Source organism: Trachypithecus francoisi, unplaced genomic scaffold (genome assembly GCF_009764315.1).
Source record: "Trachypithecus francoisi isolate TF-2019V2 unplaced genomic scaffold, Tfra_2.0 Lachesis_group3, whole genome shotgun sequence".
Classification (NCBI taxonomy): Eukaryota; Metazoa; Chordata; class Mammalia; order Primates; family Cercopithecidae; genus Trachypithecus; species Trachypithecus francoisi.
In genome coordinates this window covers 119300841-119357198 of record NW_022681468.1, presented here as the reverse complement: position 1 = coordinate 119357198, position 56358 = coordinate 119300841, and the positions used below count along the sequence as shown (strand labels likewise).

General features: G+C 43.9%; 2 long non-coding RNA genes across 2 annotated transcripts; one reads left to right on the top strand and one right to left on the bottom strand.

The window, feature by feature from the left end:
- Nucleotides 1–31814: 31814 nt before the first annotated feature.
- LOC117071601 lies at nucleotides 31815–35806 on the bottom strand. The gene is made up of 3 exons (XR_004432375.1): nucleotides 35761–35806; nucleotides 34416–34538; nucleotides 31815–32052 (listed from the first exon to the last, which is right to left on the bottom strand). It is a non-coding gene; the product is annotated as an uncharacterized LOC117071601 (long non-coding RNA).
- Nucleotides 35807–52013: 16207 nt separating this feature from the next.
- On the top strand, nucleotides 52014–55845 carry LOC117071600. Its single transcript, XR_004432374.1, has 4 exons — nucleotides 52014–52105; nucleotides 53588–53650; nucleotides 54622–54727; nucleotides 55685–55845. It is a non-coding gene; the product is annotated as an uncharacterized LOC117071600 (long non-coding RNA).
- Nucleotides 55846–56358: the final 513 nt, after the last annotated feature.

The following is a 56358-nucleotide window of genomic DNA, read 5'->3' as shown; positions in this document are numbered from 1 at the left end:
CAGATTTCACATAAAATCATTTGTAGCCGCAGCTAAGCAAGAAGACCACAAGGAGAGGATTTTACACTCAGGGTGGGATTTTTCAGAGAGGAAAAATCCCAAGCAAACCCGGAGAATGGGGTGACCTGCCCCAGATCCCACAGAGAGTAAGCAGCAGGTCAGAGCGGGACCCCAGTCTCCCAGACCAGGGTCCTCTCAGCAGCGCCAAGCTAATTGGCATCTCAGGCTGCCCTCCCTGCAAGCACAGTGCGTGGCTCCCCAGCCCCATGTCGGCTCTGTACCCGAGAATGATTTCTCTTGACAGAAAATAGAGGCAAAAGGGCAAGGGAATATTTCCAAATGGTTGATCTGACAGCTGCAAATTTCATTTTGTGTTGCGTATTGACCTGTAATTGTTTCCCAAGTAGTCTGGGACTGAGAGATCAATAAATCCCACAGATACTTAATATCCCCTCTGGCCTCTTCGGCTTTAGTTAGAAAATAGTCAAATTCCTGGCTGTCTGCAAATATTAGCAGGTTTTTCATTTTCTGCAAACCTGATGAACTGTAATTCAACCAAAGGCCTGGTAGGAGCCTGAGAAATTCCTGGCACGCTGGAGGGCCAGAGCTGGAAAGGAATTCACAACGTTGCTGGCCCAACCGCTTCTTGTCCAGGAGAGATGAGATGACATCTTCCAGGCCTACAGTGGCCACTAAGGGAGTGGAAGCTCCAACTTCATCTTCCCGGTGATCTTTCTGCTCCACCAAGCGGCCTCCATTAGGTTATTAATATAACAAGGGAGTTGTGGTCATTGGCTAACCTTTCCTCAGAGATCTTTTTAAAGGAAGGCTTGGATGTAGTTGAGAAAACCGTGGGTTTGTCATTATAAAAGCAATCTCCCTTATTCTCCTTCCTCTGTTCCCTGTGAGCTGCTTGGTCTCGAGCATGGCACTTTCTCTTCTTGCTAAGCCTGTTTTTTCAGATACATACTGGGAATAATTATTATCCCTGTCTAAAAGCATTATCCTGAGGATTAAATGAGTTGATGAGTGACAATCCTCACCCAGAGCTTCGCAAAATTAGTGGGAACCTCCATGAACCTGAGTGAGGCACAGGAGTATTCAACTGAGACCACCTCTGCCCAGATTTTATACACCTCAGATCTGAGGAAGGAATAGGCTGCCCTGTGGGGCGGGGAGGTGGTAGTGGGCGGCAAATGGTGGGGGAATAAACTTGAATTGACAACCAAGGCCCAAAAGGACCACCCTGCTCAGAGTATGCCAGATGTGTTCAGATTTCCCCACTGGATTGCAGGTGGCCTGGTGGCAAAGAGAGAGTCCTCTTCACTATGCAAGTTCCAGGCAGGTGCTCAGTAAACACTTCCTGAATGCACACAAGACAGCGTCTGGTGGCATGGCAAGGATGGCATTTGGTCCACTGGATGCTGTTAAGAAGGACATTGTATGGGCAATCATCCTATCACACACACACACACACACACACACACACACACATGCACTCACAATTGGCCAAGAAACCAACATCAGCATTGGCTTCATGGTCTTCATCCACCAAATCTGAGGAATAAATTTTCAGACATGCTTATAGCCCTGTAATACCAGGGCTGAAACCCACCAAGGGCCCTTTCTTTCTCTGATCCTACCTTGCACCTTATGCAGTGAATTTCAGCAGAGAGAACTTCCATCTAGGATCTGTAGAGTACAGTTTGGTCTCTGCATGACACAAACTGGCTGTGTGATTCAGAGAAACTCACTCCTCCTTTCTGGGCTTCAGTTTTGCCACCTGTGAAATGGAGAGACGGAGCTACCTGGGCTTGCCTATCTCACAAGGTCTCTGTGAGGCAAGCAGCAGCTCCAGCCCGCTAGAAATGGAAATGGACAGCAGATCACTCAATCTAATCTAATGACTTTCAAGCATTTATTTAGCAGATGAATCTTTAATTTCTTTTTTTTTTTTGCTTAGAACCCCGACTTATAAGATATATCGAAAGAACTGAGCTGTTCAGACTGGGTTGGAGATGGGGGTCATCAATAACAGCTACCTCATTTTAAAGGCAAGGGAACTGAGGCTCAGAGAGGGCCCCTGTTCAAGGTCACATGCTCCCCTTAGAATCACAAATCCTTGGAAGACTCAAGGACCCCAGGATGTGAACATAGAGGCCAAGGCACCCCTACTTTCATAGTGGGGACTCTGAGGGCCCATCCACCACCTGAGGCCCCCAGTGCTGCCTGTGGCTACCAGGCAACCAGCTCTGCGTGGCCCAGCCTCCCCATCAGCACCTCGCAGCTGTCCTCCCAGCCAAAACTGCTTTAGAAAAGGCTGCCCAGCTGGCAAGTAGGAACAAAGGGATTAGGCCCCGTTTGACAGACTGTGTCCCTCCTATTTGCATGTCATTAAGCTGCAGACCAGTTAGCAGAGGGGGTCACATAGCTTCAGAGTCCCTGCCAAGCTGGGGCACGGAGGCACTGAGGCTTCATTTGCATTTTGGACACCTGCCCTGAACTACAGGAGCCAATTTGAAGAAGAGGGATTTCTTGAGGAGATGATTAGGGTGCAGGCGTGGACTGGGGAGGTGTCCTCGTCTCAGTGGTGACCCCAGATTTTTTCTGTCTCCACTCAAAACTGACACAAACTGAAGCAGGCTCGTTTTGAGGGACAGAAAGGGCTTCATTGCTCTGAGAGTTAAACCAGGCACTATGTAACAGCTTGGGAGAGGACAAGTGAATTCTGAGAACCAGGGCTTCTCTCCCCAACCAGCATCCCCACACACCACACACACACACCACACACACACACACACACACACGCACCAGCCTAACCAAAAGGAAAAAAAGGAAGAAAGGAACACAGGCCACATTTTCTCTGCACTCCCCTTCTAAGGCCTCCTGGGGTGCCCCTGATTGACAGGACGCTAAATGCAAGAGGTTTCCTGTGATAGAGAAAGAGATTTTCTTGAAGCATTCAACTCCTGACCTTTAAGAGCTCGGGGAGCAAAATGATTTTCAGTCACTTGGGCCTGAGTGAAAGGTATGTGAATTGATCGACTGCAGGGCTCAGGCCTCCCGAGGTCTTGATGTTATGTCATTAAAATCTTACAATCGAGTTATCCTAATGTATCCCAGCAGCCCCCGATTAGTAAATAGACTCAAAGTTACATGGTCTAAAATACCTTCTCCAAGGGCCTGGAAGACCAGTCATGTGGATGGGGCCTGGGGCCAAATCCGGCCTCTGCTATTTGAAGTTTTCTTTTTTGACATTAGACTATGGTAACTATTGCTGTTGCTGTCTCTCACATTTCTTCCTCTAGCTCTTTTAGTCTTATGAAGGTGCCTACCCCTCTGGCCACAGGTGTCTAGGTAGGTTGGACTGGCTAATATCCTCTGGCAACAGTGATTGGTCTGGGGATACAACTGACCCATGCCCGGCCAATCAGAATCTTCCCTAGGATTATTCTCTTTACTGGGGATCCTGAGCTGGGAGAGTGTGAGCAGGGATTGATGGTGAACATTTTCCCTGCCATGTGTGGTCTTGTCTGCAGAAGGTAGGCAAGCCAGCAAGCAAAAGTGAGAAAGGGGTGGAGTGAGAGAGGCCTGACTCATGAAACCCCATCAATGGGGTTTGAGATACCGTCATATCTTGCCTAGTTCCGTGAGCCTTAAAACTCCTCTTTTGCTTAGGTTAGCCAAGGTTCATTTCTGTTGCTTGCAACCAAATCTTGCCATGTGGGTAGGAGCTGATATTCCCAAGGTTCCATCCTTTGGGGCTTGAGGAAAATGAAATGGACAGGGAATGATACAAAATGTGGTTGTGCAGGTCAAAGGTGTAGACCACAGCAGCCCCTCAGGGACAGCCCACTAAAACGTCAGCTCCACGAAGAGAGAGACCTCTGTCTCTTTCCCAGTTTCTAAAACAATGCCCCGCACATACCCCCTCCCACCACCTCCCTCCTGGGCTGCGCTGTCTTGCCTGCCACATGAGATCGCTTCTTCTCCCGGAGCCTCTGCTCAGAGCCTCCCCTGTCTCCTAACTTGCATCCTCTGCCTTTTCCACTTTCTGCTCCCTCTTACTTTCAACCATGACCTGCTCTCCTTCATAGCTCCCACTGTTAACTGCTTTGTTCTCTTTGTATTTCTTGATGTCACTTTCAAGTGAAGTGCCAGAAGTCAGAGAGAGGCAGAATCCGATTGGCCTGGCTTGTCATTCCCATGGGAGGCCATCTCCCAGGTCAGGCCAGTATCTTTGAGTCGAGTACCAGTGCCTGAGCAGATCAGCTGCGGCTATGGGACAGGGATTCAAATGGTGCAAACCATGACCACTTAGGCAGTTGAGGTCACAAGCCAGCCAGTTCTCACTATCAGGGGCCACAGTATCTCCAGCATAGAATCCCTTGCTTAGACTAGCTTGAGGGAACCCAGGGACTATTTACACTCCCCTCTTCCATATTCCAGAAACTTCATCTGAGGCATAAGGTTTTTATTTGGCAGTGGGAACCCCTCCCCCCATTCCAGGGAGCTTCCTCACAGGTGCCTCTCTGGTGTGTTTCTTGCTTGAATTGCAAATTGAATGCTGCATAAACCCTACATAACTCAGTGCCCCATGTTGGCAGTATCTTATTTTTCAATTTCTTTTTTTTTAATTGAATGAACATATTTTATGCAAGCCGTTCTACCTTGGTGAAGGCTGTTCCCCTGTGATTCATCAGAGTAATAACTAGAAACATCATTATTTGGCTCCATCCTCCTGCTGAGAACATCACATAACTGAGAAATGTTCATGCATCTCACAGAGTTTCGGGGGAGAGTAAAAAGGGGAAGCGGCGAGAGGAGGAGGAGAGGGAGGAAGAAACAAACAAATGATTATGAACACACATGCAAGCTGGCAGCCAGAGACATGGCTAGACAGTGAGAGGAAAACACAGGCCCATGTATGGTTGTTGATCTCACACAATACAGGTATGCACACACACACATGGAGGCACAGAAGGAACCACACATACGTCTCTACCCAGGTATCCCAACATTTGAAAAAATTAAAAGAAAAAAACCCATAAACTCTGCGAAAAGTGATGCTAGAAAGCTGGTCCAGTTGCCTCACTTAACATGTAAGAAAAAGGAAGCACAGAAATGTAGCTATATCCCTGTGTGCCCCATTTGCAGATATCAGTGTTCCTGGGTTTCTGCCTAGAAATACATAATTCAACCAGTCTAAGATGCAAACCATCTTAGATATAATCATTATTTATATTTACTGAGTTCTTGTCTCTGGGTTAAAGATTTTCAGATATCCTTATCACTTTGATCTAAGATGTGGCCAGAGTATTCCTGCTATTGCTGTTTTTGTTTGTTTCTTTGGTTTGGTTTTTTAATGACTTTTGTTGAGTTGGCTGAGCATCCGGGAATATTTTCAAAATGCTCTCCTCAGGACACAGAAGCCCCTCAGTTAATGTCTTACAAACTCTAGCAAGCTCTCAGGAGCTGTATGAATGAACACTTTTAAGGTTAGACAAATCAAATGTTCAAAGCAGGTTTCTGGAAACCTTCCCATTGCTTCTCCAGGTTCATTAGCACTTCCTTAGCACAGCTCTCCTCGCTGCTTGCCTGCATGATTGCCTTGTCCACTGCCCATTTCCAGCTTCTCCCTCTCCAGTCTGCTCTTCCTGTCATTACCAGATAAATTCTTCTAAAACATGACTCTCACCTTACCCTTCTGAGAGTCATCAGGATCCCGAGCTGCAGGTCTACTTCTGCATTGGTTCGTCATCTTCTGGCTGCAAGTGAAAACACCCAACTCAAACAAGCTTGCAAAATGGCAGGAAAGAATGGGGTGTTTGAAGATTCACACAACTGAATCTGCAAGCAGTAAAGGCTGGATTCTGAGGTCAGCTGAGACTATCAAAAACACCTCTTTTCCTTGATCTCTCAACTCTGATTTTCTTCATGGCAAGTTTTTCTATCCTTTTACTTTCAACGTTTCGGTGTTCTTATGATTTACCTAATGTCTTATAAACAACATAGAGCTGGAGTTTTTAAAAATGCACTTTGATATTTCTGCATTTTAACCAGAGATTTAAATCCATTGAAATATATTGTGCTCACTAATCTATTTGTATTTACTTAGTAGCATTTTGTTTTTGTATTCTTTTTACTCTGTTTTTTCTATGCTTTTTATCCTTCTTTATATGGCATAGAGTGTTTTCTCGTTAGCCTTTCTTTTTTTCTCTTTGTTACTGGCTTATAGTTCATACATTTTACTGATTTGTATCTTATGCATTTTTCTTGGTTTTCCTTAATTTTTTTAACATGCATACTTGACTTTATTATGTCTGAAGTTAATAAAAATCTGTATCATCAAAGAATATAAGACTTGATAATACTTTAGCCACTATGAGTCTCTTCACATCTTATATATCTTATCCAAATCCAAATAGTTTTATACCCCAAAATTATTTAATGTTACTATAGTTTTATGCAGGAAATACTTGATTGGATTCATCCCATGTTTATTATTTTTTCTGCTTCCCATTTCTTCTTGCACCTCAGTCCTTGCCTCTAGGTAGAATTTTCTTCTTCCTAAAATCATCCTGCAACAGAGCTTTCAGAAAGGATCTGTTAATAGAAAACTCTGTTAAACTTTGTTTGGAATGCCTTTCCTTTTCCCTTTTTCTGACTCTTAATTGGAATTCTAATGTGACAGTTTGTTTTTTATTTTTTCCTTATTAATTTTTTGAAGACATTATTCCATTTTCTCCTTGCTTCTATAGTTGCTATTGAAAGCTGCTATTGCTCTTATAGTTGCCAGTCATTTACTTATAATAATCTGTCCTTTTTCTGTTATCTTTCTTAAGATCTCCTTGTCTTTGGTGTTCTGCGGTTTTAGTACAATGTATGATGTTCTAGGGGTGGACTTAATTTTCTTTATACTGACTGGGGCTACCTGTGTTTCCTGAATCTGAGGATTAATGCCTTTCAATAATTCCAAAACATACTTATTGATTGTACTGTTTAATATTGCCTCTCTCTCTCTCGTTTTTTCTATTCTCCTTCTGTAGCTCCCATTAAATGTGTGTGGGACCTTCTTATCCTGTCCTCCACATCTCCAAACTACTCTTTCATATTTCTATGTATTTAACTGTCTGTATGCTAATTATTTTCCTCAGATATATTTTCAAGTTCATTAATCCTGTCTCCAATTGTGTCTAATCTGCTTTTTAATTAATCTGTATTTTAAAAAATCAATGAGTACATGTTTTTCATTTCTAGTAATTCTATTGGGTTCTTTTTGCAACATGAAAGTTATTTTCTCATGTTATCATGTTCTTTCTGAGGTAATTGATTCCCCTTTTATGCATTTATTCATTTCAAGCATACTTATTTGTATAGACTAATAGTTCTGCTACCTGGAGTTCTTGTGGGTGGAAGGTGTTAGGGTATAATACTGCTCTTTGCTGGGTCTCTTGACTGTCACTCAAGGTGGATCCATCTCTTGTGTGTTTTTTATGTAGGATTATGAGGTTACTTTCAATGGAACCTTATTTGTGGAGAATCATTTGGGTTGATGGCATGTTGCCAAAGAGTCTGAATTTGCTTTTGCCCAGTTCCCGAGGGCCATCTCTATCTATCCTACCATCATTTTAATATTAGTTTATAGGTTCAGTGATTCCAAGATCATACAGGTAATACCACGGCATAGCCCAACGCCTCACAACACATAGACTTGCCTACATAAACTATCGAGGGACACTCTTTCATTCTCAGAGCTCAGGCCAAGACATACAGCTTTTCTGTATGGCTCCCTGTGTATGATGTTTTCCTCCTGCTGAAGCACAATGCTTGAAGGATCCTACCTTCATGCACAGTCCTCATGTTAAACTTAGCACAGGCTCAGGGCCTTGTCTTTGGCTGCCATGTGCAGATTCAATCTCAAGTCCTGAGGCTACCCACACCATCTCAAGGCAGTTACAGCCTCAACTTACATGCCAGACACTCTGATTTTTGTTCTATCTTTTATTGGACCCCTTGTGATTCCCCATATTTTTTGCAAGCTCAGTTAGGCATTACATATATTTATTTTAATTGATATGTAATTTTAAAATAATTTTCTGAGGGAGTGAGTTCAGGTTATTTAGCTAAACGTTGCCAGGAACAGAAGTCCCGGCTCTCCTCCTCATTGACTTTATTCCCAGGGCAACTTTCTCTAAGTGGTGATAACAATGGCCCCTAGCCATTCTAGGCTTATATGAGCCTTAGAGGCAGAGAGACCAGAAGGAGAGAGTCATTCCTAAAATAAAATATTTCTCATTTCTGAAACTGGGATAACTGTCGTTGGCCTGATTTGGGTCACATGCTCACCTACAGTCAATCATAATGACTCGGTCACTCTTCAAGGGAGTGATTAGCATAAGACCACCCAAGCTAAGGGATGCCAATATCAGAAAAGGGGAAAATAGGTGGTTGGCAAGAAAAAACGACAGGTGTCAACCACAGCCCCTTTAAAGTGTGCAGTGTTATCTCATGTAATCCTTACCCTGTGAAGTCAGTGTTATAATCATCTTGCCAGTTCCCACAGCTGCTGAGCAGCAACACTAGCACTGGAATGCTGGTCTCCTGACTAAGACTTCGGGCATTTTTAATCAAGGCTAAGCCTCTTGTTCTAGCCCTTAAGGCCATTTATTTCTGAGTCCTTTCTCTGTCCAATCTTATCTCTCGCTACCTCTCTACTTGCTAGACTCTGTTCAGTTTCACCCTGTGCTTCACTCCGCTGCTCCTGTACCTGTGATGCCTCCCACAGTTTTTCAACCAAACCAGTAAGAGGTTAGACCTGGAAGGAGACCCATGGGTTTCCCTTCCAATGCCAACTCCAATCAGTGGGTAGCATCTACTTGAGACACTATGTTAAATTAAGGTTGTATCCAGGCTTTGCGGGTGTCTTAGGACTGGTTCTTGGAGGCAGAGCCTGAGACAGGTATTCCTGTGCACATTATTTATCCAGGAAGTGCCCTCCAGAGAAACCTGTAAGAAAGTGAGAGATGCAGAAGAAGATACTAAACAAAGACATCATTTCAGCTGAAGCCTGGCCTCAACCTGATCCCATGGGACGTTCTGGAGTGTGAATAGCATGGCAGGATTGTCCAACAGTGAAGCAAGGCTTTTGTATCTCTGTATCAGTCAGTCATTGGCCATGGGTTGACCCTGAGGGAAGGTGGGAGGTGAGCATAACCTCCCAGATACCTCCTGTAAGAGAGACTCATGTTCCTGCTGAGGGATATGCCACAGGGAGGAATGCAACTATGAATCATTAGCATCTCACAGTCACAACAGCTGAGATTTGGAAGAACTGGCCAGGCAAAGAGGATCTGGGTAGGACACCAATGGCATCTGTGACAGTGGGAAAGAGTGTTGTAATTGATTAATAACAATAACAACAGTTATGAAGGCTGTCCTTTGTCCAACACTTCACGTGTTCTTTCATTTAATCCTGATAATAACCATATAGCTAAGAACCATTATTTCCCAAGATTACAGGTAAGGAAACTGAGGGAGGCCCAGAGTCTCATTACTCAAGGTTACACGGTAAGCAGGATTCACATGTACCCCAGAGCCTGGATGTAGCACCACCTCATGATGCCTGGTATGAGCATGAGAGACAGGAGAGGCCACACTGGTGGAAGGAACTTACCATCTTGAGGGCGTTGAAAAAACCTGCCTTGTTTGGGAGTTCTTACCATCTAGAAGCCTCTGGCCCTTACGTGTGTGCTTTGTGGCTTACCTGCTCATACTGGCCAGGCCACATCTAGAGGATGGTGTCCACTTCCAGAAGCAGACTTCCATGCAAAAGGGAAACTGACCACATGGAGAGCATTTGGGCTTGAGCAACCAGCAGGGTGGTAAGATATTTGGAAATCATAACCTAGGAAGAATGGGCAAATCGACCAGGGATGTCGAACTTAGAAGGGCAATCTAAGAGGAGTTACGTGTAGCCCTATCTCAAAGCAGAAAAGGACTGTTTAGTTCACAAAGTCAAACAGATGGGAACAGGGAGTCATAAAAGAGGGATGACTTGTGCCAGGCCTAGTACCCAGTGCCTTTAACCGACAGCCTCTGGTTGAGTAGTGTGCTGGTAAATGTTTAGCAATCAGCTCTCTGGGCATAGAAAGCCCTGGTTTGTAGCATTTGCCAGTTGCTGTTATGTACGTACTCCCACTGTGGCCAATTTCAAGCTCCCCATGTGGATTAGTCCATTTTCACTCTGTTGATAAAGACATACCCAAGACTGGGCAATTTACAAAATAAAGAAGTTTAGTGAATTCACAGTTCCACACGGCTGGGGAGGCCTCATAGTGGAAGGCAAGGAGGATCGAGTCACATCTTATGTGGATGGCAGCTGGCAAAGAGCCTGTGCAGAGAAACTCCAGCAGATCTCGTGAGACCCATTCACTACCACGAGAATAGCATGAGAAAGACCTGCCCCCGTGATTCAGTCATCTGCCACTGGGTCCTTCCCACAACACATGGGAATTATGAGAGCTACAAGATGAGATTTGTGTGGGGACACAGAGCTAAACCATATCATTCTGCCCCTGGCCTCTCCCAAGTCTCCCGTTCTCACATTTCAAAACCAATCATGCCTTCCCAACAGCCCCCCAAAGTCTCAACTCATTTCAGCATTAACTCAAAAGTTCACAGTCCAAAGTCTCATCTGAGGCAAGGCAAGTCCCTTCTATCTATGAGCCTGTAAAATCAAAAGCAAGTTAGTTACTTCCTAGATACAAGGGGGATACAGGCATTGAGTAAATACAGCCAATCCAAATGGGAGAAATTGGCCAAAACAAAGGAGCTATAGGGTCCATGCAAGTCTGAAATCCAGCAGGGCAGTCAAACCTTAAGGTTCCAAAATGATCTTCTTTCACTCCATGTCTCACATCCAGGTCATGCTGATGCAAAAGATGGGTTCCTATGTCTTGGGCACCTCTGCCCCTGTGGCTTTGCAGGGCATAGTCTCCCTCCCAACTGCATTCAAGGGTTGGTGTTGAGTGTCTGTGGCTTTTCCAGGTGCACAGTGCAAGCTGTTGGTGAATCTACCATGCTAGGATCTAGAGGACAATGGCCCTCTTCTCACAACTCCACTAGGCAATGCCCCAGTAGAGACTCTATATGGGGGCTCTGACCCCACATTTCCCTTCCACATTGCCTGAGCAGAGGTTCTCAATGAGGGCCCTGCTTCTGCAGCAAACTTTTGCTTAGGCATCTAAGCATTTTCATACATCCTCTGAAATCTAGGCAGAGGTTCCCAAACCTCAATTCTTGACTTCTGTGCACCTGCAGGCTCAACACCATGTGGAAGCTGCCAAGACTTGGGGCTTCCACCCTCTGAAGCAACAGCCCAAGCTGTACCTTGAACCCTTTTAGTCATGGCTGGAGTGGCAGAGACACAGTGCACCAAGTCCCTAAACTGCACACAGCAGAGGTACCCTGGGCAGAGACCACAAAACCATTTTTTCTTCCTAAACCTCTGGGCCTATGATGGGAGGGGCTTCTAGAAAGGTCTCTGACATGCCCTGGAGACATGTTCCCCATTGTCTTGGGGATTAACATTTGGTTTCTCATTACTTGTGCAAATTTCTGCAACAAGCTTGAATACCTCCTCAGAACATGGAATTTTCTTTTCTAGCACATTGTCAGGCTGCAAATTTTCCAACTTTTATGCTCTGCTTTCCTTATAAAACTGAATGCCTTTAGTGGCACCCAAGTTACCTCTTGAATGCTTTGCTGCTTGGAAACTTCTTCTGCCAGATGTCTTGAAGCAACTCTCTCAAGTTCAAAGTTCTACAAATCTCTAGGGTGGGGCAAAATGCCACCAATCTCTTTGCTAAAACATAACAAGAGTCACCTTTGTTCCGGTTCCCAAAAAGTTTCTCATCTCCATCTAAGACCACCTCAGCCTGGATTTCATCATCCATATCACTATCAGCATTTTTGTCAAAGCCATTCTACGAGTCTCTAGGAAGTTCCAAACTTTTCCACATTTTACTTTCTTCTTCTGAGCCCTCCAAACTGTTCCAGCCTCTGCCTGTTACCCAGTTCCAAAGCCACTTCCACATTTTTGGGTATCTTTTCAGCAACACACCACTCTAACGGTACCAATTTACTGTATTAGTCTGTTTTCACCCTACTGATAAAGACATACCTGAGACTGGGCAATTTACAAAAGAAAGAGGTTTAATTGGACTCATAGTTCCACGTGGCTGGAGAGGCCTCACAATCATGGCAGAAGGCAAGGAGGAGCAAGTCACATCTTACATGGATTGCGACAGGCAGAGGGAGAGCTTGTGCAGAGGAGCTCTGGTTTTTAAAACCATCAGATCTCGTGAGACCCATTCACTATAATGAGAACAGTGAGGGAAAGACCTGCCCCTATGATTCAATCACATCCCACTGGGTCCTCCCACAACACGTGGGAGTTATGAGAGCTACAAGATGAGATTTGGGTCGGGACACAGACCAAACCATATCACCATGTGACATCACTGAATGCAGAGTTGGGAGGGACGTACACAATTGGCTATTGTGAATAGGCAGAAACCAGCTCCTGCACACCACTGATTCCTACTCCAGAGCTCATTCTGCAGGACTAGTGGTTTCCCAACACTAAACCCATAAGATTACCACCAAAAGAGCATTCTAGGGTTTCACAAGTTCAAAAAGCAGACCATTCTGAATCCCGTTCTCAGAGCACGGCTTGGTGTGTTTCCTTATTAAAGGTCCTCAAAGTCCTGCCATAAACAAACCTGTGTAACTTCAACTAGCTCAGCATTCCCCAAACCTGTTTGCCTGCCCGACCATTTCATCACATACCTTTTAGGACTAGTATCCTCCAGAACTAGTATTCAATGGAACACCCTTTGGAAAATGGCAAAGAGAATAATGTTTTCACATAAACAAAGGGCCATTGCTGAGAAAGAGGTTCAACTTGCTGTTCTATTTTGCCTCAGAGGGTGGAAATAGAACCAATGAGTTGAAATTAGAAGAAGACAGAATCAAATTGGTACAAGGAAGTCTTTTCTAGTAGTAGGAACCATCTATCATTAACACAAGGTTAGACATAGGAAAGAGGTTCTCATTGCAAGAGAGGGTGAATGTCTGTCTCTATGGCAAAGGACACTGAGAAGGGGCTCCTTGCAACAGGAAGGCAGCTAGGAAGGATTCCCTCCAATGACTCTGTGAAGTACTAGGATTCTAGTAACTTGAAGTGCATAGGCCCTGTCTGGGGCCTCAGAACAAGGCCTGTCAGATGGTCGCCTCTATGTGGAAATAGATATTCCAACTCTATTCATGTGCATGATATAATTTTAGAAGGGCGAGGATGTCGTCACTTCCCAAAATATACTTCTTGACGGTCTTGTTTCTGCATTAATTCACCATTAAAACTTTTCTTCTTTAGCTTAATACTTTATTCCGTGTTCAAATGCACATTCTCATGGGAAAGAGTGGTTCGATAGAAGCTACTGTTGGCCCATGATATCCCTGTGGCGTAGTGAGGTTCTCTGTCCCTCCCAGAAAGCAGGTCTTGTCTGGAGAGGGAGAGCTGGAGGGGAGGGGGTTGGGGCAGGGGTATTGGGTGTCTGGGGTGGGCGCTAGAGAGCAGGAAAGACTGCAAGCCAGGAGGGAGTGGGAGTGCCAAAGCCAGTCTTGGCTGCCTTTATGAATGTGTTTGGGGCTGGGCCTGTCCTAGAGATATCCCAAAACTATTTTAGGAGGCAGTAAATTTAGCTGGTGGCTGGTTTGCAAATCATCCAGATATGTTGGTATTTCTGATGAGACAATCTGTCTCGAGAGGAGACGTTTAAAGCCTTTACAACCAAAAGGGATGTGCCTTTTTGAACACGACCATGGAAAAAGCACAACCAGCGCCGCCTATTTTGTTGGCCAAACTTAGCAGTGGGTAAAATGTGCATGACCATGGTAGTTGCATTTGCACAGAACCTTTCAGGTGAAAACCTGCTTCTAGATTTATTATCTACAGAATTCTCAGAACAGCCTGAAAAAGGAAGTGGGCCGATACCTATCTTGTAGATGAGTAGACTGAGGTGCTTAGCTAAGGTTCCCTGGGGAAAAGATGGCAGAGCGTAGACTTCAGCCCAAGATTTTCAGATTTCAAACCACATTGTAAATAATTTTTTTAAAAATTAATTTGCATTTTAACAGAGTAATAGAAGTATTATTTAAACTGTCAGATAGCTGCACGAGGCTTTTAGTGAAAAGTATCAGTCTCCTGACCCATACCCTCCTCAAAAAATTGAGTGCCTCCTGATTTCCCAAAACCTAGAGGCACTCAATTTCTATTTTTAGCTATATCATCTTATATTTATGTTCATATTTATAAGTAAGATGTTTACACTTTTGGTTCCTGATTTAAAAAAAAAATGAAATGTAATCTGAAATCTTCTGTCTATAGAATACATGGACTGGATTTTTATACCCCATTCACACAGACACACCACACATACACACTCATACACACTCTCACAAACACTTCCCCCTTCTGCACATCACAATACAGTCGCATCACAGTTTTTATTTCTGATATGGTAATTTTAATATCCAGAATCTCTTTGATTGCTCCTTTTCTATACCATTCTGGTTTTATTGCACAGTGGGTATATCGTTGCTTATCTCTCTGAGATTTTACTTTTTTATTTGAAGTTCCATTTCCTCCCTACGGTCTTTGTCTTTCTCCTGAGTTCATTTTCCACTGGTTTGCATTGGGATCTCTCTTTCAAGTTAGAGATTGTCCTCAAATATCTGATAATCCTTGTCTTTATATTCATATTTACTCATAAGGTGCAAAAAGGTGTTTAGAAGCTCTTAGTGTCTGGCTGCGGGGTTTCACTATAGAATGTCTACAGGAAGTTCACTGGGGAGTAGGGAAGATGGGGTCTGGGTATGGAGTGAAGGATCTGGGATTGGGCAGAGGGAGGAGAGGAATTTCTATAGCTGGAATAGTCCTGCAGAATTGCCTTGCCCTACGGCAAGAAGGCTGGGCCTTTACATACCCTCAGTGATCAGTCACTGGAAATGGGCTCCTTCCAGAGGAGTGACTTTGGCAAGAGGATTCCCTTTAGTTAAGAGTGATTCCTGCAGAGAGACTTGAGTTGAGAGCCAGCCACAATCCCAACAAAATGAGTGCCTCGATCCTGAAGGGACGATGTGGGCAACGCACCGCAGCAACCACCCAGGGCACCCTAGTACAACTCCAGTAACCTTCCTTCGCATAACCTTTTATGATTCCGATTGGTCTCTTAGCTGGGGAAACACACAGGAGGAAGGTTAATGTGAAGAATAGTCCCCCATTCCTGCCTCCAACACTGAAGCTGGTCTCAAAGCTGTAATGATACCCCTCATTTTTTTTCTATTCTCTATTCTAGATGAGCATTGATGTTGGACCAGGTAAGTAACTTAGTGAAGTCATCTAGACCCTATATCCTGAGGGACCTGAACCCATGTCTCATGCCCTTCTCAAATTGTGGATGCTGCACGAGTCCATTATCAGTCAAAGTGGGCAATAGAGTATTAAGAGACTACCCAGTATATCACTTGAGTGACAACTGTATCCTTCCTTGCCTCAATTTTAGAAGAGTAGCCCTACCCTCTCCTGAGTCAACCATTCCTGCCAGGATGGTGACTCCCTTTTTTGCCTACTAGTCCCATAGCATGAAGAGCTCAAAGTGACCAGGCAGTATTCATAGATTAAAGTTTAATGGAATACCTGCTGGAAACAAGGACCTGAGACCCACTTGGCCTTAAGTCATATGAAAATCTTCCTTTTTGGTCACTAGGAGAGATGATAGACAGGTCCTCTGCTATGACCACTCGTTAGTTTTCAGAATCATCAATTCCACCTATTGGGGATACAGTCACTGCTCAGAAATAGATCATATATGTCTTTTGTCTTTGGTCACTTCTCTGTCCAAAGTAGATGGCCAAATGCATAGCCTAAAGTTCTGCCCACTAGGAGGATTTGCCCTCACAGCTAAATTTTAATTAAGCTATAGTGCAACAGGTGTTGTGCTTCTTTCTTAGTGATGAGAGATGCAAGATGCACTATCTAGTCCTTTACTTTGAAGGAAATGCCCCAGATCCCCGAAGCCCTAAAATCTGCTATGGCAATACTCTGAATCCTGGTAAGTTTTATCCCCCAACCTCTGGAGTACATGCATTAGCAAAGTTTCCAAAATTCTTGCTTACCCAGTCTGATTAACATCATGTCATCAAGAAGATGGCCCAAGGTAAGGTTCTGTGAACTCTCCAGAGGTCCGGGTCCCTTTAGATTCAACTGTGACAGAGGGTGGGCTGCTTTGGAGGAAAATCATAAATGCGTACTGTTATCCACCCGAAATGAATGTAAAATATTTCCAATTATCCTTCTTGATAGGACTAGAAAAAGAATTCACCAAATCAATGGCTATATATTAGTGCCTGAAGCAATATTAATCTGCTCTAACTAAAATTGCATTTGGCACAGTAGTTTCAATTGGAGTTATTACCTGTTTGAGTTTAAATATAGTCCACTAAGAACTGTCTGGTTTATGACGGGAGTTAAATCATTGAGTTAAAATGAGATATGATAGAGCAAGATGGTGGAATAGGAGGTTCTATTCCTCAAATCCCCACAAAAAAACACCAATTTTAACAACCACCCATGGGCCAGTATACCTTTGTGGGAGCCCAGGAGTTTAGCTGAGAGGTTCCAGCACTTTAGTGGAGCAAAATATCCAAGAATAGATTCGTTGAAGAAGATAAGAACAGTTTCACTTAATGAAACTTCACTTCTCCCCAGAGTGGCACAGCTCTGTGCCTAGAGAAACTCCCTCAGCCCATGATTTCTCCTATGGGGGAAAGTGAGAGCAAAGTGAGCACCCAGCTTCTTCAGCATTATGAAACCCTCAACAGTAGACCCACTTCTGTCTTGCCTCACCCAGAACACAGAAGAGACTGGCACAGTTGAACCATCTAGGGGCAACTAGGAGCAGGGAAAAAGGAAGGGAGCTTATGACCGCTGGTGCACAAATCTCAACAGCTGGCCTCAGATCCTACTGGCTGGTTTGTGAAGTCTATCAGGAACCTTGTCCATGAACCCCAAGTGGCACCTCACCTGCAGACACTCTAACTAGCTTATGTATGTTCCCATCACTCCACATCTCACCTCCCTCATGGCAGGCATCCTGCACTACCATACAAATGCCACAAACAAGGTTCTCCAGATGGCACGTGCCTCCATAGAAACCATACAGCTATCAGCAGCCAGATTGACTCTGCTGGACTGGGAGAAGGTGCACAACCTTAAACACTTCAGGATACTGCCCTAGGGAAAATAAACAGGAGGCTCTCACCACCTGGCCTGGCTTTGTGGAATCAAGAGAAGGCACACAATCCTAATATTTCTCCCAAAGGAGGGAACAAGAAGAGTGAAGTAAGCACTTCCATAGAGAAGGTTTAAGGGGTCCCCAGAATCTCTAGTCAGGCTGACTAGTGAAGGTTTTTCTCTCCCAAAGTTAGTCAGTAAAGAATGGAGGAGGTGATCGTTTTCTCAAATGCAAAGACAGAAACACAAGACTTCAAGAAACATTAAAACTCAAGAGAAAAGGACACCACTAAAAGAACAAAATAAAGCACCAATGGCTGACATGAAAGAAATGGAAATCTATGCATTTTCTGACAAAAAGTTCAAAATAGTTGTCTTAAAGAAGTTCAGTGATCTACAACAGAACACAGATACACAACTAAATGAAATCAGGAAAAAAATATATGAAGAAAATGGGAAGTTCAACAAGGAGATGGAAAGATTTAAAAAAAGAACCAAATCCTGGAGCTGAAGAATATGACTAACTGAAAATTCAATAAAGAGCTTCAACAGCAGACTCAATCAAACAGAAAAAAGAACCAGTGACCTTGAAGACAGAATACTTGAAATTATCCAGTCAGTGAAACAAACAAAGAAATAAAAAGAATGAAAAAGAGTGAAGAAAGCACGTAAGACTTATGGGACACCATCAAGCAAACCAATTGTGGGACTTCCAGAAGGAGTAGAGAAAGAGAAAAAGTCAGAAAGCTTATTTAAAGAAATAATGACAGAAAACCTCAAATCTGGACAGGAAAGTAAACATCCAGATCCATAGAGCCCAAAGAACTTCAAGTACATTGAACATGAAGAATTCTTCACCAAAAGACATTATAACCATGTTGTCAAAAGTCAATGACAGAGAGAATTTTGAAAGCAGCATCAGAAAAGCAATTCATCACATACCAGGGAATCTTTATAACATTATCAGTGGATTTCTCAACAGAAACCTCACAGGCCAGGAAAGAACAGGATGATATATTCAACATGCTGAGAGAAAGAGAGAAAAAAAAAAACTGCCAACAAAGAACACTATACCTGGCAAATATGTCCTTCAGAAATAAAAGCAAGGTAAAGACTTTCTCATAAAACAAAAGCCAAAGGAGTTTACCACTACTTCCTTACAAGAAATGCTAAAGAGAGTTCTCCCAATTGATACAAGTGTATGTTAATAAGCAACATAAAAACATATGAAAGTTTAAAACTTCCTTATAAAGGTAAGGATATGGTGTAACCCAGAATACTCTAACACTGTAATGGTGATATATAAATCACTTTTAACTCTAGTCTAAAAGTTAAAAGACAAAAGTATTAATAACTGTAGCTACAAGTATTTGTTAATGAATAAACAATATAAAAAATGTAAATTGTGACGTCAATAACACAAAATGTGTGTGTGGAGGGTTAAAGGGTAGAGTTTTTATGTAATCAAAATTAAGTTGCTATCAACTTCAAATACACTGTTGTAAATATGTTTTATGTAAGCCTCATGGTAATAACAAAGATAAATTTGTAGTAGATATACAAAATATTTAAAAAAGAATAGCACTACAAAAAATCATCAAATCACAAAGGAAGATGGAAGAAGTAAGGAAAAAGAGAACTACAAAACAGAAACATTTAACAAAATGGCAACAGTAAATATTTACCTAGCAATAATTACTAGGTAAATTGTAATGGATTAATTTATCCAATCCAATGAAATGTAATGGCTGAATGGTTTTTGTTAAAAAAAAAGCTCCAACTAGATGCTGCCCACAAGAGACTCACTTTAACTTTAAGGACACACATAAGCTGAAAATGAAGGGATGGGAAAAAATATTCCATGCAGATAGTAACCAAAAGAGAGCAGGGGTGGCTATATTTAGAAATAATGGATTTTAAGGCAAAAAACTGTCATGAGATACAAAGCATGTCATTATATAATGATAATATAGTCAATTCATCAAGAGTGTAAATCAATTATAATACATGTGCATCCAATGTTGGAGCACCTAAATATACCAAGCAAATATTAACAGAACTGAAGGGAAATATAAGTAGCAATACAATAATAATAGGAGACTTCAAACCCCACTTTCGACAATGATAGATTATCTAGACAGAAAATCAAGGACACGATGGACTTGAGCAGCAGTATACACCAAAGGAATCTAACAGACACATATAGACCATTTCATCTAACAGCAACAGAATACACATTCTTCTGAAGTGTACATGGAACATTCTCCAGGATAGATCATATCTTAGGCCACAAAATAAGTTTTAACAGATTTAAGAAGACTGAAAATCTATCAGATATCTTTCCTAACCACGAAGCTATGAAACTAGAAATCAATAACAGGAAGAAAATTGAGAAACTCACAAATATGTGGAAATTAGGCAATACCCCTTTGAATAACCAGTGGGTCATAGAAAAAAAATCAAAAGAAAAATAAAAATGATCTTAAGATAAATGAAAATTGAAACACAACATATCAAAACTTAGAATGCAGGAATTCTAAGAGAAAAGTTTATAAACTCTTACATTAAGAAAAAAAGAAAGATCTCAAGTAAATAACCTGACTTTATACTTCAAGAAACTAGAAAAAAAGAGAACAAACTAAGCCTACCGTTAGAAGAAAGAAAATAATAAAGGTTAGAGCAGAAATGAAATAGAGATTAGCAAAACAATAGAAAAGATCAAAAAAATTCAGAGTTTGTTTTTTGAAAAGATAAACAAAAATTAATAAACTAGGCTAAGATAAAAAGGAAAACACTCAAATAAATAAAATTATAAATGAAAGAGAAAATATTACAGCTGATACCACAGAAATACAAAGGATCATTAAGAGATTAGTATGAACAATTATGAACCAACAAACTGGTTAACCTAGAAATAATGGATGTATTCCTAGAAATACGCAGCCTACCAAGTCTGAACCATGAAGAAACAGAAGATCTGAACAAAACAGTAATGAGTAGGGGATTAAATCAGTAATCAAAAATCTCCCAGGACCAGGTGGCTTCACTGGTGAATTCTATTGAACATGTAAAAATGAATTACCACCAATTTTTCTCAAACTCTTCCAAAAAAATTGAAGGGGAGAAAGCACTTCTAAACTCATCTCATAAAGCCAACATTACCCTGATGCCAAAGCGAGGAAAGAATATTACAAGAAATGAAAATTATAGGCCAATATTTCTGATGAACATGTATGCAAAAATCCTCAACAGAATACTAGAAAACTGAATTCAACAGCATATTAAGAGGATCATACACCATGATTAAACAAGATTTATCTCTGGGATGCAAGAATGGTTCAACATATGCAAATCAATAAATGCAATACATCATATTAACAGAGTTAAGGATAAAAACCATATGATAATCTCAATAGTATCTCACAGGCTCTCCTCCCTGAAAAGTTCTCCCTTTTCTCTATTGTCCCTAGCCTTAGGCAGGTTACCAAAATTCCCACTTTCCAGCTCTACCCTGATCCAGCCTAGTCAGCCCCAAAATCATTGTTCTTCAAAGAGAAGTACAGTATCTCCTGGGTGTGTGTGCCATTGTTTCAGGGAGAAACAAAACCACAGGATACATATGGGGCATTATCTTGGGTGTCAATGCCTGCCCCATTGGAATAAATAGAGTTTTACATATATGTTCCACTCAACAAATAGACATTGTATCCTAGAGCTGCAGCAGTGGGACATAGATTCTTACATTCAAAGATGGAACTTGGGGCCGGGCCGCCGTCGCTTATACCTGTAATCCCAGCACTTTGGGAGGCCAAGGCGGATGGATCACCTGAGGTCAGGAGTTCGAGACCAGCCTGAAACCCCGAGACCAACATGGCGAAACCCCCGTCTCTACTAAAAATACAAAAATTAGCTGGGTGTGATGGCGGGCACCTGTAATCCCAGCTACTTGGGAGGTTGAAGCAGGAGAATTGCTTCAACCAAGAGGTTACACTGAGCCGAGGTCACACCACTGCACTCCAGCCTGGGCAACAAGAGCAAAACTCTGTCTCAAAAAAAAAAAAAGAAGAAGAAGAAGAAGAAGAAAACAAAGATGGAACTTTGAATACCTTTTCCCATGGTGAAGCAATTACACATGATAGGCAGGATCTAATCACTCATTGATTGAACAAGGATTCACTGCATGCCCTGTGTATGCCAAGCACTATGATAGACTAGAGCTAAATAGGAAACAAAGCTGTCGGGGCCCCTGTCCTCATGGCACTTCCATTCTAGTGGATATCAGTAGTGACTACTTTGGAAAGATAATTATCCACTTGGCTGCATAAATGCTCCTTTGAATGAGTAAAATAAAATAAAAACTAATTTTACAAAAAAGTGTCTCCTTATTGGCAGTCACATCATCTCTTGTAAAAGGAAGGAAAAGCTGAGAAATTCTAAAAGGCCATTAAGAGGCCAAAACCAAGAAATGTAACCCTGTAGACTAGAGATTCATAATGAGTTTAAGAAACATAACATTGGAACTCTTCAGGGAAATGGTTAAGTCAGAGCCAAAGGCATTGACACTGAATGAAGAGGAGCCTTAGCTAATGAGAAGGGAATAGAGAGTGGAAGAAGCCAGGGAAGGAAGGTGGCTAGAAATCCAGTGCTGGACTCAGAGAAGGGAGGCGGAGGCAGGAACTCATAGACAGCATTATTGGTATGCAAAGCACGGCGCCTCCTCCCAGGGGCTGGGGCAGCAGCAGCAGAGAGGGAGCCAGGAGTTCAGAGGGAAAGCAGGACCTACAGGATGGCCCCTGGGATCACACTTGGGACTTCTGACTTCTGGAGAAGCCTGCACCCCAGGTGGCCAGGGACAAGGCCAGCCTGATACTAGGGTGTTACTGGGTTCTGTGGCAAAGTTGGCAGAGTTACTTTCACTTTCTCCGTTCATGCCTTTGCTCCCTCCTCTGGGTCCACGTGGCTCTCCCTGACACTGGCATCTTGGTTCAGGTGCAAATTGTTGTGTTCCCTCTTTGGGGAGTAGGGGGCAGCTGAAGCTGAACACTAAGAGTAGGGAGCAAGGATTTGTTTCTAATGCTAGGTAGAGAGAAGCAGAGAAGACACTGGGCCTTGGGACAGGAACAAGATTGGGTGAACATCTTGCAGGATCTCGACTCACTCAGAACAAAGAGCTGCTGCTCACAGTAAGGCAGGCCCAAGACTTTGCCTCTTTGGGGTTCACAAGTAGTTATTAATAGTTCCAGGCTGGGCCACAGGACGGCTCAGCAAGACCCAGGACATCTTCCAACAATTCCAGCCATTGCCTAGTGCATGCCTGCTCTGTGCCCAGCCCAGTCCAGGCATGGAGAAATTCCAAGTGCTCACAAACTAGCCAGGGACAGACAATCGCCCTGCTGGGTGACAGTGGACCCCCTCTCCCGGCTGCTTGTGATGCACCACAGATGAAACCCCTCTGGGGGCCCCTTGGAGCCCCTCCAACCACCTCACAAACAGAGGGCCTCAGGGCTCTGAGCCAGGACCCCCAAACCCCCCATACCCCCACCACTCCAGCCCTCCCCGAAAGCAGGTGCTCTCCGTAGCGACAAGGACAGCGATGATTCGGGTGGGAGCACATGAGTTATGGTGTGCCAGTGCCTCACAAACAAGTTTGGTGCCCGCCTGTCTTCATGAATCACGGAGGAGCCTAATCCTTCATTAGAACATTCAGCAGTAATTGCTGGCGAAATGCCACTTGCCTTTTTCTCATTTTAACAAAACATTTATGCATGAAAGATTTAATGCCAGGTATCAAGCATATCATTGTAAATTTACCACTAATTAAGCCTAATTAAAATAATTAAATGGCTGTGGAGTCACCATGTGAATTAAAATCACTTCTCCTCCGTACTAAGCTGTTTCTCACTAGCCAGGCCCCTGGTTTGGAAGACAAATACATATCTCTCCTCTCGATTTTTCCCGTCGCCCTGCTCAGCTTCACGCGGGGTATTTGCATGGCCAAGGAGATTTGATAATTAAGATAATGCTGTGATTTGACGGTGCGGTTTTTCAATTTCGGGACCCCAGGAGATTTTCCTTTATCTCCGTGAAGTATAGACAATTTGACAAATCTGTTGCTCGGAGCAGTCGCTGGCGTTTGCATATTCATTACTCATTGGATTTTTAATCAAAGTAGCTGATGGACCCCTTGCACCACAAATAACTTGGTCATGAATAATTTATCCGTGCTCACTGGCTGGGCCGCGCAGCCTCCCGGCGCCCCGGGGCCTCTGATTGGCTCGCCAGGGCTGGCCTGCCCCGCGCAGCACATGGCCGCTCCAGATGTTTGGGTATCCATATGTGCACAGCTCATCAAAAACGGCAACGGCCCGCACCCGAGGGCCTCGGCCGTCCCCAGATAGGCCATCTGGAGTTGGAGGGAAAACAAACCTCGGCGAATTGTGGGATGCGTGGTTATCTTCAGTGGCGCCCGGAGGTGGCCACAGAGGGGTGCGCAGGGGGCACGGGAATGCGGCGGAAACCCAGCGTCGAGGCCCGCATCTGGGGCTGCAGGGAAGCTTGCTGTGCCCAAAGCTACAGGCAGGGCCCTCGTGAGGACCTTGTCTAGCCCTTTTCAGATCATGTGGGTGGCCAGCAGCTGCCTCTCCTGCTTCAAGGGCCCCTGTGGGTACAACCCCTACCCCTAGTCCCCACCCTTCCCCACCGGGAAGGTGTACACACCTTCCCGCTAGGCCCTCTCCTGCCTAGGCACCCAGCCCGATGTGCTGCTCCCCAGCTCTCTGACTTCACACACGCTGCCCCTTTACATGCCATGTCCCTCCCCCTCTGCGCTACCCCAGCAGAGCTGATTTAGAATTGTCCTGGGGAGGCCTGGCCCCTAATCATATCAAACCCATTCAATTTACCCACATGCCACATTAAATATATTTTATATATAAGTGTGGAGGAGTTGAGTGGAGATGCAGTTGACTGGTTGACGTAATAGCACGTTTTGTAGGCATTTAATGGACCATTTACTCATTTTGATTTTGCACTTGTCTTTTCCAGTGGCGCTGGGCTTCCCAGTTCTCAGGTGTTTCTGCAGGCTCCTGACAAGGCCATCTGCCTGGCATTGGCCTCCATGCCATGTGGTCCCAAGGCCATGGTCTGTACGTTAGCCTTTGCCAGTTCTGTAAGGCCCAGCCTGTGTTACCTCAGTCGGGGAGCCTTCCTCTGTGACCCCCATGGCCTAAAGCTGAGGGGTTTCCCTCCCTGGTGTTTCTGGAATACCCCCATCTCCATTCCATTCCATCACCCATGTGGTGATTGCTAGTTGGCATGATTTCCTCTCCACTAGAGAGTGAGTTTGTGAAGGCAGGATAGTGATGTGCTCATCTCTGTCCCTCCCACCCCGCTCAGCGCCTGGCACATAGCATGTGCACAATAAATGTTTGATGAATAAATGAACTTTGGACTTCATGTTTCAAAGAACAGGAACAATGACCCTGAAAAGAAAATTAAGGCAGAGCAGCAATCTGAAAGGGTGTGTGGGAGGCAGGCAAGGACAATCCTTCTGGCCTGGCACCAGAGCTTTTTTGCAAGGTGAGGAGGAGGGCACTTCCTCTGTCCCTCCTGCTCTTCCCCTGGCTCACTTCTCAGCTGACAGCCTCTTGGGTGATGATGGAGGGAGGGTCCCCTGGGCCCCAGATCTGCTGCATCACACAGGGTGTTCTCCCCTACCATGAGGACTCTGAGATCAAAGGAACAGACCCTGCCCAGGAGACTGATCTGACAAAGGTGGACCTCAGTCACACACACCCCTCTTAAAGTTGGGGTGTTGGTAATCACGTGCCTCTTGTACTGCAGCAGGTGAGATGTCCTCGCTGTAATTACTTCCCCCACAATCTAGCTCTGCACCACCCAGCGTGCTGGTGGGGAGCTGGGAGAAGACTGCAGACTAATTATCAGGCAGGCAGGAAAACCAGCAGGCTGTGCTCTCCCTGTGACAATTAAAGTGAAAATATTTCATGATATTTTTGCTATTTTTTTAAGATGGGAGGAAAGGTGTGATTGTACTGTATGTGTGTGCGTGCGTGCGTGTGTGTGTGTGTGTGTTGTGGGAAAGGAGGGAGGGAAGAAACAGAAACAGCCTGAGTCATAAGCAGATGCTTCCTGGAGCCTGTCAAGGATGGTAATGACCCCCTCCTGCCCCAAGTGGCTGCTGTCTGGGCCCACCTGAGAGGAGGATGCTGACAGCACACACATGCCCGCCTCATTTGCAGGCTGGAATTCCACACTGAAGTCCACTTGAGTTTCATGTCATTGGAGAGAGCTGAGGTGGCACAAGTCCTGGGGTGGGTGGACCCACTGCAGACAGGGCGGGCCACCCTTGGGCAGGCCTGGGATCCTGGAGACCTCAAAGACCCTCAGCCGGAGACACCAGCCAGAGTTTCAGAGGGAGACAGACAGAAAGAGAGGCACAGCAGAGGTGGGGTCAAGGGGAGAGAGTGACATTTAGAACAGCAAAGTGTGGCCGGGCGCGGTGGCTCAAGCCTGTAATCCCAGCACTTTGGGAGGCCGAGACGGGCGGATCACGAGGTCAGGAGATCGAGACCATCCTGGCTAACACTGTGAAAACCCCGTCTCTACTAAAAAATACAAAAAACTAGCCGGGCGAGGTGGCGGGCGCCTGTAGTCCCAGCTACTCAGAGGCTGAGGCAGGAGAATGGCGTGAACCCAGGAGGCGGAGCTTGCAGTGAGCTGAGATCTGGCCACTGCACTCCAGCCTGGGCGACAGAGCGAGACTCCGTCTCAAAAAAAAAAAAAAAAAAAAAAAAGAACAGCAAAGTGTATTCCCTCGGAGGGCCAGGAGACACCAGGGGGCTTAAAGGGATCACATGCTCACTCCTGAACCTTTCTCATGCCATGCTTGCCTCCTCTAGGAGCCCACACACCAAACAATGCATATTAGACCAGATGTCAATCCCCTTCAGGGACCCAGACTGTGGCTTGACCAAGGGCCTTTCCTGATCAAATGTTAAGAGGGCCAAGGGAAGGAGGCTGGAGAACTCCTGTCCCAGATTCTATTAGTGTCCAGACTGGGGTGAAATCAGGATGTTTGCGGCTGGCAGCCAGACTCCCTCTCTGGAATTTGCATGAAGGCACATTGTAGACTCTGCCTGGTGAGGCCAAAAGAAAGATATGAAGACCCAGAGAAAGGAGCAGTCACATTGTTGGTGGAGCTTGGAGCAAAAATGTGCCAGTTCTGCGAGCACGGAGACAAAATTAGCTAGTCCCTGGAGACAGTGGGGCTGCTGGAGATGGTTATTCCTGGGAGCCATGAGACCGCCATCCCCCTCACCACTGTGATCCACACGGGCATCCTTAAGGGCAACTCTGTTCCTCGCTCTCTAAAGCGTGAAGCCCTCACTGTTTAATGCCACCCCTCTAGGGGTCCTTCCACCCCATGGGCTCCTTCCCCACGGACTGCCAGGATCATGCACTGGAGCACCAGGGCACAGCAACAGTCCAAGTGCACACAACCGCAGTGCAATTACGCACCTTGCTCAGAATTCCCCGGCCAGCTATCTGCAGCCATAACCATTCTTGGGATACACTTCAGATCCCAGAATTACTAGTCTTGTTTGTTTGTGTTGTAGTCAGAGCAATAACTTGTATTCCCAGTTCCTTGACGACTAACTTTATTTTCCTTGTCTTTGTGTTCTGTTGTTACATGTGCAAAGTCTATGTTTAATCATTATAATTTTCAACTACAAATGCAAGTAATATTTTTATGTGCGTTTCCAATTCAACAAACGTATACTGAAGACGTGTAGGATGAAAGGTGTGATACTGGATACTAGGAACATGAAGATGATGATGATAAGAATACTGAACTTTATTGAGTGTTACTCATTTAATTCTCCTGAAGACCATGTAGATTGTACTGTTATAATGCCAATTTTGACCAATTTACAAATGAGGAAACTGAGGTCATACTGCGAGTAAGTAGAAAAGCCAGGATGTGAAGCTTGAAAGACCGACTGCAGAATGCATGTTCATAATCACAATTAGAAATCGAAAATAAAAAGCTGATAAAGAGCCTGCCGTCCAATAGCAGAAGCAGACTCATAAACAGATCATTAAAGTTCTTCTGTTAATGATAGGAAAATCATATGCACCCTGGACTTAAAAGCTGGAGCTTTCTCTAATGTTTACTTCCACTAATACAATGCTCATTTTTCCTGACAAACTTATCATAGATGACAAATGTAATAACCAAGACTACTAAGTGTGAAAGTGCCTCTCTCGTGAGCTGTTCGTTTCTCTTATGATGAGACCCAGCTTCTGTGATAGAATGAGGGGTAGGAAGTAAAACACGAAAGCTCTGCGTTGCTGGTGTCTGTTGTACATACACAAGTCGGAAATTGATTCTCAGCTATCTCATATTGTTTTGTCTCATATCCCCGGGGAAACTGCAAGCTCCTTGAAGGCAGAGTCTGTGACTTTCCATTCGTTAATTCATTTGTCCACAAAAGAAGAAAAAAAACATTACATTGAACACCTATTAGGTGCCAGGAATCAGCTAGTGGTCAGAGGGTGAAGTATAGACAATTTGGCAAGGCGTAAAACTTGACCTTGTATTCTGAGGGCCTTGTATTCTGAAGAGGAGACATGGATAAAGAAACAAAGGGTCACAGCATAGCCAGGGCTGTCCCGGGGGTAAGAAAATGCCCCAAAAACCCAGCGGTGGGAATGTCCACCTCTGCCCAGGAGGTGGCTGTAACCAGTTCCATACAGCAGGGTTTTGGTTACTATAAAGATAAAAAGGAGACAAGAACAATAAAGAGTGGCAAACCATCAAGTGGCAACAACATTCACAATCCTTACATGCCATTAAGCAGTTTTGTTGTCACAGCTACAGTTTATGAACACATTCCACTGTACACTAGGTCTTAACACAAAGTCTTACGCTTTTCTCTGTGATCCACACTTCTGACAACTTTCTCCCTCCTTTATTCTATTTCTCAGGACTCTTTCTCTGCCTACCTTTTTCTCCCCTCTTTTTCATCTTATCATCTTTTTCCTCTGATGATCCTCTTTGCATCCATCTTTCTCTTTCCTTTCTTAACTGTGGTAAACTGGACGTGATAAGAAACTGAGATTCTGAAAAGAATCAGGAGCCCACAAAACTGAGCTACAATCCTAGCCTGGTTCTGTTTGGGCTTCATCCTTTCCACTCCCAGGTTCCACCACCTCCTCCTGGAAGTTTTTTCACATTAGTCAAGGAAGTGCCTGAGTACTTCACATGTGAGTGAGTTGTCACCTTCAATACTGGCCTTGCATTCCACCCTCTTTCATTGGCCAAAACTTCATGAGCAGTGCTAAGTATATCCATTTGTGTGTTCATTCATCCCTCTATTCATTCACTAATTAGAACATTCTGAATCCCTGTGCTAATTGCCAGGGAGGTTGAGATGAATGCAGTCCACTCATGACACATAAAAACATAAATGCACAATGACAAAATGATATAATATAAAGCAGAGTTGAAGGGGTCTGTAGAAAAGGAGTCTATGCAAAGAGATTGAAGAGCAAACAGTTAGGTAGAATAAGAATCAAGAAGGAATAAGGCCATAGAAACCAAGAAAAGCAATGTTTTGAAACAGAGGAGGTGCCAACAGGGTCAAATGTAACTGAGTGGCCCAAGAGAATGAGAATAGAGAAGTTTCCCACAGATCTGGCTACAGAAAGTTGTTGATAACTGTGGTGTCACGGTCTCAGTGGGAGGAAAGCTAGGTGGTGGTGGTAGGTCAAGGAGGAAGTGTAGACTGCAGAAGTGGAGAGCTTTTTGTGCATATAGCTCTACCAAAATGTTGCTATCGAGGAAAGAGAAAAATAGGGCAGTAGCTGGAAAGGGACACGGAGATGGATGGAAGAGATTTGAGCATCTGGCAGATCTCACTGCCTCCACTTGGGATAGGATGAAAAGAAAGCCTGTCAGTTTCCCTGTATCCTTCGCTTCAAAGGGTAACAGGCCCTTCACCAACACCTGTTATGAGAAGAGTGGGCAGATAGGCTTCTGCCTACTAGATTTGTCCCTAGGTTTGCTGGGAAAGCTGGGGCCAGTCGACTCCCCCAGTTGCTGGATCCAGTGAGTGTATGTCATGGTTGGTTCCAAAGGGCACCAGACCTAGAAACAAGTAGGCTGGGGAGCCGGCAGCCCTTCCACATCCAGGGTAGACTCTGACACATCTCAGCTAATTGGTGTGAACCATTCTGAAGGAGTGGGCTTTGCACTGGGGAGTTTCCTCCCCAGATCCCATAAATTTGTCTAGTGTAGTTGGTTCATTCCATGTACAGGCCTGTGGATCATCACATAGAAACTTCCCTTCTGGGTTTCAGTCTCACTGTGGCTCCCTAAGAATTAGGCAAAGGGTCCCTGGAGCCAGCAGATGCGGAGTCCTGCCCCTTTAAACCACAGAGCTGGTAAATGGTTGGTTGAGTCAATGAAAGCAAGGAGCTATGGGGAGGCCATAGGACAGGGGCCTGGGAATGGACTCCAGCACGGGTGTAGGAATGTGCTCACATGGATGTGGGTGGTTAACGTGAAGTGCCCAAACCACAGAATAGAAATCCAACAGGTCTAAGGGGCTTCTTTTCACAGATGAGGAAACTGAGGCCCAGAGAGGGGAAATAATTCGCCTGAGGTTGTACAGATATTTGTGGCAGAGCTAAGTTTAACCCAAGCCCTTGAACTGCTGGCTTCTAGCACCGTCCGTGCCAACCACCAGAGGCATGACCCTTCAGCCTCCAACGGCTTCCTTACAGGGCTGGGTGTAACAGTACATTTGAATACAGGATAATTTTCTCATAAAAACAATGTGGTTCAAGGTGGTTACCTGTGACCCTCCAGCCAACCATGATGGATATAGGAGACCCCGTTCATCATGATCTCAGGGAAGCTCATTCTGAACCCAGGCCTAGATCCCTGTCATATGCCCCAGAGCACCCGGCATATCTCTGTAAAAGTTGTGGCACTTGGCAGCTCTTGTTTCATAGCTGCCATCCACACCAGACCACAACTCCGTGGGGACCTGGCTTGTTTGTCTTGTTCACTGCATTGTCCCAACACTTAGCCCAGGAACAGCCCAGGGTGCAGCTCAATTAGCATCTGTTGAAATAATTAATTAGTTAATTAATTCGACCCTGTAAAACCAGCTCTCCAGGTGGAAAGGTTTCAGAATTCTGACCTCGAACCTGAGGAAACTGCCTCCCTCCGAGGCTGCGCCGGCTGCAGGAACAGGCCTCCACTGCTGACCTACTTCCCCCTGGGGAGGACCCAGGGCCAGGCTCCTCCAGGTATCAGCTGAACAGCATGGACCACACATGCCTCCCTGCTTCCATGTTTGGATGCTGTGCTTCTCTTAATGCTGCTCAACCACGCCCCCTCAGTCAACTGTATCAGTACTGAACTAACAGCTGTCTAACTACACCCCCACCCCGCCTCCATTTTGAACATGCACCCAGGATTTGCATAGTTGGTTTGGGGGCCCCAAATATGGGTCTTGATGCTTATTTTCAGTAAATTTTATCTTACTGAATTTGCCCCTTCAATCATAGACTGTCTTGGTTTGTGTGCGTGCTATCTTTCCTCCAATCTACTTACTGTCCCTCCCAAATTCAGGCCATCTGAAAATTTGGCAGGCAATTGTTTTCATTAGCTTTATTGATTGAAGTATAAACTGGTCAGCATTGAAATATAAACTGGTCATCATTTAAGAAAGAGTCCTGGCATACCAGTAGAGATCCCATCAGGTCAACAATGCTTATTTATTTATTTATGAAACAGGAGCTCACTCTGTTGCCTAGGCTGGAGTACAGTGGTGCAATCCTGGCTCACTGCAGCCTCAACCTCCTGGGCTAGGACTGTAGGTGTATTCCACAACACTTGGCTAATTTTTAAAAATATTTTGCCATGTTGCCTAGGCTGGCCTCAAACTCTCAGGCTCACTTCGGCCTTCCAAAGTGCTGAGATTATAGGCATGAGCCACTACATCTAGCCCAATGGTCTTTTATTGATGCTTATTGAGCAGTCTCCCTCACTAGTCACAAATGCAGCTTACTCCGTCATTCAACTCTGACTTTTCCCCCAAACCTTGGTCTGCAGACAAGATTGTGTGGTCTCTTGCCATTTTTCTCTACCCATTTTCTCTTCCTTTGTAGCTTAATTCCTCTCTAAGGCTCCCTACCATCCATTCCCCCCGTACCTCCTCCTTTTCCTCATTACTGTTCTTTTTATAAGAAAATATACATAGCTTACAGGTTCACAGTGTAAGTATTTGGGAAACCCTGATCTAGCCCAAATTCCCTTATGGGTTTTCCTATGACCATATAGAAACTAACATAAAAATCACTATGTAAAACATTTGTGGAAGAAAAGAAAGACATTATGACATTTGTCAAATTTATTGCTGGAATTCAAATCAACGTGTTTACAATGGGAACATATATGAGAGTGTAGAAGTTGCTGAATCAGGGTCCCAAATCCAAGTGGCAACGGAAAGGTAAAGGCCAAGCAGTGGCACTGAAGGTGAGCCAGGCATACGACCAGAAGCTGCGGTGATCTGGGAGCACATGCTCGCTAGGAGGGTGAGCCTCTATCAAGTGGGCAATCAGCTGTAGCCTGGCAGGATGCAGGCTCAGTGCTGGCAGATCTTCCCATTTTTCACAAGCAGAAAAAATCCAGATTAAAAAAGATTCTGTCAGTTTTTCAATGTTGTTAGCTAATGGGAAAAAAATGTCTAAATGCTATAAGTGGGTGAGAACTAAATTAAGAAACTTGAAATGTTCCTGAAGGCCATAACTGAAGATTTAAACAAATGGAAAGGCATACTATGTTCTTGGATAGGAACACGTGATGTCATAAGGATGTTGATTCTCCCTGAGTTAATCTATAATTTTAGAGTAATACTTAATAGCAACTTGGGAGAAATAGACATGGGACTCTAAAGTGCATACAGAAAAAATAAACAAACAATAATAGAAAAATTCTGAAAAAGAGTAAAGGACTGGGGAGACTAGATTTATCAGACTGTGAAACATGGTATAAAGCTTCAGTAGTTAAAACCATGGTGCCGGCACATGAATAAACAGAGAAATGGACACAGCCCAAAGGAAAGTCTAGAAACAGACACAAATACATAAGGGGAGATATAGTAAAGGTGAAAAGTCAAGAAGGGAGAGTGAATTATTCAATAAATAATGGGGGACAAATGGGTAGATATCTAGAAAGAAAGTAAAGTTAGATCCATGACTACTCCTTACACAAAAATAATATCCATCTAATCTTATATACTAAAAATCTATATAATAATCATTATACAAATCTATAAATATTATATAGTAGCATATTATATTAATAACATATTAATATTATATATAGTATATTATTATACTAACAATCTAGCATATATAATATAATAATAGCATATTACACTAATAACCTATTATGCATAATATAGCATAATAATTATACTAAGAATATGCTCATAATCTATTATTCATTTACTGGATATCATCCACAGCCTGCTTTGCCCCTCTAATATAAGCTCCATGAAGCCAGAGGGTTTTGACTTTTTGTTCACTGCTATATCCTCAGTACCTAGAACAGTGTCTGGCACACAGTGTGTGGTTGATAAATATTTTATAAGGGAGTTGAATAAGAGAATCAAAAATTTAAATGTTAATAACAAAACCTGTAAAACAACAGAAAAACCATTGGAGAACTTTTTTTAATTTTGCAGATTTAAAAATCAAAATTATTTAATTTTAATAATACTGTCTAAATATTAAAAGAATAATCAAAAGCCATAAAAATTGATCTATTTGATCATAAAAAATTATCATCATGGCAAAAGCCACCATAATTAAAGACCAAAAAATCAGTGACAATCTGGTCAAAAAAATAAAAGAAAAAAAACTTGTATTTCATATAATAGACAAAGGGCTAATAACCTAATATATAAAGAGCCCTTTCAGAAAAACACAATCCAAGAGAAAAATTGGCAAAGAATGTGAATAGAAATTCACTAAAGGATGCTCATCCTTACTCATAATATGAAAAATGCAAATTAAAACTACAAATGAGATACCAGTTTTCTTCTGTTAGGTTGGCAAGAGTGAACATTTTGATGCCTCACTGTGTTGGTGAGAGTGCAAGGGAACAGGCCCTCCCATAGACTGCCATGGGCTTATAACTTAGGGCAGGTAGTTGAATAATGCTATCGAAATCATAAATGTTTATACCGCTTGACCCAGAAATCCCACTTCTAGGAATTTATCCTACAGATACATTCAAACAGATGCAAAACAGGTTACACAAGGTTGCTCTCTGCAGTGTTGTTTATAGTAAAAAAAGACTGGTAACAACCCAAATATCCATCCGTAGGCAGCTGATTAAATAAACGATAGCATCTCCATACAATAGAGTACTGGGCACTGGAATATCATGCAGCCTTTAAACAAGGAAGCTCTGTGTGTGCTAACATGGAAAGGTCTTCCATACTGTCAATGGAAAAAAAAAATGAGGTACAAAATAATATGTATAGTGCGCTACTATTTGTATGATTAGTTTAAAAAACACATACGTACACATATGTGTATATGTAATTGTGAATGCCTAGAATATCTCTGGAAGTATAAACAAGAGGTTAACAACACGAATTGCCTCTAGGAAGGAACACTAGAAGGCTAGAAACGGAGGAGAGGAACCTTCTGTTCAGAGCGTGCATTAGTAAAAATAAACTGAATTGCTGTAACAAGTAGACTCCCATACCTCCTGGCTCAATTCCATAGAAGTTGTTTTCTGGATCATCAGATAATCCAGAGGGGGCATTTTCTATAAACAGGATTATTCAGGGGCCCCACCTGATGGTGCTCTCCCATTTTTAACAGGAGACTTTGAAGCATCCTCACCACTGTTCTAACCCATGGGAAAAGGCACACAGAGCTGGAGAAGCATGGTGTGTGGGGGTGCTCTTGACTGGCCAGGCCTAGAAGAGCACAGATCTCTGCTCACCTTCTATTGGCTTCAACTCAGTCACATGACCACAGTCACAAGGAAGCCTGGGTGCTACCCAGGAAGAAAGGAGGGCAGATTTGGATGAAGAGCCATCAGGTCTCTGCTGGACTTTTTCTGCGCCTTTTAACATTTGAAACGCATAATTTTATTATTCAAAACAGTGAACACAATTAATATGAAAAAATGTGAGTTAGGTCTGGCCTGAGGGCTGCCAGTGTACGATCCACTTGTGAAGGGCATTCGATTCTATGATAAAGGTGTCAATCCGTATCAGTGAGAAAAGTATAGACCACTCCATAAGTGGTGCTGGAAAAACAAAGTAATCCCTGGGGCAAAAAAGTAAAGTTAGGTTTCTTACCTCACACCATGCCCCATAAACATTTCCAAATGGGTTAAAAACCCAAATATAATAAATATAACAAAAAAAGTATTAGACGAAAATATAGCCTTGGAGCTGTATTGAAAGACTCAGGACTCACTGGCCACTTACAAGTTTGACTGTATACAACTGACAAAGGACAACATAAAGACAAGAGACAGACTAGGAGAAAATGTTTGTCATATGAATAAAAGACAAAGAAATAATATCCCACATATATAAATCCCAGTTCAGATCAATGAGAAAATTACACAAACAATCCAGTAGAAAAATGAGAAAAGAATGTTGAAGGGACATTCACAGAAAAAGAAAGGGCCAATAAACCATGGGAAGACGTGCATGCTCAAAAGTAGCTAGAGCATGAAAATTAAAGAAGAAATGGGATTTTGTGTATCACCCATGGGATTGGCAAAAACTGGGGGGAGGGAAGAGGGACGTATTTGGTGTTGGAGAGAGATCGAAGAAATGGTTTTCTTAAGTGTAGCTGACAGCTGTATATTGGAATGTCATTGTTGGAGGGCAACTAGGCATGAACTGTCATATTTAAACATGTCCATACCCCTCAACTCAAATTTTTGAGTAGCCACTGTAAAGAAATACTTGCACACACACCCAAAGCAATATGTCTAAGATATTCATTGCTATATCGCCATAACAAAAAAGAAAGAAAAATCAAATCAAATGTTCATCAACAGAGGGAAGTTAAATTGATACAGCCACATTGTAGAGCACTCCATAGAAGTTTTCTTTTCTTTTCTGTTCTTTTCTTTTCTTTTCTTTTTTAATTTGAGACGGAGTCTCACTCTGTCGCCCAGGCTGGAGTGCAGTGGCGCCATCTCGGCTCACTGCAAGCTCCGTCTCCCAGGTTCACGCCATTCTCCTGCCTCAGCCCCCCGAGCAGCTGGGGCTACAGGCGCCCGCCACAGCTGATTTTTTGTATTTTTAGTAGAGACAGGGTTTCACCTTGTTAGCCAGGATGGTCTCAATCTCCTGACCTCATGATCCGCCCACTGTGCTGGGATTACAGGTGTGAGCCACCACGCCCAGCCGGAAATTTTCTTTTAATAGGATATAAATCTATATAAAAAAAATGAAGATATCTGCAAAGACATATTGTTAAGCCAAAAAAAAAAAAAAAGATCAGATTACAGAACAATACATACACTATCTGTAAACATGATACAAACTATGGGTTTCTATATTAACACATGTGTATATATATGCCTATAAGATAGTCTGGAAGAATACAGCTCAACAGCCAGCACTTCTGGAGAGAGGAATAGGATAAGAGAGGGTAAAAGCAAACGTCTGCTTTTGCTGGGTCCCTCCATGATCGCTCAGACTTCGTGACATGCTGTGCCCATGTAAATGGATATTTGTTGATTTGTCTGAATATGTGCAGATACTTACACCTATATATTAGCCATTGTAACAGAAAACATTTACTGAGACCTTTCCGTGTGCCTAGTGCTATGTTAAGCTCTTTCCTTGCATTATCTCATTGAATCCTCATGACCACCTTATGATTTAAGCACTATTATTATCCCCATTTACAGATGAGAAAGCTGAGCCTGTAAGAGGTTGAATCAATTGCCTGAGGTCACACAGATGGGAAATGGCAGAGCTGAGATTCAGATTCAAGGGTGTCTGGTTTCAGAGGCCACACTGTCAGTCTTGACCTGCTCAGAACATGTAACCCATTTAGCTAGTGACTCCTGAAGTCAACCTCTTCCAGCGCTGTGGTTCTGCAATTACTTAGTTCAGCTGAAGATTCAAGGAAAGGGGGCCGGAGTGCCAGGGGAGGTAGGCCCTCTGGAGGGGAGCCCCAGCCCTGTAGACCTCAACACTCACCTGCCCTTCAGTTAACCCTGAGGATCCCTGGCTCACCTGCCACGCGCAGACCCTGCAGAGCTTCAGAGCAGAGCTCACAGGAGCTTCACCCCTGGCCTGAGCTCCTCCTGGTACAGATGGGAAAACTAAGACTTGAAGTGAGAGAGAGCTCCATTGCTCCTGGAGGCAGGGCCAGAATTGGGATGATACCCCAGGTAGTCTCACCCCCTTCCCCCAGTGCAGTGGTGATGAGGACCAGACAGGGTAGGTCACAATCTCTTCTCAGTCCTTAACACATCAGCGGTGTCTGAGGAGGACTCTTGTGCTCCAGAGACGCCTCGGAATAAAGAAGCTTTTTATTCCTGAGGAATTGTCCACAAATGCCTCTGATGTCTTCACAAACAGCAGGAGGTGGGCAAGGACTGAGCTGGTTCTCAGAGTGTCATGGAGGTTAGGGGTAGATCACCCTGGGGCATCTCCTCATTGGGTTCCTCTCTCTTTCTCTCTCCTCTCTCTTCTTTCTCTCTCTCTGATTTTAAATCACTTAACTGCTCCTGGGCTGGGCTGGGCAGAACAATTACTGACAAATGACCTGAATCAATCTTGAGGCAGCAGGGGCCTCCTTCTGGGTTCATTAAATTGGCTGCAGCAGCACCTGGCAGGAGGATGCAGATCATCTCTGGGGGACGAAGGCCGTGGCCCAGGCTGGCTGCATCCGGGGGCTTTGTTCTCGGGCAGTGTTAAAGGACTGCCCCTGTGTCCAACTACTCTGACCCTCCAGGACACCTGTCTCCCTCCCTTTGGGCCTCTCTGCCCTTTTTTCTTCCTCTTCCACCTCCATCTCACTGGGTCTCTCTCTCCCCCTCAAACCCCGGCTCTCTCCTTCTGTCTCTGTCTCTGTCTCCTCATCTCTGTCTGGATCTTTTTGGATCACTATAGTAATTTATCTCTATCTCTTTGACCGACTTCTCCCCAAATCTGCCCCTCAATCACTGGGGACTCAGGTAGCTTGCTTTCCTAGGCCTCCTCTCCTAATTCTCTCTCATCTTCCTTCTCCTCTCCCTACTCCCACCCCCTTCCCATGTTTTCTCCTTCATCCGTCCCTCAGCAAACTGGGTACCTTGGAGCTGGGCAGACTCTAAACTGTGGGCAAGAGGAGTCTGGGACCCCACAGTGTGGTTTGTGGCCCAGTTGGGGGCACTGCTGCCCTTGTTGGACGATGTGTACATGGCTCTGCGTGAGATCCCAGGCTCAGTGGTGGCTGTGAGTTCTGTCACCTATCACAGCCCTTGTCAATAAATGTCAACATGACATACTGTGGTACAATTTGTCACACATCCCTTTTGGACACATTGCCACTGGGGCTTGTTTTAAGCTCCTCAGCCCAGCACCAGGCTAGTGGAGAAGTGATGTTGTTGGCACAAAAGAGTCACGAGCTGAGGCCTCGGGATAGTGGTGGACCACCCGGCAAGGCCAAGACTCAACCCAGGCAGGCATGCAGCGTGCACTCGGGGCTGGAGGGCTGCAAAGTGTCCCGGGCTCTCTGGGTTGTGGCCGTGTCAGTTACCGGGCAGTGAGGAAACACTCTGCCTTGCTGTAAGAGTCGTGTCCCCTTCTCACACAAGCTGAGGAATGAGACATGAGCCATGCCAGTTGCCAGTCACCTGGCTGGGAGACCTGACCCTCACAGGTGGCCCCAACCACAGAGCTCAGACCGGCGCCACAGGACACTGGAGGGCAAGTGGCAGTGCCCAGTGGCATGTCAGGGAGTCGTCTGCAAGGTCAGTTCACAGTGGTAGAAGACCCCTTTTGCCCCAGCCACTCTGCTCTGCTCCCCAAGAAAGTCCTTTATGTAGGTTGCCTTGCAAACTGTGGGCATCAAGGGTAGCCAAGAAATACAAAATGCTAGGGAAAAAAAAAGCAAAAACAAAAACAAACCAAACCAAAACAAAACAAAAACACCCCACTGTATTGGGGCTCAGGAGATCTGACCTCTGTCTCTAGCACAGTATGTGGACACAGGTAGGTCATTACCTTATCCAAGCTTCAGTTTCCTCATTTATAAAGCACAGCATTTGATCAACCAGGGCCCTTTGGGCTGACATCAGAGATAGCAACTTGGTTGAACACTTTTGGTGGAGTGTGTGTGTCCAAATGGTGAGGGTTTACGACGCACTTCAAACTGACCCTCCTGACCTAACCCCACCCTGACAGCCCCTCCTGCTGTCCTTGTCAAGAGTAGTGTCGCCTGAATGGCTTTCCTCATCTTTCCTTTCCTGACATATTGACACATCACTGCTCCCTCGACCTGTCTCCACGTGGCGAAGCACATGTCCGAATGCTCCCACAAGACAGATGCCAGCCCTCAGCTCACACACCTGGGCTTCAGCACGCTTGGCAGCAAAATCTGCAGACCTCAAGCTGCTGCTGTAACTGGAGGAGAAGTGATGAAAAAGGCATCTTTCCCAACCACAAAGGAAGTTTGCTGACAGGAGTGGGGAGGGGAGAAGTGCGTCATCACCATCTTCAGCCTCCATTTTATGTTCAGAGCCCTTTATACGCAAAGGATGCCTCCTCTGTTGCATTTGATTCCTCTGGGTACCACTCAGTACTCACCTGGCCAGGTCAGTATTCCCATTTCACAGGCACGGGAACCGAGGACTGGATTAGAGAATAGATGTGACCACATTAGCCCATGCCGTGAGGCAATGCAGGTCTTTTATCTTCCCAGTCAGCACCTTTTCTCCTACAACACCTGGAGAGGCCCCACTCCCGCACTTAATGTCCTATGCACAATAATCATAATAATGCATACTTATTGGATGCTTTCTGTGGATCAGGCACTATTCTGGTTTTTCTAAATATGTGTTATCTCATGTAATGCTCAAACAAAACAAAACAAAAATCACATGGTATAGATACATCCCCATTTCACACATTAAAAATCTGAAGCCCAGAAACATTAAGTATCTTGACCAAGAACTCTGCTACTAAATGGTGCAGCTGAGAACTGCATCGCCCTTGCCTCACTCAGGGGAGACAGGCATCTCCAGGCAGGTGGAATGGTTGGGGAAGGCTTCACATGCACGGGAGCTCACAGCCAGCTCCAGGGCACCTTCTCAGAGACTCTTACTTCTCAGTGGCCTGGCCCCTGCTGGGAGGGCTTTCTCACCACATAGGTCACTCTGGTCTATTCCTGTGGACTGAGAACTCAATCCCATGCGTCTGGAAGCACTTTTCTGGGCTCTGGGGCCAGAAAAGTCCATACCAGAACTTGAGCAAGCCAGACCACAATCTGCCACTGCCTAAGGCCCTGCACAGATGGGCACAACATGGAACAACAGACCCGGGGTTGCTCTCTCCTTCCCACCTTCTCCCCTCTCCTCCAATTCCTCCCTTCCTCTTAGGTAATCTGGGTGCTAAAAATAATAGTCAAACAGATGGAAACAAAGAAACAAGTGTGCAAAAAGCTGTAGGCCTGCTGGAATCTCTGCTTTCTCTTCACACACACACACACACACACACACACACACACACGTTGGTGGAGCAGTGGTGAACGAAACAAACCAAGACTGGTGAATTGACCTAATTTTTTCCAAGGGCTTCAGCAGCTCCCAGAATGTGCCTGGAGTCCCTTGAGATCTGCCTCAGGGCCCAATAGGCCTGAGGGCTGGCACATCTCTGGTCAGTAGCCTCAAGGCTGCAGTCAGTGACCCATTAGAATATCCTTAGGGAGGCCAGGTGTGGTGGCTCACGCCTGTAATCCCAGCACTTTGGGCGGCCAAGGAGAACAGATCACCTGAGGTCGGTAGTTCAAGACAAGCCTGACCAACATGGTGAAACCCCGTCTCTACTAATAATACAAAAATTAGCTGGGCATGGTGGCACGTGCCTGTAATCCCAGCTACTTGGGAGACTGAGGCCGGAGAATCGCCTGAACCCGGGAGGTAGATATTGCAGTGAGCCAAGATCACACCATTGCACACTCCAGTCTAGGCAACAATGCAAAACTCCTTCTCAAATACACACACACACACACACACACACACACACACACACATATCTCCTCAGGGGCTCCTTGTGAAGTCACTTGCAGAGCCGGTTGCCTGGGGTCCCCTCAGAAGGGCTTCAGGATCCACCTCAGGGAGGCAGAGGCAAGGCCTAGTGGGCAGGGCTATGGACTTCCTGTTTGCGGAAGGCATAGTTGTGGTCATCGTGGACATCATAATACTTTGTGCCTATGCTACATTGTCTGATAAACAGGACTTTGCAGATGTGGTTCAGTTAAGGACTTTGAGATGGGAGACTATCCTGGACCATCCAGGTGGGTCCAACATAACCACAAGAGTCCTTATAAGGGAAAAGGGGAGGCAGGAGGGTCAGAGTCAGCGTCAGAGAGAGGTTGCTGGCTTTGAAGATGGAGGAAGAGGTCACAGGTAAGGAAATGCAGTGGAAACCTCTAGAAAAGACACTAGGATTGTTTCGTAGATGTTGAAGTAAGAATTGTGCATTGCATCTTTGAATCTTGCATAGTGAGACTGTGGTGACCTATTTCTAAGCCCCCTTCCACCATGACATCTTTTGATGCTAAGCAAGATTTAACACCACCATCCCCTAACCACCCATCATTCCTGAAGGTACCTAGGACATCTTGATTAACCAAATTAATCTCCATTCCATCCCACCCAAGCCTTCCTCTCCCTAGTCAATGGTAACAGCTTTCTTCACTCTATTCAACCTAATCTTCCCTTTTGTCTCTTTTCCTCTTTGTTAATCATGAGCTTGAGAAGCCTGTGATAGGCTCATCTCTGTTAGTATGAACTCAGTAATGGATGTCTCAGCTGATAGTGTTTACCAACCTGCCCTATATCTCACCTCCTTGGTGTACCTAAGCCAAGGTGTAGACCTGGCATAGAACAGGTGTACAATACATATTAAAGGAGAGAATACAAACAAACCTTGAAGGCATTACGCTATATGAAATAAGCCAGTCACAAAAGGACAAATATTATACAACAAATTCCACATACATGAAGTGTCTAGAATAGACAAATTCACAGATACAGAATGTAAAACAGTGGTTACCAGGGGCTGCGGGGAGAAGGGCTGGGAAGTTAGTATTAGGTTGGTACCATTACTTTAAACCTAATGCTTAATGGGTGCAGAGTTTCCATTTGGAAAGATGAGAAATTTCTGGAGCTGGATGGTGGTGATGGAATCACAGCAATGTAAACGTTTTTAATGCTGCTGAGCTATACACTTAAAATGGTTAAAATGATCAATCTTATGTACATTTTGCCACAGTTTTAAAAATCAGTCCAGGTCAGGTGTGGTGTGGTGGCTCAGGCCTGTAATCCTAGCACTTTGGAAGGCCGAGGTGGGCGGATCACTTGAGGACAGAGTTTGAGACCAGCTTGGCCAATGTAGTGAAACTCGATTTCCACTAAAAATACAAACATTAGCCAGGCGTGGTGGCACGCACCTGTAATCCCAGCTAGTTGGGAGGCTGAGGCACAAGGATGGCTTGAACTCAGGATTTGGTGATTGCAGTGAGCCAAAATGGTACCACTGCACTCCAGCCTGGGTAACAGTGAGTCTCTTTCCCAAAAGAAAAAAATAATGAAAATTAAAGTCAGTCCAAAAGTCAACGAATAGAAGAGGGAAGGGAGGGAGGGCAGCAAGCCTGTGCTGGATGGTGCTCTGTGGGAGAGGGTGCTTCCTGGTACCCTTTGGGAAATTCCCAGAACACTTTACCTTCTGCCTCCAAATTCTTAGTTCCAAAAAATTCCTTCCAAGCCACACTTTACAGATAATATGCCTTTTGCCAATTGAAGGTTTGTAGCAACCGTGTGTCCACTAAGTCTGTTGACACCATTTTTCCAACAGTATGTGCTTGCTTCCTGATTCTGTGTCACAATTTAATAATTCTTATAATATTTCAAACTTTTCCAGTACTGTTATATCTGTTATGGTACTCTGTTTTCAGTGATCTTTGATGTTACTATTGCAATTGATTTGGAATGCCACAAACCTCAGCTATGTAAGATGGTGAAGTTAATAAATGTTGCGTGTATTCTGACTGCACCACCCACCAACATTTCCCCCATCTCTCTCCCTCTCATTGGCCTCCCTATTCTTTGAGACACAAAAATATGTAAGTTAGGCCATTTAATAACCCTACAATGCCCTCTAAGTGCTCAAGTGAAAGGAGGAGCTACACATCTCTCACTTTAAATCAAAAGTTAGAAATGATTAGGCTTGGTGAGGAAGGTGTGTCAAAAGCTGAGATAGACTGAAGGCTAAGCCTTTTGGGTTGAACAGTTAACCAGGTTGTGAATGCAAAGGAAAAGGTCTTGAAGAAAGTTAAAAGTGCTACTCCAGTGAAAGAAAGCAGATAAGAAAGCAGAACAGCCTTATTACTAATATATGGATAGTTTGAGTGGTCTGGATAGGAGATCAAACCAGCCACAACATTCCCTTAAGCCACAGCTTAGTCCACAGCAAGGCCCTAATTCATCAATTCTGTGAAGGCTGAGAGGTGAGGAAGCTGCAGAAGAAAAATTGGAAGCTAGAAGAGATAGGTGCATTAGATTTAAGAAAAGAAGCCAGTTTCATGACATAAAAGTACAAGGTGAAGCAGGAAGTGCTGTTGGAGAAGCTGCCCCAAGCTATCCAGAAGATCTAGCTAAGATCATTGATGAAGGTTGCTACACTAAACAATAGCTTTGCAATGTAGATGAAACATTGGAAGAAGATGCCATCTAGAAGAAGTTACAGAGGAGGAGTCAATGCCTGGCTTCCATGCTTCAAAGCACCAGCTGAGCCTCTTGATAGGGGCTAATGCAACTGGTAAATTTAAGTTGAAGCCAATGCTTATTTACCATTCCAAAAATCCTAAGGTCCTTAATAATGATGCTAAATCTACTCTGGCTGTGCTCTACCAACGAACAAAGCTTGGATGACAGCACATCTGCTTACACCATGGTTTACTGAATATTTTAAACCCACTGTTGATAGCAATTGTTCAAAAATATATATATTTTTTTTCTTTAAAATATTACTGCTCATTGATAATGCACCTAGTCACCCAAGGGCTTTGATAGAGATATACAAGATGAATGTTGTTTTCATGCCTGCCAACACAACATCCATTCTACAGCCCATAGATTAAGGAGCAATGTCAACTTTCAAGTCTTGTTACTTAAGAAATACATTTCATAAGGTTATAGCTGCCATAAATCGTGATTCCTGATGGAACTGGGCAAAGTACATTGAAAACCTTCTGGAAATGATTCACATTCTAGATACCATTAAGATCATTATTTGTGATTCATAGGAAGAAAAGTCAAAATATCAACATGAACAGGGGTTTGGAAGAAGTTGATTCCAACCCTCATGGATGACTTTGAGGGATTCAAGTTTTTGGTGGAGGAAGTCACTATGGATATGCTGGAAAGAGCAAGAGAACCAGAATTAAAGGTGGAGCCTGGAGATGGCTCTGAACTGCTACAATCTCATGATCAAACTTAACAGATGAGGACTTGCTGCTAATGGAGGAGCAAAGAAAATGGTTTCTTGGGCTGGAATCCACTCCTAGTGAAGACACTGTGAACATTATTGAAATTACAACAAAGGATTTATTATATTACATAAACTAAGTTGATAAAACAGTGGCAGGGTTGGAAATTATTGACTTCAATTTTGAAAGAAGTTCTACTGTGGATAAAATGCTACCAAGCAGCATTGTGTGCTACACAGAGAACTTTCATGAAAAAAAGGCAATCCATGCAGTAAACTTCATTATTGTCTTCTTTTAAGAAATTGCCACAGCCACCATAACCTTCAGCCACCACCACCTTCATCAGTAAACAGCCATCAACATCAAGGCAAGACCTTCTCTCCACCACCAAAAAGATTACGATTCACTGAAGGCTCAGAAGACCATTTGCTTTTTTTAGTAATAAGGTGTTTTTAATTCAAGTATATAATTTTAGGCATAATTATGTTGCAAATATAATAGACTACAGTATACTGTAAATACAACTTTTATATACACTGGGAAATCAAAAAAATTCTGTTATTCACTTTATTGCAATATTTGCTTGATTACAATGGTCTAGAACCACACCCATGATATCTCCATATATGCCTGTATATGGGGGAAAGAGAAAACATAATCAATTAAGTGAATAATTTATGTACAAGGATGATTTAATGCAACATTAGCTCTGTTAATGAGAAATTAGAAACAACACAAATGACTAGCAAAAGGGAAATAGTTAAATAAAATAAGGCATGTCCATACCATGGAATATCATGCAGCATTTAGAGATGCAAAATAAAACAACAAAATGCTCTCTACCCCTTTCATACTAGTGGAACTGATTTGATGATGACATCAGGCTCAACCACAGTCACCTGGGAAAGCAGTGCTCAAAATCACTGCCGGGCAGAGAGTGTCCAGGTTAGACAGTGTTCAACAATGTTGCTCCAACATTGCAGAAAAGCAATTTAATATGTATCACAGGTCTTAGAAGTGTTTACATTTGTTTAAAAAAATTCTCCCTCTAGAAACTATCTTAAGAAAAAAATTGAAAAGATTCTAAATGTCCAGCTCTCAGATAATGGTACAATATGGTGCATCCATACTTTGAAATACTACGAGGCCATTAAAAGTATGTCTTTGAAGAGTTTTCTTCAATACTACAGGAAAATGCTCATAATATAATGTTGAGGAAAAAAGAAATCAATACTAAAAATGACATAGAGTACAATATCACGAAGGAAAGAGAAAACCATCCTTAATAAAATGTGAAATAAATGTGTTCAAATGTTACTAATAGCTGCCTCTGGGGAACAATATGGCTGTGGGAGTTGTGGTTACCTTCTTTATTCATTCTTGAACTTTACAAGTTTTATACAAAGAGCACATATTATTATGATAATTATAAAAATGATAATATTTAAGCCCGGGCACAATGGCTCATGCCTGCAATCCCAGCACTTTGAGAGGCTGAGGCGGGCAGAACACCTGAGGTCAGGAGTTCGAGAGCAGCCAGTCCAACATGGTGAAACCCTGTCTCTACTAAAAGTACAAAAAAAAATTAGCCAAGTGTGGTGGTGCACGCCTGTAATCCCAGCTACTTGGGAAGCTGAGGCTGGAGAATTGCTTGAACCCAGGAGGTGGAGGTTGCAGTGAGTGGAAATTGTGCCATTGTACTCCAGCCTGGGCGACAAGAGCGAAACTCCATCTCAAAAATAATAAAATAATAATTAAACTGTAAAAATTAATCTCTAGGGAAAAAAAACAGAATTGAACATACATTAGAAAGTGAAGATAATGAGTGTAGAATTACTTCAATAAAACCAGCTGTTGGATGGCATAATGGGGGACGCAGTTCTCAGGGTAAGATGACCTTTTTAGCTGTTGTTTTTTGTTTGTGTTTTAAATGATGGGAGAGACTTGACTTGATTCCTAGGCATTGAGGAAAGCACCAGCAGAGAGTGATTGAAAGTGCAAGACAGGAGAGCTATGGACAAACTTGACCACAGGCTTGCAAGGCCCAATAGGCCCCTCTCAGCTCACAACGAAAATGTCCAAACTGATAAAGAAATTTCACGCTGGACACTAAAAGGAGTGGCTGCATGTTTAGGTGTGGAAATCGGTCCTGGCTACAGAGTCAACAGGACTGAAATGAAAAACACAATCACTCCACCTTTGGATCACAGCAGCTCAGAGAGTCAGGAAGAAAGACAGAAAAGCATTTGGCTCCCCCCAACCATGGCATCTGGTTCAGGGCTCTGGGGCCACACAGACAAGAGTACCAGGCACCCCCAACTCTCCCTATCCCCCCTTATCCCTGTTCTCACAACTAGAAATGCATCTCCCAAGACAGAGTTGCACTTGGAGTGGAAGGACGTGGTATTGCTTCAGGAGAGGACTGATATGAAGAGGATGTGAGGACCGTTGGGGGAGGCAAAGTAGGACTCACCCCACTAGCCCTGAGTGGGAAGGGGGAAATTGGGAAGGGGCAGATCGGAGATGAAGTGATATTGTGAGAAGCCCTTGACAAATGCCCATGAGACCCTAAATTCTGAGCCAGGGTAAATTAGTAAACCAACTATGGTACATCCAAACAATGCAATGCTACTCAGCAGTAAAAAGAACCAGATTATTATTATTATTATTATTAGAGAAGGAGTCTCACTCTGTCACCCAGGCTGGAATACAGTGGTACCTCCGCTCACTGCAACCTCTGCCTCCCAGGTTCAAGCGATTCTCCTGCATCAGTCTTCCAAGTATGTGGGATTACAGGCGCCCACCACCATGCCCAGCTAATTTCTGTATTTTTAGTAGAAACGAGGTTTCACCATGTTGGCCAGGCTGGTCTCGAACTCCTGACCTCAGGTGATCTGCCTGCCTTGGCCTCCCAAAGTGCTGGGATTACAGACGTGAGCCACAATGCCCAGCCAGGACCAAATTATTGATACATGGAACAACTTGGACAAATATCAAGACATTACATGAAGTGAGAAAAGCTAGTCTCGAATGGCTATATACTGTATGATTCCACTTATATGACATTCTGGAAACAGCAAAACTACAAGATGGAGAAGAGATCAGTGGTTGCCAGGAGTTAGGGGTGGGGGTGAGGGATGAGGAGAAACTACATAAGGAGTTTTTGAAGGGTGATGGAACTGACTGTGGTCACAGTTACAAGAACCTATATGTGTGCTAAAATTCATAGAAATATGCACTAAAAGAAAAAAGGGGCAAGTTTAGTATACGATTATTTTTTAAATAAAATGAACAATATTTCTTTAAAAGTAACCTGGATAATAGAAAACAGATTAATGTTTGCCAGGGGTTGGTGATGGAGTTGATTGCAAAGGGTCAGCATGAGGGAATTTTGGGGGAAAGGGGTGAGAGAAATGTTCTGTATTTTGATTGTGGGGCTGATTACATAACCAAGTATTATCAAAATTCATAGAACTCTATACCAAAGAGTTCACTTTACTGTGTGTAAATTAAAAAGCAAATACGTAAATTTTTAATGCTTTAATAAAAATTTTTTAAGCCTGAGCCAGAGGCTATACATGTCAATTTATCCCTCCAGATCTAGGTTTTTATCTGTCTGTTTCTTGCAAAATGTATTTCCAAGGATGCCCTGAAGAAGAAAACTGAACAAATGATTTAAAGTCACTAATTAAACTCAAAATAGAAGACATCTTTTGTGCCGGGCGCGGTGGCTCAAGCCTGTAATCCCAGCACTTTGGGAGGCCGAGACGGGCGGATCACGAGGTCAGGAGATCGAGACCATCCTGGCTAACATGGTGAAACCCCGTCTCTACTAAAAAAAATACAAAAAACTAGCCGGGCGAGGTGGCGGGCGCCTGTAGTCCCAGCTACTCGGGAGGCTGAGGCAGGAGAATGGCGTAAACCCAGGAGGCAGAGCTTGCAGTGAGCTGAGATCCGGCCACTGCACTCCAGCCTGGGCGACAGAGCGAGACTCCGTCTCAAAAAAAAAAAAAGAAGACATCTTTTGTTTGTCATTGTGCTACAGCAATACCTACTAAACAATGACTTACCCTAGGGACAGTTTTTGAAATTACAAAATCTAAAATATGTCTTGTGAGCACTAAGGCTGAGAAAAAACAAAGGTTCACCTTAAATGTCTCAACAGCAGCGTAACCCAGAAGAAAATGGATCTGTGTTTTAAAACAGTCTTGATGGGGAAAAGGTTAAAACCACAAATTCCATACCCAACAAATTTGTTTTTCCCCTGATAGGTCAACATAAAGACAGTTTCAGATGATACAAGTCTCAGAAAATATGTAAGCCACATAGCTCTCCTAGAAAAAAAGTATCTTAAGACATGCTTCAGTCATCAGAGAGATGAATCAAAAATGAGGATTCAAGAAAGGAGATGTAACAATACAAAACTACTCAGGACAAACATTAAAATCAATTAAATATTGAAATACTATTATCAAATTAATGCAAAAGGAAGAAAAAATGCTTCAAAGAGAAGGTATATATGTTTTTTTAAATATCAGAGAAAACTGGATTGTTGAATTCTGATAAGATTAACAGATTTTTAAAGTAAATATAAATGTAAAACTTCCTGGTATGATATAAACTACTGCATTCAGCAATCTAGCAAGAGAACAATCCGCTGGTTTATTAGGATTGACCTCAGGAACATAAGAATCATTTACTATGAGACAGTCCAATGATGTAATATGGCATTTCAATGTCAATTTTTATTTTTATGTTTTGTAGAGATACAGTCTCACTATATTGCCCAGGCTGGTCTGAAACTCCTGGGCTCAAGTGATCTGCCCGCCTTGGCCTAAAATATTTTAATTAACTTATGTATGATAACACTTATTCAATGAATTTAAACATATTCTGAATTCAAATCTCAGAAAATTAAGAAAAAAATATATGTATAAAAATATATTTCTGACATGGCAAAGAATATCTCTCTCGGCCAGGCACGGTGGCTCACACCTGTTATCCCAGCATTTTGGGAGGCCGAAGCAGGTAGATCACAAAGTCAAGAGATTGAGACCCTCTTCTCCAACATAGTGAAACTCCGTCTCTACTAAAAATACAAAAATTAGCCTGGTGTGGCGGCACGTGCCTGTAGTCCCAGCTGCTCGGGAGGCTGAGGCAGGAGAATCACTTGAACCCGGGAGGCAGAGGTTGCAGTGACCCGTCGCGCCACTGCACTCCAGCCTGGTGACAGAGTGAGACTCCGTCTCAAAAAACAACAACAACAACAACAACAACAACAAAAAGAATATCTCTCTCAAACCAGCAGCCAAATTACACCATTAAAATCAGCTCTAATAGTAATAACAACAACCATTTAATCCCTGCTAAGTGGCAGGTGTTCAATAGGTACTATAGAGATTTTATTTAACCCTACAGCAGTGCAGCAAAGCCAATGCATTTGACAGATGAGGAAACTGAGACCGATAAGGACCATGGGACAACAATCACAGATCTTTGTAAAGAGCCTGATATGAGTGGAGGGTGTACTCAGCTCCTAAAAGGACCTCTAATTGACCTCCTACTGTGTGCCAGTCACAGGCATTCCGGGAAGACAGCAGCAGCAACCAAGACAATAGGAGCCAAGCTGGAGTGCCAGAGGGGCCATGCATGGAGAGTGTTCAGCACCCAGGGAGGACTGTGTACCCAGGAGGCACCAGAGGGGCCATGCATGGAGCACCCAGGGAAGACTGTGTACCCAGGAGGCTTTTGGGAGCCAATACGGGTTTCTGAGGTGGGAGTGGTGGTCAGAGTAGTTAAACAGTGGACAACATTAACAATATTTTAAAATCTCTAGTTAAATGGTAAAACGTTGTCGGGGGTGAGAATGACAGACTCGGAGGGGCAAGTATATCAGTAAAGGTTGGTACAGTCAGGGGAGGGCACCCAGAACAAGTGGGACAGGAACTCAAGACTGGAAGGGAGACCCAGGTGGGGAGGTAGAGAGGCCAGCGTCGCAGCAGTTCTCTGCAGTTCATAAACCTGAAAAGTAGAAGGAAGTGGACAGGCCATCTGTAGAAAGTGGTGCTGCCTTCATATATAGGTTGGGGCAAATGTAATTGTGGTTTTTGCCATTAAAAGTCATGGCAAATACTTTAGCACCAACCTAATACAACACTCTATAGATTTTTTTTTAATGTGGCAACAAATACAGAGCAGTGTCTTAAATTGAACCATGTGAAATCGCCGTTTGGTAGGTTATAAAGCACTCACATGTCAGCATTTGCAAATTGTTCAATCTAACAGATAGTATGATTTCTTTCTTGTCTTATTTTCTAATTTTTATATTTTAGAGACAGGATCTTGCTATGTTGCTCAGGCTAGTCTTGAAATCCTGGCCTCAAGCAGTCCTCCTGCCTCAGTCTCGCAAGTAGCTGGGATTACAGGCTCATTCTTGTTTTCAAAAAAGGAAAAGGCAATTGTGCATATTCATAGGCACCTATGCGATAATAGCAGGAAAAGACTGGAGTGGGGATGGAATGGGGGTGAGCTGAGGAGGTAAATTTATTTTCATTTGAACAATACACTTCTATATGGAAGAAAGGAAGAAAGAAACCAGCAGGCCTGGGAAGATGCGTTTGATCCGTCTCTTCCCAGGTAACTCTGATGATCAGCCAGGTATGGGAATCAAATCTCTGGCCTCAAGGTTCCATAATCCTCTGGCTCTAACATTATTCCATGTCAGTTGTCTTCATCTTTCCCTCTTTAACCAACTTTATCTCCAACCGAATAAGATATCCAAGTCCATATGACAGAAAAGTCTTAAAAATCCTTCTAGCACCCAATCCTCCCAGCAAGGAAGGACTGAAACCAGGGCAAAAAAAAAAAAAAACATATTTTAATGTTCAAATGCTTCAAATAGATTAAGCATTTGGCTTTACTTGGATTATTATTTTTTCTACGAATATAAACCATTTTGCATTTTGGAATCCTTCTGCAAACAGAGCAGTTTGTCTGTGTGTTTGCTCATTTAAAAACAAATATTTGCCTGCCAAGCAAATACTGTCTCTTAGGATGTGCTATTAATAGGATAATTAGGCAGCCGGTAATGAAAAGGATTGCTGGTAATTATGGCAAGATTTGTTTTGGCATTTGAAGGCAGTGATGGAGGCTGGAGTGCTAAAATCTACCTTAGAGTTAATTAGTACAATTAGAACACACCTGAAAAAATAGCCCAGCTAATGAACACTTCACTTTACTTTTAAAGTGACAGCACTCAGAGCTTCCCAGGCTGCTTGGGCAGTCCCAGCCCTAGCATTTCTAATGTGACAGAGAGTCGCGAACGAAACAACTTGAATTCGTCTAACTTTCATTTTCAAAAGCACTCGTTCTCTGTAAGCGCTTTCCTCTTTCCTCTCCACACCACCCCTACCCATCTCACCAGTTTGAAAGCAATTTCTCCTGTATGTTCTCCTTGGAACCTCATGGCAAGCCTTCGAGATGAATAAGCAAGGTTTAGTTCTTTTCCTATTTTTCAGATAAGAAAATTGAGGAGGACCAGAGATGCCCAGGGGTTGCCCAAGGGCACAGATGAAGAGGTCATAGATGAGGTCAGCAGTCGCAGCCTAGGCCTTGGGAAAGTTGGAGAATGATTCAGAGAAAATCAGTTTTCTGATTCGTGTAGGGGTCCCTGTGTTTGCAAGAAATGCTGGGCTTGCCGAGTCACTCCATAAAGTGGGTCTTCAGGGCCCACCAACCTGTGGCCCTGCTTGACCTCATTGGTGGTAACATGACCTAAGCCTGAAATAACAAAAATCATCCAGCTTGGAAAACATTCTCAAACTTAGCCTTTTTTCTCTCTTTTCTGTTGGCCATCTCCTTTCTGTAGCTCATCCTCAGGAAGGTTTTCCACTGTGAGCGGGCACTGGCAGGGCATGCTGGGCATTGATGGACCAAAGCAGACGTGTGACATTCCTGCCGGTATGCATATGGCAGCAAGAGTGCTTGGGGGGATGTGTGCATTAGCATACATGGGGACTTGAGTAGGAGGTACACACACACACACACACACATACACACACACCAGAGGGAAGACATTAGAGGAATGAAGAGAGGGAGGAAAAAGGCAGTCAATCTAAGGGAAGCTCTGCAGTGTAAGGCAGGCCATTCAATCTTTCAATTCTTAGTTTCCTCATTTTACAAATGGGGATAGAATTGGTATATCCACATCGTAGGTTTGTCATTAAGGATACAGTGAGACAAAGTCCACAGCATGCCTGGCCCATCCTCATCCCTATTCCTATCACCACAATTTATTATTATTATTATTATTATTGTCATCCTTATGGATATTGTTATAAAATGTGTTTTCCCCCTGACCCTTTGTATGGCCAACACTTGAGTTATCCTCCTTCAGACCTGTTCCCTTGTTCCTGCCCCAGGGTTCTTTTCAAGGCACCACCCTGCTCACATCTGCACCAAGAAACTCCCTCTGCCTCCATGACTCCAAACTCCATGTTTTACAGTTTGGAGGTGCCATTGGGGCCCTTGGAAATCACAGAATGTGCCCTTTTGTGATCATATATCCAACGTAAGAGAGTGAGTGAGTGTGTGTGTGTGTGTAGGTTGGTGGGACAATGAGGAAAGGAGGTCTGAAAAATCCGGGGAGACCACACCCCCTCCTGGATTCATGAACCCTGTTCTCTATACAAGGCAAATACTAATACACAAGTCAGAAGAAAGCAGGAGACTCAGGCCTGAGATTATTGACTATCTCTTCCTGCACTGAACCTTCGAAAACCTTTGTCCTCAATTGCAAACAACAATAATAGTCACCAATGCACCAGATGCCATGCTATGCACTTTCAAACATGACATTTAATCTCCACAGTAACCCCAGGAGGCAGGTCTCATCATCTTATTAAGAATGAGGAAATTGGGGCCCAGAGAGGTTAGGTAACATATTCTAGGCCACACATCCAGGATCAAAGCTGACCTGACTGGCCCTGGGCTCAGATTCTTTCCATTGTCCATGGCTCAAAATCTCCTGCTGAGAACTCAGGGACTTGGGGCCATGACAGGCACATTATTGGAAACTGTTAAACCTCTCGATCACCCAATGACCATTCACATTAGGAATCACAGGAACAGAACTTGCATTTGTGAACTGAACTCAAAGAAGAAAACCTCTCACATAAAAACTGAAACCTATGTCCCCCACAGTAGCTGGATTTGCACTGATTAATTAGAAAATTGCATTTATATAACCCTTTAATCTGTATTTATGTGTTGCTAAGGATGCAGCGAGCTGGACAGGGAATTACATCCAGATTAGCCTTGATCCATAAGCAGCCTGGATTGGAGCTGCTTTCTGTGCTGAAAGGAGAGAATCAAAAGGATTTGGGGCAGGGATCCTCAATGAAGTGAAGACTCACTCTCTCTCTCTCCTTCCTTGGACTCAAGGAGTCTGAGGCTTTCCAGGGCTACCTGAGGAATCCTGCCTGGTCTGCTTGGTCGAAATAAGGGGTAAGATTACCCAAAGAGCTAATTTCCAGCTGAGTGTGGCACTTGGCTTCCTAAACAAAATTGGTTTTATTCTCCTCAACATGTGTTCGGCAAGATTAAGATCCATCAACTGCACAGCTTAATATGAGCTACACTGGAAGCAGCCCGTGTTCTCCTGGAGTAGGGGTAGGAAAGAGGGAGGGAGCAGAGCCTGAAATCCTGTTTATTGAATCAGAAAGACCATTAATGGACAGAGGGTATTAGAGTAGGGATGGCAATGCTTTATGATATTTCAGGGAAAGAGATTTGATCACACACACAACACACACAATGGTTTAAAGTATTTCCGTTTTCATTGTCTTTTTTTTCTTTTTTTTTTTAAGTTGGATTAACAGATAAGCATGGGTGGGGGAGATGTGGCTGGGGGTGTCAGTTCCATTCCTCAGCATGAAAGGCAGTTTGACTCTGGAGCTATGTGGGTGTGAGACTCAATGAACAATGCTCGGTCCAGGCTGCCAGGTGGGCCAAGTGGGGCCAAGTTGAGCCTGGAGGTGAAGGAGGAGGAGAGACAACATGGCTGGAGTTTGACTCAGGGCAGGGAGACACTTGCTATTCCCATCATTGTCAGGAAGTTCAATTTCATTGAGTCTAGTATGGCTGAACGTTGTTGACCTTGGCCAGTCTGTTGCCCTACCTGGCCTCTCCTACATCAGTTATAATGGAGTAGACTGAATGACTGATGAAGCTTTTTCCAGCTCTAATATTCTGCTTTTATGATCATCTCTATGGATGTCAGAGCCAATCAAAGCAGCATTTTCCACACCTCTCTAATACTACCTAGCAGTGGTACAGAATTGTGGCTTAAAATGCGGGTTCCACAGTCAGCCTGCTGGAGTGAGATCCATCCTGGCTCTACTGCTTACGGGTCCTACGGCCTTGGACAAGCCCTTTAGCCTTTCTTTGCTTTGTTGTCCTCATCTGTAACATTGCAGTGACAGTGACAGCACCTATATGACAGAGCTGATGTGAGAACTAGATGAGTGAATATGTGCAAAGCTGCTAGAACAGTCCCTGAAGACCAGCAAGTATTTCATAATGGTAAGTCGAATTATATTCACCCTTCGTCCTGCAAACCACAGCACCCTCGCCACCGGGTATGACTCATCTGGGCCTCAGAACACATACCTTGGACAGCTCCTGCGTTGTCCTTCAACCTGACATGTGTATGGACCGTGCTCCTGGAGCACACAGCAGGCTCTCACAAAGGAGGTGAGTGAGCCATTGGCAGCCTCTGTTTCATAAGCTGCATCTCAGTTTCTATCGTGGGATAGATAGACCTCACTCCCTCTGGTCTAGTCCTAGATGTAAACAAAAACCAAATGTCTTCCCACACTCAGCATTCTTGATCGCATTCGTACTCTCCCTTACTTTGGATATTTTGCCAAGAAAGTGCACACTCTCTTATTTCCAAGGGGCCCAATGGCACCTCCAAATTGTAAAACAACCCGCGCTTTCATGGAAGCAGAGTGTCTTGCGGCAGATGTGAGCAGGGCCAGGGCGGTGCTTTGGAAAGAGACCCAGGGCAGGGGCAGGAACGAGTCTCTGCTCCACCTGACTTTCCGTGCTGGGCCTCCCTGCCCCCATCTGTGAAATCAGGGCATGACATTCAATTGCTGTGTCCCTCCGTGTGTTCAGGGGGACACTGGTCCCAAAAACACTGTCAGAGGAAAAAAATGGCCCAAAACATTGGGGAAATGTGGCTGCTATATCCCCCTAACTGATATCAAGCAACATATTGAAGGCTCTGAGAGGTCCTGCAGTTTAAAAACAAAATTACTGAGTTTCACGTTAGCCTGGGGTTTCTAGGAGTGTCTACCAGTAGAGTCCTCCCTTCCTGTAACCTCTCATTGGCCTCCTTTGGAATTGGATGGCAATCTCTCATCACTTCCAGTTCCAACAGACTGTGTCTCCTCCCCCAGGAAACAATAAATAAACTTGTAAGATTCCGTCATCCCAAGAAGAAGTAGTTCAGTGTCCTCATTTCTTGGCCTGCAGGAGAAAGAAGAGAAGAGAAAACCAGAACCATGTGGCCAGCTTTACACACAGTCAGAAAAGGAACCCGTGACCCCCCCGACCCAGGGCAGCAGGGACAGAGGTGAAAGACTGTCTAAAGAAGATTCAGGAAGCCCAGCATGAGCCGCCTGACATAAATAAATAAATCAGGAGGCCACCCTGCAAAGCAGGTTGTATTGCATTATTTGAGCAAGGCTGCTAGACATCTGGACGTTTCTGTTAGCCCCCATCCCTCCTGTTGCCATAAATTTAAGCTAATCCTATGGGGCCCAGGATCATAAGAATAATCCTCACATCTGTGTGGGCTTTTCAGCTTTCAAAAGCTCATTCACGGAATTATCTCATTAGTTCCACTCAATGCCTATGGGAGGGACTCAGGGATGATCATCACCATTTGGCAGATAAATGCTAAAACCCAGAGAAGGAAAGTGACTTTCTCAAGGTCACACAGGAAGGCGGTGGAGAATTAAGATAAATGCATCAGGTCTCCTGATCCCCAGCCCAGGACCCTCCCATAAGAATACTACTGCCTTACAAAAATGGCCCTGAGACCCAGACACCTATCCCACAGCCGCCCAGGGCTATATCTGGTCCCAGAGAAATCACTTTTTCACTCTCTTACTGCTGTATGAGAATGGAACATTGTCAGGAAGTGG